Here is a 72,089-nt window from a genome sequence, read left to right on the forward strand (position 1 = left end):
CAGACCGGACCGTCACCCATTCTAGCCCAGTCCGACAGCGTTTAGCTTCGCTGAGCTGACGGGAACCGGTGTTAGCCACAGTGGCACGGCCGTTGGCTCTTTCAGCATCAGCCAGAATTAATTTCATTTTTAAATTATATTTTCTCGTTTTTACTTCTTTTCGGGTAGAAATGCCCAAAAACGAGAGAAAAATAACAAGAAAATGGAATGAAGACTGCATGAAAATGAATGAGAGAGAGGTTACGGTTAACAAAATGACCGCGAGGGAGGCAGCTGAAGTGTTTTCAACAATTAGAGAAGAAAAAGATCGCCTCAGAAGAGAAGAGATTAAAAGCAGAAAAAAATAAAGTCTGAAAGAGAGTTGAAAGCTGAACTTGAGTCGGATGTTCCAAAAGAAAATAAACAGACAAATGGCGGCCATTGAAACCCAATTAGAAAGCGGCGAAGAAAACTGAAATTTACTGGTTCAGAAGGTCAGCAGAAGAGACCGTAAAGCGGATTATGTGTTTGAAGTCGTTTGAAGACGACTGGATGTTGTGTACCAAGTGTAGAGGCTGGGCACATATTGGATGTGCGTATCAGGAGTATATTCTGCATTTTATCTGCGATCTCTGTAAAACAGTGAGGTAAATGTTGGTGACTGAGCTGAAGTAGTAACAATAAATCCCCATGCTGATGCGTTCTATTATTATTCAATAAGTATCACAGCAGCGTTTCATTAACAACCGATATTATCGCAGAAGAGTCAGTGGTCAGTATTGCAAAACTCTTTCCAAAAGCCTTGTAATTGTACACTGATGGCCATTAAAATTGCTGCACCAACAAGAAAAGCTGATGATAAACGGGTATCTTTGGACAAATATATTATACTAGAACTGACATGTGATTACATTTTCACGCAGTTTGGGTGTATAGATCCTGAGAAATCAGTACCCAGAACAACCACCTCTGGCCGTAATAACGGCCTTGATACGCCTGGGCATTGAGTCAAACAGAGCTTGGATGGCGTGTACAGGTACAGCTGCCGATGCAGCTTCAACACGATACCACAGTTCATCAAGAGTAGTGACTGGCGTATTGTGACGAGCCAGTTGCTCGGTAAACAGTGACCAGACGTTTTCAGTTGGTGAGAGATCTGGAGAATGTGCTGGCCAGGGCAGCAGTCGAACATTTTCTGTATCATGCGGTCGTGCATTATCCTGCTGAAATGTAGGGTTTCGCAGGGATCGAATGAAGGGTAGAACCACGGGTCGTGATACATCTGAAATGTAACGTCCACTGTTCAAAGCGCCGTCAATGCGAACAAGAGGTGACCGAGACCTGTAACCAATAGCACCCCATACCATCACGCCGGATGATGGGCTAATATGACGATGAAGAATACACGCTTCCAATGCGCGTTCACCGCGATGTCGCCAAACACGGAGGCGACCATCATTACACCATCGCAGGCACTCCTGTCTGTGATGCAGCGTCAAGGGTAACCGCAGTCATGGTCTCCGAGCTCATAGTCCGTGCTGCTGCAAACGTCGTCGAACTGTTCTTGCAAACGTCCCCATCTGCTGACTCAGGGATCGAGACGTGGCTGCACGATCCGTTACAGCCATGCGGATAAGATGCCTGTCATCTCGACTGATAGTGATCGAGGCCGTTGGGATGCAGCGCGGAGTTCCATATTACCCTCCTGAACCCACTGATTCCATATTCTGCTAACAGTCATTGGATCCCGACCAACGATAGCAGCAATGTCGCGATACGGTAAACCGCAATCGCGATAGGCTACAATCCGACCTTTATCAAAGTCGGAAACGTGATGGTCCGCATTTCTCCTCCTTACACGAGGCATCACAACAACGTTTCACCAGGCAACGCGGGTCAACTGCTGTTTGTGTATGAGAAATCGGTTGGAAACTTTCCTCATGTCAGCACGTTGTAGGTGTCGCCACCGGCGTCAACCTTGTGTGAGTGCTCTGAAAAGCTAATCATTTGCATATCACAGCATCTTCTTCCTGTCGGTTAAATTCAAATGGTTCAAATGGCTCTGAGCACTATGGGACTTGACTTCTAAGGTCATCAGTCCCCTAGAACTTAGAACTACGTAAACCTAACTAACCTAAGGACATCACACACATCCATGCCCGAGGCAGGATTCGAACCTGCGACCGTAGCAGTCACACGATTCCGGACTGAGCGCCTAGAACCGCGAGACCACCGCGGCCGGCCCGGTTAAATTCCGCGTCTGTAGCACGTCATCTTCGTGGTGTAGCAATTTTAATGGCCAGTAGTGTAGTTCTTTTACTTTCGATATTATTAAGCACTATAGCAAAAAATATAAATAACGTGCACTGTGCTATTCGTAGAACAGGTCTTGAAGTAACAGAATAGTATATTAACATTCCGATTAACCACCACATTAACACAGCCGATACTGCACGGCTCTCCAATACAGCTACTACCTGATGGTCCGATAAATGAAGTAATCACCCTAAACTGCTGATACAGTAACAGGATTTTACACCCTTGTAGAGGCCCCAGCCACGAATAACTACAAATGTAACAGCGGCAAAAATGAGCGCGTGTTCTTCCGAGGTTCCTTGATGTTCTGAGGAGTATCATTTACAGGGCTATTACAAATGATTGAAGCGATTTCATAAATTCACTGTAGCTCCATTCATTGACATATGGTCACGACACACTACAGATACGTAGAAAAACTCATGAAGTTTTTTTCGGCTGAAGCCGCACTTCAGGTTTCTGCAGCCAGAGCGCTCGAGAGCGCAGTGAGACAAAATGGCGACAGGAGCCGAGGAAGTGTATGTCGTGCTTGAAATGCACTCACATCAGTCAGTCATAACAGTGCAACGACACTTCAGGACGAAGTTCAACAAAGATCCACCAACTGCTAACTTCATTCGGCAATGGTATGCGCAGTTTACAGCTTCTGGATGCCTCTGTAAGGGAAAATCAACGGGTCGGCCTGCTGTGAGCGAAGAAATGGTTGAACGCGTGCTGGCAAGTTTCACGCGTAGCCCGCGGAAGTCGACGAATAAAACAAGCAGGGAGCTAAACGTACCACAGCCGACGGTTTCGAAAATCTTACGGAAAAGGCTAAAGCAGAAGCCTTCCGTTTACAATTGCTACAAGCCCTGACACCCGACGACAAAGTCAAACGCTTTGAATTTTCGGCGCGGTTGCAACAGCTCATGGAAGAGGATGCGTTCATTGCGAATCTTGTTTCCAGTGATGAAGCAACAATTTTTCTTAATGGTGAAGTGAACAGACACAATGTGCGAAGCCGGCCGGAGTGGCCGAGCGTTTAAAGGCGCTACAGTCTGGAACCGCACCACCGCTACGGTCGCAGGTTCGAATCCTGCCTCGGGCATGGATGTGTGTGATGTCCTTAGGTTAGTTAGGTTTAAGTAGTTCTAAGTTCTAGGAGACTTATGACCACAGCAGTTGAGTCCCATAATGCTCAGAGCCATTTGAGCCATTTGAACAATGTGCGAATCGGGGCGGTAGAGAATCCTCACGCATTCGTGCAGCAAATTCGCAATTCACCAAAAGTTAACGTGTTTTGTGCAATCTCACGGTTTAAAGTTTACGGCCCCTTTTTCTTCTGCGAAAAAAACGTTACAGGACACGTGTATCTGGACATGCTGGAAAATTGGCTCATGCCACAACTGGACACCGACAGCGCCGACTTCATCTTTCAACAGGATGGTGCTCCACCGCACTTCCATCATGATGTTCGGCATTTCTTAAACAGGAGATTGGAAAACCGGTGGATCGGTCGTGGTGGAGATCATGATCAGCAATTCATGTCATGGCCTCCACGCTCTCCCGACTTAACCCCGTGCGATTTCCTTCTGTGGGGTTATGTGAAAGATTCAGTGTTTAAACCTCCTCTACCAAGAAACGTGCCAGAGCTGCCAGCTCGCATCAACGATGCTTTCGAACTCATTGATGGGGACATGCTGCGCCGAGTGTGGGAGGAACTTGATTATCGGCTTGATGTCTGTCGAATCACTAAAGGGGCACATATCGAACATTTGTGAATGCCTAAAAAACTTTTTGAGTTTATGTATGTGTGTGCAAAGCATTGTGAAAATATCTCAAATAATAAAGTTATTGTAGAGCTGTGAAATCGCTTCAATCATTTGTAATAACCCTGTATTTTGCTTAGAGGTAGTTGTTGTGTTGTTCTACTCGCACTGACGTTCTGCCAACAAGTGACGCGTAGGAGGCGGTACGGCGGCCGTCGGCGGTCAAGGTGATGGCCAATGGGCGCGCTTCGCGCCGGCGGGAAGAAAACTGGCTGACGACAGAGATGGACGGCTCGCCGACCTCCGCCATCCCACGCAGGACACGGCGGCGTGCCGGCTGGAGCCGGAATGAGTGTCTCTCCACCTCAGCTGCACACACGTGGTTCTCAGCATCACATTATCGTGGATAATGTCGGGATCTCCGGCAGGCTTTTCGCGGACGATGTTGTCGTAAACACTCTACAGCAACGCAGCCATGCTCAAAAGGGGTGGGGGGTCCTCCTGGTTGGGGAGGGGGGGGGGGGGGGGGGCAAGCGGTTGTTAAGAAAGTAATAGGGGATACCTGGCTTTCATTGAAATACTTATACACTGATGAGCCAAAAAAAAACACTGCTTAATATTATGTAGGGACCCCGCGAGCAGGCAGAAGTGTCGCAACACGATGTGGCACGGTCTCGGCTAATGTCTGAAATTTGCAATGCAACCGAGATGTTGTTGTTGTGGTCTTCAGTCCTGAGACTGGTTTGATGCAGCTCTCCATGCTACTCTATCCTGTGCAAGCTTCTTCATCTCCCAGTACCTACTGCAGCCTACATCCTTCTGAATCTGCTTGGTGTATTCATCTCTTGGTCTCCCTCTACGATTTTTACCCTCCACGCTGCCCTCCAATACTAAATTGGTGATCCCTTGATGCCTCAGAACACGTCCTACCAACCGATCTCTTCTTCTAGTCAAGTTGTGCCACAAATTTCTCTTCTCCCCAATCCTATTCAATACCTCCTCATTAGTTATGTGACCTACCCATCTAATCTTCAGCTATTCTCTTCTTGTCCAAACTATTTATCGTCCATGTTTCACTTCCATACATGGCTACACTCCATAAAATTCTTTCAAAAACGACTTCCTGACACTTAAATCTATACTCGATGTTAACAAATTTCTCTTCTTTAGAAACACTTTCCTTGCCGTTGCCAGTCTACATTTCATATCCTCTCTACTCCGACCATCATCAGTTATTTTGCTCCCCAAATAGCAAAACTCCTTTACTACTTTAAGTGTCTCATTTCCTAATCTAATTCCCTCAGCATCACCCGACGTAATTCGACTACATTCCATTATCCTCGTTTTGCTTTTGTTGATGTTCATCTTATATCCTCCTTTCAAGACACTATCCATTCCGTTCTAGAGCTCTTCCAAGTCCTTCACTGTCTCTGACAGATTTTCAATGTCATCGGCGAACCTCAAAGTTTTTATTTCTTCTTCATGCATTTTAATACCTACTCCGAACTTTTCTTTTGTTTCCTTCACTGATTGCTCAATATACAGATTGAATAACATCGGGGAGAGGCTACAACCATGTCTCACTCCCTTCCCAACCACTGCTTCCCTTTCATGTCCCTCGACTCTTATAACTGCTATCTGGTTTCTGTACAAATTGTAAATAGCCATTCGCTCACTGTATTTTACCCCTGCTACCTTCATAATTTGAAAGAGATTATTCCGGTCAACATTGTCAAAAGCTTTCTCTAAGTCTACAAATGCTAGAAACGTGGGTTTGACTTTCCTTAATCTAGCTTCTAAGATAAATAGTAGGGTCAGTATTACCTCACGTGTTCCAATATTTCTACGGAATCCAAACTGATCTTCCCCGAGGTCGGCTTGTACTAGTTTTTCCATTCGTCTGTAAAGAATTCTTGTTAGTATTTTGCAGCCGTGATTTGCTCAATAATGTTCGTGTCTTGGGAGTTTGGTGGCCAGCGGAAGTGTTTAAACTCAGAAGAGTGTTCCTGGAGCCACTCTGTAGCAATTCCGGGCGTGTGGGATGTCGTAATTTCCTCCTCGAACTGCCCTAATCCGTGCGAATGCACAATGGACATGAATGGATGCAAGTGATCAGACAGGATGCTTACGTACGTGTGACCTGTCACAGTCGTATTTAGACGTATCAGGGGTCCCGTATCACTCCAACTGCACACGCCCCACACAATTACAGAGCCTCCCCCAACCTGAACAGTCCCCTGCTGGCATGCAGGGTCCATGGATTCATGAGACTGTCTCCATACCCGTACACGTCCATACACTCGATACGGTTTGAAACGAGACTCGTCCGACCAGGCAACATGTTTCCAGTCATCAACAGCCCAATGTCGATGTTGACGGGCCCAGGGGAAGCGTAAAGCTTAAAGCTTTTTGTCGTGCAGTTATCAAGGATACACGAGTGGGTCTTCAGCTCTGAAAATCCATATCGATGATGTTTCGTTGAATGGTTCGCACGCTGACACTTGTTGATGGCCCAACACTGAAATTTGCAGCAATTTGCGGAAGCGTTGCACCTCTGTTACACTGATCGATTCTCTTCAGTCGTTGTTGGTCCCGCTCTTGCAAGATGTGGCAGCAACTGATTTTTCATGTGAATGACCATTTCATGAATACGACGAGCCACAGTACCATCTGAGGGTGTCATGAACTGCAGACTCTCGCTAAACCTTTCTTCCCACATGATTTCGCACATTTTGACAGCTGCGCAGGAAAACAATTTCTCACCAGAAGTTTGGTGATTTGGATTTTGCAGTTAAGTAAGATACTTCTTGGCATGTTCTTAGGGCCTTGAGGAATATCAGATTTCGTTTTAGTTGCTGCTTATACCGCTTAAAAATTCAGAGGTCTTGCTTACAGGGTCTGCATATCTTGTCTGTAGGAGTCTTTAGATTCATAGGCTTCAAGCTATCATTATTTAAAATCTTCAAAGACAGAATACATTGTGGTCGACATACATTATTCAAAAAAATCCTGGTAAAGTCTGACGTAGATAATCGTAAGCAAGATGACCCTGGTTCGAGTCCTGACCGCAGCACAACTTTTAATTCACTTCTCCAGCTTCCAACGTTATCGTATATTTGGGTGGAAAACAACAAAGCAGAAGAGAAGCCTTGGAGCAAAAATGGGCCTCGAGTACAAATCTGGGGCCTTCTGAAGAGGTGATATAAGAAAAAAAATTAAGTTAAACTTCAAATCGCATTTTCTGAAAATTTTGTTTTTTAAGGTTTTCTCAGAAGCTATCAAAATTTAAATTATGAAATTTTGTACACTTATTTCTACAAACGCAATAAATGGCTCAAGAGTAAATCTTAAAATTCTGAGTGTAAGCTGAGGTATGTGCTTGGAATTTTGCTTGAATTTTATGTTATACTTACGGAACTATAATTTAAAAATTATTAAAATTTTACTGGTTAATATATTCAAAAAAACCTCGTGAGAGAACCTTATTATATGCGGACTGATTGAACAGATAAAAGTTTTTAGAAACATCTTGAATACCATAAAAATGTTTTATATATATATAGGGTGTAAATTTTAAGTTGACAAAACAGAATAACTCGAAAAATTAGCTTCACACGAAAAAATGTGTAGAATCCAAAGTTGATTATTTTCGAGGGGGACATCTGCTGGTGCTAAAATTAGCCCGCCACCCCAGCCCCATCGGCCTGGGGCAGGAGGCAACTTTAAAATTTCAAATGGAAACACCCGTTTTTTATTGCAGAATCAGATTCTACATAAAGAAATTACGTACATTTTGTCTTAAACATTTGTTTTGATTGTAGGTAGTTGGTGCTATAATTCAAGAAAATCCATGTTCTCATTTTTGGGTGGAAAATGGTTACGGATGAATAAAAAATACTTATTTACTTTGCAAATTTTGATTCGCTAAAGCTAAAACTCTCCCTCTCTCCGTATAGGGTGCGGTTTGAGACAGAGGAATTAGAGTATTACAAACGTTGGCCCAAATATTAATTTTTTGCCCAGATTCCGAGAAGTTTTGTTTGTTTCTTGGTCATGAGGTCACACAACTTTTAACTATCAAAAAATCATCTGACTAGCTAACTAACTAACCAAACATCCTACGAAGTAAATAAGTATTTTTTATTAATCCGTAACCATTTCCCACGCAAAATCAGAACATGGATTTTCTTGAATTACAGCGCCAACTACCAAGAATCAAAACAAATGTTTAAGACAAAATGTACGTAGTTTTTTTATGTAGAATTTGATTCTGCAGTAAAAAAAACGGGGATTCCCATTTGAAAGTTTAAAGTTGCCTCCAACCCCATCCCCATGGGGCTGGCGGGGACGGGCTAATTTTAGCACCAGCAGATGTCCACCTCGAAAACAATCAACTTTGGATACTACACGTTTTTCCGTGTGAAGCTTATTTTTCGACTTGTTCTGGTTTGTCAACTTAAAATTGACGCCCTGTACATATATAACATAAATTTCATGTAAAGTGTGGTACAAAATTTTACTGCTAGCATGTTCAGGACCTTCGCCTAAAGTGATCGGCAGCCCCTCAAACACTAGAGCAGCACGGAGTTGCATATACACAAGGGGTTGCCTCCCGAACTGCGTCGACCACAACGTAGAACTACAGACGGCAAGATAAGCGCCACAGAGGTTCTCCGTGTCTGGCACATGTTTCCTCCACCGTGTCACGTGCGCAGAACTGGATGGGCAGGAATTCCTCCTCACCCCTCCTACACAGGGCGGTGGAAGCCAACACGTCGGCAGTTGGCTCCACCGGAGGTCTGGGCCAATTTGTGCAGCCCATCAGGCAGAGCCCGATCGGAAGCCACCGTAGCGGGAGCTACGACTTTCCAGCTACATCCCGAGATGTACCAGACGGCTAACTACAACGAATGCTCAACCTCCGTCGTTAGGGATTATCAGTGACATAGTCTTCACGTCCCACTACGTTTATTCACTGTGTTCCAGATGTATCCATATTAGTGTCTGATAAGTTGTGTTATTTTTATTGAGAAGTGTTTTTCCTCTTTTATTAAATTTCTTTACTGTGGTCGTAGCAAACCCTTGTTTTTCTTTAGCCGTCTCTTACTGTTGCTTATGAAGCTTCTCCCCATGGGAGATATGAAGAGCTTATTTCAATAGTGGTACAAGTCTATTTTTGTTCATCTTCAGATACAGAGTCCTAAAGTTAAATGAGCGCTGAAAAATCTGCAGTTGAGATACCAGAAATATTCAAGCATGTGGCTTCTTGCTAGAGATGAACCTTTTTTTCTGTTTGTTTGCATCATTAATTTCAGAAGCGTTATAGGCAGAAAAGTGGAGGTAATGGAATTGTACCACTATTGAAATAAGCCCTTCATATAGCAACTGCGATATCTTCAAAATTGTGGATATTGGGTACGTTTTAAACAGTGTGTGTTCTCCACCAACATCCTCCCTTAAACAGGTATGTGAATCTGGCGTGCGGGTCACTAAAGGTTGCCGACACCTACCCTATAGAATGGTTATATCGACAGAAGACTGCAGAAAATTACAGGGAGACGTGTAGAGGATCGACGTTTGGTGCAGGGACTGTCAGCCTCAGCGTATTGACTGTCCACATGAAACCTCCATGATTCCCGTATGGAATTAAAGTAACTGAGACACACATAGGGCAACAGCCTTGCCGCAGTGGGTACACTGCATCCCGTGAGATCACCGAAGTTAAGCGCTGTCGGGCGTGGTCGGCACTTGGATAGCTGACCACGCGCTTTTGCCATTTTTCGGGGTGCACTCAGCCTCGTGATGCCAATTGAGGAGCTACTCGACCGAATAGTAGCGGCTTCTGTCAAGAATACCATCATAACGACCGGGAGAGCGGTGTGCTGACCCCACGCCCCTACTATCCGCATCCTTCACCGAGGATGACACGGCGGTCGGATGGTCCCGGTAGGCCACTCGTGGCCTGAAGACGCAGTGAGACACACACAGACACTTGCAATCTGCGGCATCTTGTAAAACAAGGCCAGCCACGGGATGTGAAACTGCAAGCTTAATGGGCGTGTGGGCGGCGTTGGACTGAGGATCAGCCTGTCTTGGTTTTGCTCGTTCCTTCTCCACAGCACCCAATACAGCGAGACATTGCGTTTAATATTGCGATGTGGCATTTTTCGGTCGTCACAGTACGACGGAATCGTGCTGTCAGCGCTGTTTTTAACCTTTGGTGTTTGTTCCTAGTATGAAGGACGCTCACAGATCCAGTGGCTATTTGTGCAATAAGCGAGAGTATAGGGCTCTCTCGCCACAAGCTTTAAAAATGAATGCGAATGAGAGAAAAGAGGGATGAGACTTCTCAGTATCTCTTATCCGCTGGCATAATCGAGTGGTACTGCAGATTTACTAATAAACCTTATGTGGAATAATTTATACTGCTGCAGTCACTTTTTACTAATATTTTGTTAGCACAATGCATTTCGGCACATGCTGCCATCATCAGGTGCATTACACAGTTACTTATACATCAGCTGATACGTTATGTACATTATCTGTGTGTGCCAGTGGGGTTAAGAATCGAAAAATAAACCTGTGTGGAAGGATAAATCTGCTACAGTGTGTACATTATGTGGATAGCATGATTAGGTAATATATTAATACATTTACTTACATTTCTGTTGGCAATTTCATTTTCTGGTACACAGGGCACGGTAACAGGTAATTCACGACTTAGCATTTTCACAAACATCTGTTTATATCTCTCCAAAGAGTTTTAAAAACTAAGGTAAACTACTTACAATTTCAAAGACTGTTAACATCTTTTCACAGAGTTATAAAATCTACGCTAAGCAATTTACAATTTCAAAACAGTGATATATACCTGTAGTGAAGATGAGGACTTTTATCTAGATGTATTCGTAATATGGAGAATGTTACGTGGATACTTAATGAAAACTATTCTGTCAATGAAATAAACATTTAACGTTGGAGACTTTCATGGAAAAGTTAACATCATTACATTCAAGCTTATCATTTAATAACACATCTCTTTGTGCTGCACCATGAATGAAGATTTCCAGTTCTTCATATAAATCTTTTTGGTGTTCCTGTCACCCCACAACACACAAACTTGCTGCATACAGAGCACTAATTAACAGAGCCAACAATATACCAATCGATAAATATGCACATCTTGATGAGCTCACCATAATAAAACAAATACCTTCAACAAATGGCTATGATGAAGTATTAATTGATAACCTTACATAAAACAGGAAAAGAAATAATAAACCACCTTCCACACATGAAATGAAAAAGATACCCACGACTTGCGTACCTTTCACAGGCAAACTCTCCTACAAAATAGCAAACATTGTCAGACCACACGACATTAACATGGCCTTTACAACACACACCGAGACACAATATATGCACACAGACGGATATACACCCACAATCAGGCATCTACAAAATAATATGTAATACCTGCAGATCCTTGTACATAGGCCAAACCGGGAGAGACTTCCAAACAAGATACAATGAACACATAAATGCTTACCACACTAACACTTACAATAGATCAGCAATAGCTATGCACATAAAAGACAAAGGCCACCCATTCCAGGATATTGTGAATGATCTTCATATATTACATAAAAAGAGTAAGGGTAATGCGATCGTGCATTATCTTGCTGAAATGCAGTGTTTCGCAGGGTTAGAATGAAGGGTAACACATCTGAAATGTAACGTCCACTGTTCAAAGTGCCGTCAATGAGAACAAAGGTAACTGAGACGTGTAACCAATGGCACCCCATGGTCTCCGAGCTGATAGTCCATGCTGCTGCAAACGTCGTCGAACTGTTCGTGCATATGGTTGTTGTCTTGCAAACGTCCCCATCTATTGACTCAGGGATCGAGACGTGGCTGCACGATCCGTTACAGCCATGCGGATAAGATGCCTGTCATCTCGACTGCTAGTGATACGAGGCCGTTGGGATCCAGCACGGCGTTCCGTATTACCCTCCTGAACCCACCGATTCCATATTCTGCTAACAGTCATTGGATTTCGACCAACGCGAGCAGCAATGTCGCGATACGATAAACCGCAATCGCGATAGGCTACAATCCGACGTTTATCAAAGTCGGAAACGTGATGGTACACATTTCTCCTCCTTACACGAGGCATCACAACAACGTTTCACCAGGCAACACCGGTCAACTGCTGTTTGTGTATGAGAAATCGGTTGGAAACTTTCGTCGTGTCAGTACGTTGTAAGTGTAGCCACTGGCGCCGACCTTGTGTGAATGCTTTGAAAAGCTAGTCATTTGCATATCACAGCATCTTCTTCCTGTCGGTTAAATTTCGCGTTTGTCGCACGTCATCTTCGTGGCGTAGTAATTTTAATGGCCAGAAGTGTAGCTATCACGTACGTCTGTCAAGTATCGGTATGGGCTCACACCTCATTCGTCATTTTATATCGCAAATGCAGTTTAATGGGCAGGACTGTCCACTGCAGTCACAGCCGACACGAAAGCAGCGAGACGCAGTTGTCCCGGTGATACGCACACGCAGCACACTCCACCTGCCGTATCCGGCCCGAACCAGTTACGCCGCCCTGCCTCTGCCTGTTGCAGTAGGTGCGGAGCGCACGTCGACGCCTGCTCAACAGCGGAAGTCTTAACGACGCCCTTAGCCTGGAAAAGACGACGGGTGTGTCTGTCTCACTGGCGCTCCGTGAGAGCTTCCACTGGGCGGTTCAGACCACCATCTGGCCCCCCAGGGGTAGGTTCTGCGTGATTCCCCTGCACAGAGTACGAGAAAGAACTTGCCCCCCTTCTAACAGCCGTGTACCGCAAGTCTCTAGAGGAACGGAGGGTTCCAAATGATTGGAAAAGAGCACAGGTAGTACCAGTCTTCAAGAAGGGTCGTCGAGCAGATGCGCAAAACTATAGACCTATATCTCTGACGTCGATCTGTTGTAGAATTTTAGAACATGTTTTTTGCTCGAGTATCATGTCGTTTTTGGAAACCCAGAATCTACTCTGTAGGAATCAACATGGATTCCGGAAACAGCGATCGTGTCAGACCCAACTCGCTTTATTTGTTCAAGAGACCCAGAAAATATTAGATACAGGCTCCCAGGTAGATGCCATTTTCCTTGACTTCCGGAACGCGTTCGATACAGTTCCGCACTGTCGCCTGATAAACAAAGTAAGAGCCTACGCAATATCAGACCAGCTGTGTGGCTGGATTGAAGAGTTTTTAGCAAACAGAACACAGCATGTTGTTCTCAATGGAGAGACGTCTACAGACGTTGAAGTAACCTCTGGCGTGCCACAGGGGAGTGTTATGGGACCATTGCTTTTCACAATATATATAAATGACCTAGTAGATAGTGTCGGAAGTTCCATGCGGCTTTTCGCGGATGATGCTGTAGTATACAGAGAAGTTGCAGCATTAGAAAATTGTAGCGAAATGCAGGAAGATCTGCAGCGGATAGGCACTTGGTGCAGGGAGTGGCAACTGACCCTTAACATAGACAAATGTAATGTATTGCAAATACATAGAAAGAAGGATCCTTTATTGTATGATTATATGATAGCGGAACAAACACTGGTAGCAGTTACTTCTGTAAAATATCTGGGAGTATGCGTGCGGAACGATTTGAAGTGGAATGATCATATAAAATTAATTGTTGGTAAGGGGGGTACCAGGTTGGGATTCATTGAGAGAGTCCTTAGAAAATGTAGTCCATCAACAAAGGAGGTAGCTTACAAAACACTCGTTCGACCTATACTTGAGTATTGCTCATCAGTGTGGGATCCGTACCAGATCGGGTTGACGGAGGAGATAGAGAAGATCCAAAGAAGAGCGGCGCGTTTCGTCACAGGGTTATTTGGTAACCGTGATAGCGTTACGGAGATGTTTAACAAACTCAAGTGGCAGACTGCAAGAGAGGCGCTCTGCATCGCGGTGTAGCTTGCTCGCCAGGTTTCGAGAGGGTGCGTTTCTGGATGAGGTATCGAATATATTGCTTCCCCCTACTTATACCTCCCGAGGAGATCACGAATGTAAAATTAGAGAGATTAGAGCGCGCACGGAGGCTTTCAGACAGTCGTTCTTCCCGCGAACCATACGCGACTGGAACAGGAAAGGGAGGTAATGACAGAGGCACGTAAAGTGCCCTCCGCCACACACCGTTGGGTGGCTTGCGGAGTGTAAATGTAGATGTAGATGTAGATCTACGTCTACACTGATAAGCGAAAACATTACGACAACTGGATGCCGTCTGGTGGCTTTGCGGTCACGTGACGCCGTAACGGAAGTATGTAAACGGCGCAGACATGGATGGGTGATCATTGTAGTGGAGATACGTATGTAAGCAGTCCATATCATCGGTAAGGCGTTCCCCGTCCGTGTCTGTTCCGCTTACATACTTTTGTTACCGCGTCACGTGTCCGCAAAGCCACAGGGTGATATCTAAGGTCGTGTTGGGCTCTGGTCATAATGTTCTGGCTTATCATTGAACGTACTTACATCCATTTCGATAATTTGCATGGATTGTTGTTGTTGCGGTCTTCAGTCCAGAGACTGGTTTGACGCAGCTCTCCATGTTACTCTATCCTGTGCAAGCTTCTTCATCTCCCAGTACCTACTGCAACCTACATCCTTCCGAATCTGCTTATGTACTCATCTCTTGGTCTCCCTCTACAATTTTTACCCTACACACTGCCCTACAGTACTAAATTGGTGATCCCTTGATGCCTCAGAACGTGTCCTACCAACCGATCCCTTCTTCTAGTCAACATGTGCCACAAATTTCTCTTCTCCCCAATTCTATTCAGTACCTCCTCATTAGTTACGTGATCTATCCACCTAATCTTGAGCATTCTTCTGTAGCACCACATTCCGAAAACTTCTATTCTCTTCTCGTCGAAACTATTTATCATCCACGTTTCACTTCCATACATGGCTACACTCCATACAAATACTTTCAGAAACAACTTACTGACACTTAAATCTATACTCGAGGTTAAAAAATTTCTCTTCTTCAGAAACGCTTTCATTGCCATTGCCAGTCTACATTTTGTATACTCTATACTTCGACCATCATCAGTTATTTTACTCCCCAAATAGCAAAACTCCTTTACTACTTTAGGTGTCTCATTTCCTAATCTCATTCCCTCAGCATCACCCAACTTAATTCGACTACATTTCATTATCCTCGTTTTGCTTTTGTTGATGTTCATCTTATATCCTCCTTTCAAGACACTGTCCATTCCGTTCAACTGCTCTTCCAAGTCCTTTGCTGTCTCTGACAGAATTACAATGTCATCGGCGAACCTCAAAGTTTTTATTTCTTCTCCATGGATTTTAATACCTACTCCGAATTTTTCTTTAGTTTCCTTTGCTGCTTGCTCAACATACAGATTGAATAACATCGGGGAGAGGCTACAACCCTGTCTCACTCCCTTCCCAACCACTGCTTCCCTTTCACGCCCCTCAACTCTTGTACCTGCCATCTGGTTTCTGTACAAATTGTAAATAGCCTTTCGCTCCCTGTATTTTACACTTGCCACCTTCAGAATTTGAAAGAGAGTATTCCATTCAACATTGTCAAAAGCTTTCTCCAAGTCTACAAATGCTAGAAACGTAGGTTTGCCCTTCCTTAATCTATTTTCTAAGATAAGTCGTAGGGTTAGTATTGCCTCACGTGTTCCAACATTTCTGCGGAATCCAAACTGATATTCCCCGAGGTCGGCTTCTACCAGTTTTTCCATTCGTCTGTAAAGAATTCGCGTTAGTATTTTGCAGCTGTGACTTATTAAACTGAGAGTTCGGTAATTTTCACACCTGTCAATACCTGCTTTCTTTTGGATTGGAATTATTATATTCTTCTTGAAGTCTGAGGGTATTGTGCCTGTCTGATACATCTTGCTCACCAGATGGTAGAGTTTTGTCAGGGCTGCCTCTGCCAAGGCTTTCAGTAGTTCTAATGCAATGTTGTCTACTCCCAGGGTCTTGTTTCGACTTACGTCTTTCAGTGCTCTGCCAATTCTTCACACAGCATCATATCTCCCGTTTCATCTTCGTCTACTCCTCTTCCATTTCCATAATATTGTTCTCAAGAACATCGCCCTCATATACACCCTCTATATACTCCTTCGACCTTTCTGCCTTCCCTTCTTTGCTTAGAACTGGGTTTCCATCTGAGTAGTTGATATTCATGCAAGTGGTTCTCTTTCCTCCAAAGGTCTCTTTAATTTTCCTATAGGCAGTAGGCAGTGCTATACGCCTCTACATCCTTACATTTGTCCTCTAGCCATCTCTTCTGTTACCCAAGGATTTCTATTAACCCTCGTCTTTTAACGTACTTGATCTTCTGCTGCCTTCACTATTTCATCTCTCAAAGCTACCCATTTTTCTTCTAGTGTATTTCTTTCTCCTGTTCTTGTCAGTCGTTCCCTAATGCTCTCCCTGAAACTCTCTACAACCTCTTGTTCTGCCAGTTTATTCAGTTCCCATCTCCTTAAATTCCCACCTTTTTGCAGTTTATTCAGTTTTAATCTACAGTTCATAACCGGTAGGTTATGGTCAGAGTCCACACGTGCCCCTGAAAATGGATACGAATACGAAATATCAACAAAACATAAACTACAATTTTCATTCTTGAATACGTAAGCATGCAATATTAACGTCCGTCAGGTTTATCGCTATAAAATGTAAATTGCGTTCGCAAGAAATTACAAAAAAAAAAGAAAAGGAATGTCCCCGCCCCAGAAGATCGTAGAAACAATTTCCTTTTTTTTTAAGTTGTGAAAAAGTGTTTGAAATTTCGTTTTTTAATCCTGGAGTGGTCAGGCAGCGTCTGACTTGCGACAGCTGCACGTCATTCACTCCCTGTTGTCCAACTGATACACTGGCGGACGTGTGGTGCCACCTACCTTTCAGTTAACTAAATACAGATGTACTCAGCTCATCAATATCGCATTAGTCGCCGTACAGTGTTGGAGGGAAGAGGTTGTTTCCGGAGCTGCATCGTTGGAGTCCAACAGACGCCACACCACCTTTGCTATTACTCAAGGTATGTATTAAATTTTTTATTTAATGTAGTAGTTTTTAATACTTGTTTGTAACAGCTGTTGCTGACAGGTATTTTTTTTTTTTACCTTCAGATCCAACATGAGTTATCAGACGACCTACAATCTGGAAAATGACCGTGATAGGGAAATTGTACTCCGACTGTTGTTCGAGGAAAATGATGAATCGGATGATGAGTTTGATATTTACAGTGATGTGGAAGAAGACAATGTGGAAACAAGAGAAGAAGATTCGAATACTGAGCAAGGTGCGGACTCCAGTGGGAGTGACAGTGACGATCATGCTGACGAATGTTTTGTAGGAAGAAACAAAACCATGAAATGGTCAACCGTGCCCCCTCCCCCCTAAAAAAATGTTCGTACTCGACGACAAAACATTGTTACTCATTTACCAGGAGTGAAAGGACCCGCTAAGAATGCCACAACACCGATGGAATATTGGGAATTATTTTTCGATGGTGAATTCCTTTCTAATATTGTTGATCACACAAATAAAAAGATTTCTGAAATACAGAATAATTATTCCAGAGAAAGTGATGCTCAACTAACAGATGTGTCTGAAGGAAAAGCTCTGTTAGGAATACTGCATTTATGTGCTGCAAGAGAAAATAACTATGCTAACACCCAAGATACATGGGAGCCAGTAAAATGGGAATTAAGTCGTCTGACAATGACTGAAAAGCGATTTAGGTTCCTGTTGTATTGCTTGAGGTTCGACAACAAGGATAACCGGGAGGAAAGGAAGAAGGTGGATAATTTAGCCCCCATACGTGAGGTGTTTTCTTCCATTGTGGAAAAGTGTGCAAATGCTTATTCTGTTGGCGAGTTCTGTAGTATTGATGGAATTCTGGAAGCTCTCAGGGGCAAGTGTTTCTTCAGACAGTACATCCACAGAAAACCAAATAAGTATGGGATGAAAATATTTGCTTTGGTGGATGCTAGGGTGTATTACACAACCAACCTGGAACTTTACGCTGGTAAGGAGCATACAGGGCCATTTCCAGTTAGCAACAAACCAACAGATATTGTGAACGTCTCACTAATGAGATCTCAGGAACTGGACGTAATACAACTGTAGACAATTGGTTCACATCATTAGAATTAGCTGATTACTTGCTTCAGAAGAATGTTGCTCTGGTTGGAACTATGAGGAGGAATAAACCTGAGATTCCGCAAACAAGAAACAGGGAAATAAGAACAGCACCGTTTGGGTTACAGTAAACTCAACTCTACTGTCATATGTCGCCAAGAAAAACAAGACGTTTCTGATACTATCCACAATGCATCAAGATAACGCAATTGATGCCACTTCTGGCGATAAGAAAAAGCGAGAAATGATAACATTATATAATGCAACAAAATCAGGAATTGATACTGTCGATCAGCTATGCAGCACCTACAATGTATCAAGAAAAACCAACAGATGGCCAATGGTGACTTTTTACGCCATGATGAACATTGCAGGATAGGAAGCCCGGAATCACTGGTGATGGACAAGCTTGTGATTGTTTTACAATTTTAATTTGACTCAAAACAGACTTTATTATAAACTTCAATTCGGACATTTGCCCTCTTACTGATGCAATATACAAATCTTCACTTTAATTGAATTACATAAACACGAATAAGAATCATATTTTGCGTCCGCAACCAAAATCATAGATAGTAGGCACGGTGAATAATCAATCATAAACAATCGTTCTTGTTTAACCATATCTCAAAAGACTAGTAACACTATACACTTCCAACCCAAAGTTACACAGCCATATAACACCACAACTTCATTAAAAAAACAAAGATCTTAAAGGTTAATAAAACTGAACTGCCCACATAAAGGTCCACATTGAAACATGCTTATACTAAAAATGCAGAGTGGGCCAACGAAGGTCACAAAAGTGGCACACGGGAAAATAACAAGTTGCACATTTATTAAAGATACACAAATGATTTACATAAGTGTTAAATAAGAATGGTTAGTAATAGCTCAACCAGTAAAATAACTTACAGAAGCGCTAATATTAACCAAGTGGCCTGACTTAACTTTAGAGAACAGCGTTAAGGCCCACAGCAGGACTTGGAAGCAATAACGCTACGGCCGGCAGGCAATACGAGCGTCCACTCCCCACGGCTTGGGCACTGGCTCACTAGCAGGCGGCATATATTTATATATAGTCCGACCGGCCTCACAATGAGCGGTCCTGACAAGAATCCATAACCGCACCGACGCCAGGAAACGAGCAGACTTAACAAATGGATTGCAATGAAAACAAGGTCAAATCACGGCCACACTGGAATATACAGGGTGATTCAAAAAGAATACCACAACTTTAGGAATTTAAAACTCTGCAACGACAAAAGGCAGAGCTAAGCACTATCTGTCGGCGAATTAAGGGAGCTATAAAGTTTCATTTAGTTGTACATTTGTTCGCTTGAGGCGCTGTTGACTAGGCGTCAGCGTCAGTTGATGCTAAGATGGCGACCGCTCAACAGAAAGCTTTTTGTGTTATTGAGTATGGCAGAAGTGAATCGACGACAGTTGTTCAGCGTGCATTTCGAACGAAGTATGGTGTTAAACCTCCTGATAGGTGGTGTATTAAACGTTGGTATAAACAGTTTTCAGAGAATGGGTGTTTGTGCAAAGGGAAAAGTTCTGGACGGTCGAGAACGAGTGATGAAAATGTAGCACGCATCCAGCAAGCATTTGTTCGCAGCACAGGAAAATCGACTCGCAGAGCTAGCAGAGAGCTGCAAATTCCACAATCAACTGTATGGAGAGTCCTACGAAAAAGGTTAGTTATGAAATCTTATCGTCTGAAATTGGTTCAAGCACTGTCTGCAGCTGATAAGATTAAAAGAATCGATTTCTGTGATTTTATCCTTGCTCAAATGGAAACTGATGAATCTTTCGTTTCAAAGATTGTGTTTAGTGATGAAGCAACTTTCCACACTAACGGAAAGTCAACCGTCACAATGACTGTATATGGGGCACTGAGAATCCGCAGGAAACAACTCAGTATGAACGTAACTCGCCTAAGGTGAACGTTTTCTGTGCCATTTCAGCCAATAAAGTTTTTGGTCCCTTTTTCTTCGAAGGTGCTACTGTAACTGGACTACAGTATCTGGAGATGTTAGAGAATTGGCTGTTCCCTCAGTTCGAACAAGAAGCACAACAATTCATATTTCAGCAGGATGGAGCGCCACCACATTGGCACTTATCTGTTCGTAACTACCTGAACGTCAACTACCCGAGGCGATGGATCGGCCGCCAGGCAGCCCGTGACAGAGCACTTCATCACTGGCCTCCAAGAAGCCCTGATCTTACCCCCTGCGATTTTTTCTTATGGGGGTATGTTAAGGATATGGTGTTTCGGCCACCTCTCCCAGCCACCACTGATGATTTGAAACGAGAAATAACAGCAGCTATCCAAACTGTTACGCCTGATATGCTACAGAGAGTGTGGAACGAGTTGGAGTATCGGGTTGGTATTGCTCGAGTGTCTGGAGGGGGCCATATTGAACATCTCTGAACTTGTTTTTGAGTGAAAAAAAAACCTTTTTAAATACTCTTTGTAATGATGTATAACAGAAGGTTATATTATGTTTCTTTCATTAAATACACATTTTTAAAGTTGTGGTATTCTTTTTGAATCACCCTGTATAATAAGCGTGCCCCCAAATTCTTATGGAGCAATACTCTAACATTACCCGTCTCCCAGTAAATTAGCAGGAAACTTAGAGATCACTTCCAGTTGCCTTAAGGCACTTCCAACTTTAAATAAACATACCAAATCATGCCGTGACAAATGATTAAACCATTAACTCTACGGCTGCCGGGCGTGTACACAATGGCAACCAGTCCGCAAGTGGTCAATATGTCCTGTAACAAGTTAAAACTTGCATGAAAACCATTTAAAACACACACTCCACAGATGATGAGAAACGAAATGAGGAACATCAGCCTCCTTAAAATAGCCTCTGTGGAATCAAGGTCAGAACCATCTCCGGCAGCTACCCATGCCACAATAAGTTTCAACAATCTTCTTAGTTAAACACAGAACAAAAGTCATACGTAACTTGGAGCTAGCAAATTACGAGCTGGTAAGCTGCTTCAGCATGAGACGACGAACCCGCCACAGTTTTGCACGTCAAGGCGCCCAGTGATCGGCACCGTACATCCGGCACGCGCCAAAAGACAAGGGCGGCGAGCACGGCGAGGCCCATCATGCACCACGGTCAGGGACGCAGGCTTGTTTTCAACACAAGTTGGCTCGCTGAACGCCGATCGGAGACTCACTCGTCACACGTTCACCCGGAAAATCGCTGGGGGAGCAGTCAAAGATAGCAAGACAGCCGAATATCGTCATCAGCGATGCAAGTAGAACACCCTAGCGCCAGCCGCCACGGCTCAAGGCGCAGTGAGTTTCTGAAACTTCTGGCACATAATCTAGCTGACGATTACTAGCGTCAACGTTCCCAGTGCTTATCGCTGCCAAGAAATCTCAGACAAAATATTCAGAATCTTTTTCAAGATGCAGCCGCTGTCCAACCTGCAGAAGACTACCAAAGCTCAAAAAGATAGAGGTGCTGTGAATGTGGTCGTTCAAAAAACCGGTACACCAAGTACCGATGCCGGAGCTGTAAGAAATTTTTGTGTTTACAACATCCGCAGCAAGTATGCACTGACTGCAGGGAGTAGTACTCACTGAATGTGATATTTCTGTTATAATTTGTACAACGCAATTAACTAGCAACGTTTCCATGCAAGGGCTGTAATACAATTTTTTGAAAAGTGTATGATAGTTTTTCACCTTTGTGATGAAAGGCATTAAAAATTACGTAATGTGATAGTCAGCAGTTTTGTGAAGCACATTTCTACCAAAAAATAAAAATAAATAATTTTCCGTTGGTCATAATGTACTCATCTCTTTTATAGTACTTGATTAGTGCGTTTACAAATATAAATTTGAACAGATTGAACTAATTGTACATTGTCGGCGCAATAATGCTTATGGCATCTGTGAGATACCACGCGAGATGCAATGAAACAATATCCAGCGCGACCACTGCAGGGTTAAAAGTTATTTTCATAAAATAAAAACTGAGATAGTTGGTTAAAAAAATACTCTCAACAAATGTGCAAATTTTTCGAAGTTTTTTTTTGATTCTTACAATTAATTAAATCGTAAAAACTATTTAATATCACAGTAGCACAAATCTTTGGGAAGAAAATACGCCTAAAACCATTTCTGTAGGCCCATCCATTGAGGAAGTGTAGCCAACTCTCGAGAGAACTCTTCCTTCAAAAAATTATTAATTTTTGATACAAGTACTTTTTAGGGTTCCATATCTCAGTTGGTAAAAACGGAAAACTTACAGAATCACTATGTTGTCCCTATATCTGTCTGTCTGTCCAACAGTTGAAAACGCTTGTTCTCAGGAACAGGTTGACATTTAAAGTTGAAATTTGTGTTACGTACTAAGGCCTGTGATCCCTAGGTAATTGAAGCAGTTATACCATATTGCCATTTATGTCACATATTTTGATACTCGCAAACACACTCAAACCTATAGGGTGCCTCACGCTGGGCTAGAATTATGATATTGGACAAAAAGGATGGTCTCAAGGTAAAAAATAAAAGATAAAAAAAAACCGAAAACTGTAAATCTGTAATTATATCACATGAAAAAATTCTCATTTGTTATCAGACTGTTCTGTTCGTCCGTCAAGACTACTTTTTCTCAGGAATGGGAAGACGTATCGAATTCTACAGTCCCTTGACGATGTAATAAATATAAGATTCTAAGTCACTGCAACCAAAAGATACGGCTGTTTGTCTTACATATTTTGCTAGTCGAAAATTCACTCATCAAAAGCTATAGGGCGCTTCCCATTACCCTTGAATCATAAACTTTGGCAGGAAGCAATGTTTCACAGTGAAAAAATAAATAAATAAATAAAATTATTTCTTTTGTCATTTGTTATCCGATGTCAAACTTGAGATTAAAACGTTCTTGAAACTCTTGGAATCTATGGCACCGATTTGTTGCTAGTATCAATGGGCGAATTGGTCGGGATTCTCGTTTCCCAGAATGGGTGAGATGTTTATGCAGGGTGTTTCAGAAAAACGTTTACGAGCTGACATGAAACATCAGGCATTCGAAAAGGATCAGTAATCACATAGAAAGCAGCGGTGGAGAAGTCCAACAGTGGCTACTAAATGGTGTTGCATTTATGTAGTCACACGCAAAAAATTAACGCCCACTACAGGAGGTGGTCAAAGCTTTGTCCAGATGCATCGAGACACGTCTGTCATCGACACTGCATCGAACAGAGCACCTTCTCAAAGATATACGTGGTCTATCTCGAAGACATCATGCTGTCACTACAACCATACCCACTAGGTGCTCCAGCGATGTAACAGGTGTTCCATAGACATTTCCTGGACCGATCTGATGGTCACAAGTATCTCTCGTTCGCATGAGGTGTTTTGCCGGACTTGCTGAATGATGGGCCCTTGTCTGTTCGTCACCGCGTTCGATTTCAGCACGACAGAGCTCCCGGGCGTTTCAGCAGAAAAGTGAGGGAACATCCTTTTATTTATTTATTTGTCCATATAAATCTTCTTTTCAGTATATATATTGTACACAGGATATTGGACAGAAAACCTTTTTAGCTATTGGTTTTTCAAATGTCAAACATACATTTTATAAATTTTTATGACAAATTTGATCTATACAGTTAATAATTACAAATTTTTGAAATACTGTATATTTATAACTTATTTCTACAGTTAAAGAGACAAATTAAATTTTTTCTTGCGTGAGATACTGTGAGATCGAATAGTAGCAGTTTTTCAGAAGGTAGGATGTCACAGACTTTTTAAAACTTTGTAGTTCAGGAAGAGATTTTATATGTCTTGGTAATCTATTGTAAAGTTTTGTTTCTGCATGATATACACCTTTTTGGCATAATGTGGTGTTACAATGATTAACATGTATGTCACTGTCTGACCTGCTACTGTAATCATGGGCACTTTTGTTTTGAAGAAAAAGGTTTTCTTTGCTCAGTATGCTTTTTTTGACATGCATGACTACTTCCAGTATATAAATGCAGGGAAGGGGTAGGACATTTAGATCTTTAAAGAAAGGTTTGCATGATTTTCTGCTGCTCACCTGTTTCATTATTCTTATAATTGCCTTTTGTTTCCTGAAAACTGTTATGGCCTGATGTACATTTCGCCAGAAAATGATACTGTACTTCAGTATTGAATGTACACGAGCAAAATAAACAGCCCTAACTGTTTCTTCACTAGTACTGTTGCAGAGAATTCTTACTACATAGCTCATTTTTGCTAGTTTTGAATTTAGGGCTGTGATATGAGTGCTCCATTTAAGATTTTCCTGGATATGAATTCCAAGAAATTTAGTTTCATTGACAGCACTAATGTCTTGGTTATCTATACATATTACAGGTTGAGCCGGATTTTTATTTTGATCAGTGTGGAAATTCATGAGTATCGTTTTTTGGGGACTGACTATTAGCCTGTTTCTGGTAAATCATTCAGACAGTCCTATTGTAATATATTTTGCAGATACAGTAAGATTTTCTTCTTTATTCCCTTCAGTCAATAAACTGGTGTCATCTGCAAACAGTACTGGTTCAGAAACCCTAACGTGTGATGGGAAATTATTAATGTATACCAAAATAAGAAAGGGACCTAAAATGGAGCCCTATGGAATACCATGATTTAGTCCACATCGTTCTGAAAGGTGTACCTGGAGTTCATTTCCTTCCATGTACTTAATTTCAGTTACCTGAGAGCGATATTCCAAATATGATTCAATCCACTGATTTGGCACACCTCTTACACCATACCATTCAAGCTTCCTCAGGAGTATAGAATGATCAATCACATCAAAAGCTTTTGTTAGGTCCAAGAATAAACCTGAGATATTTCTGTAGTTGTCCACGGCATTTAAGGCATGGTTTATAAGATTGAATGTGGTAGTTTCCATTGATCTCTGTGGTCTGAAGCCATGTTAACATCCAGAAATAATATTATTCTTGTCTAAGGATGTAATTAGTTTTGAAAGGAACACTTTTTCAATAATTTTCGAAAACCCTGACAATAGAGACAGAGGCCTATAGTTACCCATACACTGATGATCACCTTTTTTATATAGGGGTATTGCTTTTGCCATTTGCGGTTGCTGAGGGAAGCCACCACATGATAAGGATGAATTGCATATGTCCAATAAAGGTAAAAGTATTTGTCTTGCTGTTATTTTTATAATATAATTTGGAATATCATGAATACCAGTTGAATACTTACTCTTCAGTGAATTAATGGTATTTAGGAGCTCTGTTGGGCTTACAGGACTGAGGAACATGGATATATTATTTATTTCAATAGATGAAAATTCTTTCCATGTTGTATTAGGTGGATTTTCAAATTTTTCCTTCACTAATTTTCCAGCATAGTAAGAATTGAAACTGTTTGCAACTGCCCTAGGGTCAGTGACATTCTTGCCATCATGTGATATCACAATATTTTTGTGAGCTGTCTTCTTCCCCGTAAGATCCTGCACAGCTTTCCATATGGACTTAGTTTTATTGGATGACTTCATAACATATTTGTCATTTTCCTTACTTTTTGACTCTTCAGGCGACCTTTCCCGGTCACTGGATTGGACGCAGTGGGCTAGTCGCGCGGCCACCACGATCACGCGATCTGTCAATCAATCAATCAATCAGTCAATCGATGTGTTCTTGTGGGGCTATCTCAAGGGCCTTGTGTATGAAACACCCGTTATATCCCCGGAAGACCTAGTTGGCAGGATTGTTCCGACAGCAGGATGTCTTTGAGATACACCAGGTATCTTTGAGACGGTGCACCGTTCAATGCAGTGTCGATGTCAGATGATCTCGATGCATCTCGACAAAACTCTGAGCAACTCCTGTAGTCGGCTCCCATTGGGAGGAAGTGACCAAATGAGTGCGACGCCGTTTAGCAGCCTCCGATGGGCTTTGCGACTCCTGGTTCCTATGTGACTACTGATCCTTTTTGTATGCCGAATATGCCATGTCAGTTTGTGAACTTTTCTTTTAATCACACTGTATACATAATTAAGCCGAAGTTTTAAATTTCACGTTGAAGAAACCGTTGACGCAGGAGAGCGGTGTAAACATACCGTCATTTGACCATCGGTCAGACTCCCGTATGATGACATGGAAATAAGTATACATGCGTTGAAAACAAATGAAACACCATGTCCGGATGGAGCGGCAGTTCGATTTTACAAAGAGTATTCTACGGCATTGGCCCCTTACCTAGATTGTATTTATCGTGAATCTCTCGCCCAGCACAAAGTCCCAAAACTCTCTCCGTCCGAACGGGTCATCAGGGCCCAACGGTATCGATCGGCCGCCGTGTCATCCTTGGCCCACAGACGTCTCTGTATGCGGATATGGAGGGGCATGTGGTCAGCACACCGCTCTCCCGGCCATATGTCAGTTTACGAGACCGGAGCCGCTACTTCTCAATGAAGTAGCTCCTCAGTTCGCCTCACAAGGGCTGAGTGCACCCCGCTTGCCAACAGCGCTCGGCAGACCTGATGGTCACCCATCCAAGTGCTAGCCCAGCCCGACAGCGCTGAACTTCGGTGATCTGACGGGAACCGGTGTTACCACTGTAGCAAGGCCGTTGGCCACAAAGTCCCAAGCGACTGAAAAAAAGTGGAGATGACTCCGGTATATAACAAAGCTAAAAGAACGGACCCGCAAAATTACAGACCAATATACCTAACTTTTGTTTGCTGCAGAATCCTCGAACACATTCCCAGTCCGAATATAATACACTGTGTTGAGACTAAGCATCTTATGTCCACGAATCAGCATGGTTTTAGAAAGCATCGCTTGTGCGAAACTCAGCTTGCCCTTTTTTCACATGATATACTGCGAACTACAGATGAAGGACAACAGGCAGATTCCATATTTCTAGATTTCCGGAAAGCATTTGACACTATGTTCCATTGCAGGCTGTTAACGAAGGTAAGAGCATATGGAATAAGTTCGCAGATATGTGAGTGGCTGGAAGACATCTTAAATAATAGAACCCAGTATGTTGTCCTCAACGTTGAGTGTTCATCAGAGGGAAGGGTATCATCAGGAGTGCCCTGGGGCTGTGCAATAGGACCGCTGTTGTTCTGTATATACATAAATGAGTTGGTGGACAGGGCGGGTAGCAAACTGCAGTTGTTTGCTGATGATGCCGTGGTATACGGTCTCGAAGTTGAGTGACTGTAGGAAGACACAAGACGACTTAGACAGAATTTCCAGTTGGTCTGATGAATGGCAGCTAGCCCTTAATGTGGGAAAATGTAAGTTAATGCGGATGAGAAGGAAGATCAAACCTGTAATGTTGGGATGCAGTATTGCTAGTGTCCTGCTTGACACAGTCAAGTCGCTGAAATATCTGGGCGTAACGTTGGAAAGCGATATGAGGTGGAACGAAGATGTGAGGACTGTGGTAGGAAGGCGAATGGTCAGCTTCGGTTTATCAAATGGTTCAAATGGCTCTGAGCAATATGGGACTTAACATCTGAGGTCATCAGTTCCCTAGAACTTAGAACTACTTAAACCTAACTAACCTAAGGACATCACACACATCCATGCCCTAGGCAGGATTCGAACCTGCCACCGTAGTGTTCGGTTTATCGGGAGGATTTTGGGAAAGAGTGATTTACTTGTAAAGGAGACCGCATATAGGACGCTTCTCCGCCCTATTCTTGAGTACTGGTCGAGTGTTTGGGATCTGTACCAGGTCGTATTGAAGGTAGACTTCGACGCAATTCAGAGGCGAACTGCTAGATTTGTTACTGGTAGCTTTGAACAACACATGAGTGTTTCTGAGATGCTTCAATAACTCAAATGGGAATCCCTGGAGGGAAGTCAACGTTCTTCTCGAGAAACAGTCATCATCATCAGCTTGGACAGTTTCGAGCCTCTGGCCGAGTCTGTATGGAACACAGGCCATCGTCCTCTGTCTTGCCACCATCTCTCCATCTTCACCTTGGTCCAGTCTTCTCCTTTCTTCTGGACGCAATCCTCTACTCCTTTCATTGATCTGTCTCTCGGTCTTCCTCTTGGTCTCTTTCCTTCCAGTTTCATCTCGTGTATCCAAGGTAGACTTCGACGCAATTCAGAGGCGAACTGCTAGATTTGTTACTGGTAGCTTTGAACAACACATGAGTGTTTCTGAGATGCTTCAATAACTCAAATGGGAATCTCTGGAGGGAAGTCAACGTTCTTCTCGAGAAACAGTCATCATCATCAGCTTGGACAGTTTCCAGCCTCTGGCCGAGTCTGTATGGAACACAGGCCATCGTCCTCTATCTTGCCACCATCTCTCCATCTTCACCTTGGTCCAGTCTTCTCCTTTCTTCTGGACGCATTCCTCTACTCCTTTCAGTCATCTGTCTCTCGGTCTTCCTCTTGGTCTCTTTCCTTCCAGTTTCATCTCGTGTATCCTCTTCATCTCCACTCTCTTAACGTGTCCATACCATCTCAGCCTTGATTTCTCTATCTCCTCCTGTAGTGGTTCGACCTTTAATAACTCTCTGATCCTCTCATTTCTTAACCTGTTTATCTTTGTCACTCCAATACAGTTTCTAAAGGACTTCATCTCACTAGCTTGTACTTTGCTTTTCTCTCTTCCTTTCATAACACAGGTTTCTGGTGCATATGTCAGGATCGGGACATAGTATAACTGGTATATAGCCTTTTGACTGGTTTGGGGTACATCCTTGCTCCATTTCAGGCATCTGACACTCTTCCGAAATGCTTCTATTTTCTCCCCCGCTCCTTTAGTTCTCGAGATACAGTATTCGAAACCGTTCTGTTCCCCTTGCGCCAACATATATCGCGCGTGCATAACATTTTAATGTCCCTACCTAGTGTAATATTACTGTAATATTCCGGCTGTGAGTACCAACGATGATACTTTGGAGTGACGACAACGCTCTTTGCTGTGAAAAAAGAGCATCTAGTTTTTTTTGTTTTTTTTTTGCAGTTGTTTGAGATAAGGAATGCCGATTGGACATTATGTTTTTTGGGGTCAGATAACTTTGCATACAGCCGTAATTTGAAGTGCAGAGGGCAACTTGTAATCGCAATTATCAAGAATAACAAAATTTCTAGTATGAGTAAGAAGATAAATATCGTCTACGAACTTTTATTCGATGTTGGATCCTTAGAGCTTCATAAAACTATTATTGTGTTTAGCAATGCAGCGCATAGTGATTTCTTCGCGAATTAACAATACTGGGCGATCTGCTACTATCACGTCCGAACGACGCGCAATATTTCGCCGTAGGCGTGTGTGCTCAAGATGTTCCCTAAGTGACTAGTTTGTTAGTCAGAAGTTACCCCACTGCCACTGTTGCTCAACCTTCTAACTCTGAAAGTGTTTCCAGAAAATCTTCCGGCTATTGTGAGTACTTTAGCTGCCGAGAGAGACGGAGTCTTCATCGTGAGTTATAACAGTTTTCTCCTACTTTGTCTGGCGTTCTCTGAGAACCGAAGAAACGGAGACCTCCGACAGCCAACTCATTCTGTACCTAACCATTTCTCTCCTTACACCAGCCACGAAGTAAACATATTCGTCTATAGTCTGTTTTTTTCGCAGATTGTTTGTATTAAACAGGTAAAAAATATTAAAATGTATGCATCTAGGCAAAAAATCAAAAGAGAGTTTTAAATGCAGTACCTGTCTTATCTATGTCGAAGTCAAAGGTCAAGTTAATGTTTTTTGTTGTTTTACAAAGTAGCAGTTCATTTTACCACGAAGATAAAATACGAAAAATTAGGGCGTTGTTTTCCCTCGCTCTGTTTGCGAGTGGAACAGGAGAGGAAATGACAAGTAGTGGTACATGGTACCCTCCACCACGCACCTTACGGTGGCTTGCGGAGTGTCTATGTAGATGAAGATGTAGAAGTTTGTACAGAAATCTCAGTGCACGAGTCTTGCTGGGACCTGGTCAATTTTCTTACATAACGCGGGATACACTTATACTAAATGGTGTGCCGTGTACGGCACTATGGGTTTAGGTTGGCACTAGCCGCCTAGCTTGGTCATGGTTCCTCTCGGCCATGGAGGTAAGAATAGGGGGAGGTGGCGCTACGTATCCCAGCCGTACTACGTTTTGAAGCCATGGGGGCGTGGCTTGATGCCATGACATTCTGACCAAAACATTGCCAGTGTGCTATAGCGCTGCGTGTATTACAGTCGTTAATTGCACCATATACGCATGTAACGTCATCAGATTGGTTGTTTCAAACGTTTTGTTTAAAATAAAATCTCGTAAAGGCGAAATTCCGCGTCTCTTCTGATTAAAAATAGTTTTTAATGTAATATTACGAATAGCTAGTCTTCAATGTAAACGATACAATTTTGTTAATTCAGTAATAAACTTGTATCACAAACTAAATAATAGAAACTGAAAACTAAGTTAGCTATACCCTCCCTCCAAAGCCCCATAAATACATCTTGTTTGTAATACGTACTGGATCATTTCAGTTACGTTACACTAATGGGAAACACTGTTCATTACCACCAATATTTACTGAAATACGGTACATAGAATGGCAAATCTACACAGTGTCCTGTTTAGGCCTGTACTTTACACCAGTTAATGTAGTGTTAGCTTTTAATTTGGTACATGATGAAGACAAAGTGAGTTACTCAACACTTCGATTATCGACGATACGTACGTATTATACTGAAACGTGAACTTGAAAACTAAGAATTTAATTCTTTGAATTAACATAGCTTTTGCAAATGTTTTGGGTGTGTAGGGAAAACTGATGGTACAGCATTTTCTCGGAGCCTTACTGTTGAAAGGGAAGTTCGGTCTATGTCCTCTTCTCGGAAATGCTGAGAACAAATAGTGCTCCATTTAGACGCACGCCTATTCTTCCTCTTCACGGCATTCTCCCACAGAGCTTTCCGACTTTCATTTTTAGGAAATCTAAAACACGCTATAGTACAAGTACCGATGTAGCACACGTTCATTCACAATGAAGTTGTAAAATCACACTTAACGAGACAACTTACATATGAAATGTTATTCCCTTCGATTTCGCATCACAATCAGAACGATTCGTACATCCGAACACCACACAAGTCACCATAATAACGCAAAATCCTTCCAAAAGCGAGCGACAAGCCTATGCACACAAGCTTACAGCAGCAATGTTTTGGTCTGACTGAGATGGCTACCCTCGGCTTCACATAGCTTCACAGCTGTGACGTCACGGCCTCTATTCTTACCTCCATGCTCTCGGCGATGGGGGGACCTCACATGGGATCGCAGGAGATTAGCGGGGAGCAAGAGGGCTGGCGGCGGCGCGAGGAGGAAGTGAGGGACAGACAACAACGTACAGGTCGCACCTGCAACTGGGCAGTGTTAGACACGGCTATCGTCTCGCGACCCCACTAGAGGGCGCCTCACAGCCGAGAGGAAACATGACCAACGTAGGTGGCTAGTGCCAACCTAAACCCATGGAGCCGTAGACGGCACAATGTTAACGACTTACAGAGAACGCTTCTTTAACGGCTTTTTCGATGTAACTTTAAACTACAACAAGCAGTCAATACTTATAACAAAAGACAATCGCTAGATCCTTTTAAGCCGTACAACTAACTTTCTCATTCGACATTTTTCGACCAGAGATATAGTTTACCACTTATTTAAGGAAAACCGTTTCCTGCAACCTTGCGCATTTATTTTGACCAGGCAACCATTGTAGGTCGTACCACTCGCTCCTTCCGGCTCCTTGATTTTTCCCTTACCATCTGTGCATGTCCTGTCCACCTCTCCCCCACCTTCACCTACCTTGGCCTCACCATTGACCGCCACCTCACCTGGATCCCTCATCTCCACTCTATCCAATCCAAAGCCAACAATCGCCTCCGACTCCTCAAACTCCTCTCTGGCCGGACATGGTGGTTGAACCCCTCTATCATCCTCGACACCTAGAAATCCTTAAGGGGGGTAGGACGTCAAACAGGCCGACTTGGAGCACGAGAGGCAGCACAGAATCTCCACTGTCTATACTTTTACAAATAAATTCATAAAACTTTGTCAGCATGACAAGGAAGGATTCAGAATTCACACTCATAGCAGTGGAAGTTCGAAAACATAACGAAGTAATTTTTTTTACATGTGAAATTTCATCATTTTCTTCACTTAGTAATGGCAGCATTTGTTGCTATAGGTACACTTTTCTACATAAGTAAGAAAGATTCTTCGATAAATTTTGCACAGCATACAAACCATACTTAAAGGTGTATGAAACTCTAGAATTTTCCAAATATATTAAAAACTGTGGTAAAAATTGAGGTAATTATCTATAAAATTTGTTTTTCGTAAACATGAAGTTTAAAATATAGCAGCTCATTCGTTTTTTCATAAATCAGACAAATTCTAGAGTTTCATACACCTGTAAGAATGGTATGTATGCTGTGCAAAATTCATCGAAGAATCTCTCTAACTTATGAAGAAAAGTGTACCTATAGCAACAAATGCAGCCATTAGTAAGTGAAAAAATAATGAAATTTCGCAGGTAAAAGGAAAATTATTTTGTTACGTTTTCGCACTTTCACTGCATTGAGTGTGAATCCCGAATCGTTCCTGGTGATGCTGACATTGTTTTATGAACTTATTTGTAAAAGAGTAGACACTGGATATTAAAATGTCGTGTGATGCCTCTCCTGCTCCAAGTTGGCCCGTTTGACGTCCTACCCCCCATAATCCGTCCCATCCTCTGTTAGGCCAGTCCTGCCTAGATATCTGCCCCCCCCCCCCAAATTCTATAAGTCCCTCCAGATCCTAGAGCACCATGCAATCCGCCTCGCCTTACGTATACACCTCTCATCCCCCGTGCGAATCCTCTATGGCCTCATTCCTTTCCCCCATCTGCTCCTATTCCTCGAACATATCCTCATACTCTACACCTCCCGCCGCCTTGATCCCCCTCACCCCCTGGTTGCTCCTCTCCTCTCCCATCCCTGCCCCCTGCCACTCCTTCACTGTTGTATCTCCCCTACCCTCCATCTCTACACCCTTCATCTCCTTTCCCCAGGTGGCTTCCATCAACTCCCCCTCCCGGATGATGCCCTCTCTCCCTCCATTTATCCCTTCTATCAACTCTGATCCTCACCTCCCCCTCCTTTCTTCTGTTCTTTTCCCAGTCTCCCTCTTCTACCCCCCTTTCATCCTCTTTTTTCCCCGCCTACCATCTCTCTGCCTCCCTTCTCTCCCCTGAGTCCTTTTGCGTTTCCTTCCTCTGACTTTCCCCATTCCCTCTCGCGTCTACCCTGCTCCCCGGTTCTTAGTCCTGTCCCTCCGTCGGTCCCCCCTCCTTTCGTTTTTCCTCTCCTCCCCCTTTTTTCCCCTTCATCTGTCTTTGCCTGTGGTGTGTCATCTTCATGCACTTTTTAGTGCATTGTTCCCAGTGATTGTTAAGTGTTGTGCGTCTTTTCCGAAGTGTTGCGAACGGCCATCATACCGTCGCTGGGTGTGATTTTTATATCTCTTGCGATCAGAAACCAGACTGTCGCAGTTTTGTTTTAATTGTCTGTCTACTATTTCCCCTGTCTGCTTCCTGTGTATTTTATTATCATCACCCGCCATTTGTTTTGTGTTTTAACTTTCCACAATTTTCCACCGTTTGACAACTTACGTCACCTTTTAATCGCCTGCTTTTATTGTTGTTTATCTTCTTATGTTTTAAAAATTCTGTACGCTGAAGAGCAGCGTACTCAGCTGCTGCTAGCCCGCCCCCTTCGGGGGAAGTCGAAATCCAATACAGGAAAAAAAGAATTTGGCCGTAGTCGCCATCTTGGATTGAGTTTCATGAAAGAGAAGTTCTGTTTAAAATTTAATTTCGTACACGTTGATACTTTTTGTTTTCACGTAATAGTTTTCGCAATCGCTCCATCGTAACGGTTCGACTATTCGGCCGATGGACGGCGGCCACACAGCCAATCGGCGCGACTCCTGTGTTCAGCTGGCGGCCGCGCGGGCTCGTTGCGAAACGAAACGCCGGCCTTCACTGACTCACACACTCACAGCAACTTCCTAGCTACTCCCTGCTCTGTAGCCGGCCCGCGGCTTTCCACAGATGCCCGCCCTGCTCGCTTCCGCCAGTTTACAGTCACGCGTCCCGCAGACTGCAAAGCTAAGGGCGTTAGGAGCACAGCTCTTTCAGAAGTACGGAGGAGAGCGATTACAGACGGGGGCACTCGCAGTGATGGATGGAGGAGGACGGGGGGGGGGGGGGGGGGAGCGGCAGTGGAGGGGAGCCGCCCCTGATGGGTATTCATTTCGTTTGCGAATACAAGGAAAGACTTGTAATCTTAAGGTCCAGAATTTTATAACGTACAGTAGCTGGACGATTACCGTTTAAATGATCTGAAAATATCCATATACAACTAATAAAAAACAGATCTACAAAGAGAGTTGCAGGATCAATTACACACTGGCCATTAAAATTACTACACCACGAAGATGACGTGCTACAGACACGAAATGTAACCGACAGGAATAAGATCCTGTGATATGCAAATGATTAGCTTTTCAGAGCATTCACACAAGGTTGGCGCCGTTGGCGAGACCTTCAACGTGCTGACATGAGGAAAGATTCCAACCGATTTCTCATACACAAACAGCAGTTGACCGGCGTTGCCTGGTGAAACGTTGTTGAAATGCCTCGTGTAAGGAGGAGAAATGCGTACCATCAAGTTTCCGACTTCGATAAAGGTCGGATTGTAGCCTATCGCGATTGCGGTTTATCGTATCGCGACACTGCTGCTCGCGTTGGTCGAGATCCAACGACTGTTAGCAGAATATGGAATCGGTGGGTTCAGGAGGGTAATAGGGAACGCCGTGCTGGATCCCAAAGGCCTCGTATCACTAGCAGTCGAGATGACAGGCATCTTATCCGCATAGCTGTAACGGATCGTGCAGCCACGTCTCGATCCCTGAGTCAACAGATGGAGACGTTTGCAAGACAACAACCATCTCCAAGAACAGTTCGACGACGTTTGCAGCAGCATGGACTATCAGCTCGGAGACCATGGCTGCGGTTACCCTTGACGCTGCATCACAGACAGGAGCGCCTACGTTGGTGTTCAACGTCGAATCTGCGTGTACGAATAGCAAAACGTAATTATTTCGGACGAATCCAGGTTCTGTTTACAGCATCATGATGGTCGCATCCGTGTTTGGCGATATCGCGGTGAACGCACATTGGATGCGTGTATTGGTCATCGCCATACTAGCGTATCACCCGGCGTGATGGTATGGGGTGCCATTGGTTACACGTCTCGGTCACCTCTTGTTCGCGTTCACGGCACTTTGAACAGTGGACGTTACATTTCAGATATGTTACGACCCATTGCTCTACCCTTCATTTGATCCCTGCGAAACCCTACATTTCAGCAGGATAATGCACGACCGCGTGTTGTAGGTCCTGTACGGGCCTTTCTGGATACAGAAAATGTTCGACTGCTGTCCTGGTCAGTACATTCTCCAGATCTCTCACCAACTGAAAACATCCGGTCAATGGTGGCCGAGCAACTGGCTCGTCACAATATGCCAGTCACTACTCTTGATGAACTGTGGTATCGTGTTGAAGCTGCATGGGCAGCTGTACCTGTACACGCCATCCAAGCTCTGTTTGACTCAATGGCTAGGCGTATCAAGGCCGTTATCACGGTCAGAGGTGATTGTTCTGGATACTGATTTCTCAGGATCTATGTGCCCAAATTGTGTGAGAATGTAATCACACGTCAGTTCTAGTATAATATATTTGTCCAATGAATACCCGTCTATCATCTGCATTTTTTCTTGGTGTAGCAATTTTAATGGCCAGCAGTGTAGAATAATGAAAAGCTTTATAGGGGAATGAAACTGATATCACCAAAAAGAGTAATTATTTCAATATGGCTATGTTGTTCCTTACAAAATCTCGGTCTTCGGATAAGTAGTGCGAAAATTTTTGTGTAACAAATGTACAAGAGACCTCTTGAGTGCGAGGTCGCAAGTTCAATCTTTAGCAAGGCACATTTGAAAGTATTTCATCACAGTAAAAATATTTTTGCAGATTATGCTCTGTAGCACTGTCACTGTGGTGTAGCGCTATGATACTAGAGTGCTGCATAGAGGGTCGTGAGTTCAAAATTCATCTTAACTGTAAAACTTTAATTTCTGTATTCGGTTCGAGGACATTCTAGAAGTATCCACAAACATCAGGAGTCATTGTACTGGAATGTTCTGTAACTGTATATATACCGTATGTGTTCTGGCCGGAGGCAGTTCACCCCGCGCTCTTCTATGTGCGAGTGATGAATAAACCTTAGTTAAGTTAGTGTTCGTCATTCATCTAATTACACCTTCTTCTACGTGACATTATTAGGTGTTATTGACTCACCACGTGCATCAGGAGGGCGACATAAAATCAATGTCCGGGAGTTGCAGAGATCAACCTTCTATGGGTTCGCACCTTCAAGATCGAAGACGAACTCCGTGGGAGCTACAAACCGTGCAGGATGTTCAGCTAGGTATGCACAAGAGTGCGTATAGAATCATATTGGTGAAATAGGGTGATGAGAACTGATGGAATGTGATGGCATGCAACCGAATGCGAAACAGTCTGTCACGTATCATAATGTGAAACTCGCTATTCTTTAACGTGTAGCTGCAGATAGTACGATAATATGTTTTATAGGGACGGATAAAACAGACATCCAGAGGTTGAATTCGTTCGGTGCTTCCAGGTGGTATGAACTGCAGCGTGACACACTTTTCATGAGAGATAGTTTGCTTTAAAGGATCAACCAAAAGCAAGATATTTTGACCAGCTTTTGGCGTAAAACAGCGTTCGCACCATAATTGTAGTTCTCTTAGACCCATTTTCCCACTCTTGCTTACTGTGACATAAATATTCCTTACTGCCATTGCAAATTCACGCACACGAGAAAGAATCGTACGGGGCGGTGCATCTCCAACTTCTCGCAGCACAATAAATGACTTTCCAGTCAATTTACTATCCAGATTACCAGTAGGTATAATTCTATACGAATGCGTTAAGGTGTTGATGTTAGCTCATCTTGATGCAACTCTCTTCATACCTCTAATTTCCAGCGTTCGTTTCATATGCATTTCCTCCTCAAATCCCGACTGGTCGGTTATGAAAACAAAGACCTTACTGAACGATGGGATAAGTTTGCTTATCTCATCTACAAATTTTTGGGCCGATTCCGCAGCTTGTTGTGGATAGTCAGGTTGCTGCTACAGTTCGTCATGCTTTCCCGGCGATCTGTTGACATCTTGGATATTCGGGAATCCATCCGGGTGTTCGCGTCGTTGTCGCACGATATTTCAGCAGCGTGCCTCGCTGTCTTCTTCAGGTGCTACCTGAGACTGATCCTTGGGTCTTTTTTCGATCGTGTCTAGTATTTATGCCTGGAAGGAGCTGGGCGTTCCGTCTTCGGTCCGCGCCGAGTCGAGTGTTCTGTCTGTGGTCCGCGCCCGCCACACTCGGCTTCAACGGACCCCTCCAGTCGCGGATGTTCCGGCTGCCGTCCGCGCCCGTTTTGGCCGTCCTCAACGGTTGTGGTCGTCATCTGAGGTGTGTCAGACCCGGTCTGAGATGTTGGGTACTCTGTCTCAGGACTATGATTTCCACTTCTGTTTCGTGCTGGGCGCTCCATAATCGGTCCGCGCCTCGTCGTGTGTTCCGTCTGCGGTCCACGACAGCCAGACGCGGCCACATTGGCCCCCTCTGGTCGCCGGTGTTCCGACCGCCGTCCGCGCCCGGCCTGGCCGTCTTCTGAACTCGAGTTCATCTACATCTACATCCATACTCCGCAAGCCACCTGACGGTGTGTGGCGGAGGTTATCCTGAGTACCTCTATCGGTTCTCCCTTCTATTCCAGTTTCGTATTGTTCGTGGATGATCTGGGGTGTGTCAAATCTGGTCTCTAGTGTCCGACACCTTGTCTCACGGCTGTTCTCTCAGTCTTGTAGAATCCCAGCAAGCTCAAGCGCTGGATTCCAGGCAGTGCTGATTTGGTATCCCGAGTCACAGTTGATTAGATTGTCTGTGACCTTAATCTCAATGGCTTCTTTAATGACACTGTCCCAAAATCTTGAGGTCTGTGTCACAGTCTTGGTGTCATTGTAATCCATTGAATGACCAAGTTCCAGACAATGCCCTGCTACGGCTGATTTAGTTGCCTGTCTGAGTCTGGTATGTCTCTGGTGTTCTTTACACCTGATGTCCACAGTTCTGGTGGTCTGGCCAATGTATGACATCCCACACTGGCATGGTATGTTGTAAATACGTGGCTTGCGTAGCCCCAGCATAGCCCCAATTTTGGTGGGTGGGCAAAATATGCTTTTGATGTCATATTTCTGGAGAATCCTGCTGATTTTGACAGAGATAGGTCCGGCATATGGCACGTATGCCCATCTTCTATGATACTATCTTTGAGATTTCGTTATCTTACGTCTTCCAGTTCTGTAGCACTGTTTGAAGTAAAGCAGCCATCCACTGCTTCCTCGAAATCACTGTAATCTATGTTGCGCGCACTTTGATGTGCATAGCATAATAGGTCACTATCATGCGCTTCCTATAAATTCTACCCAGCTCCCTTGAAACCCGCAAACATCAGTTTCTGTAACAAGTCCTTCTTGTCCTCCCTTGAATATTCATTAGTTCTCTTAAGAAGTAAACGCTTATTCGTAACTGCGTGTTTTTTTTTTTTTTTTTTAGTATGTGGCGGATCATCTCCCGTGTACGTAATGATGTTTAGCACCTGCTCCTTGTACAGCGACTGTCCTTTACTACGCTTCACTGCAGGTGGAATTTGTGGCTCCTTGTCCGACTACATGGCTCGACACCTATTTCAGTATCACTTTCACTTGTTAAGCACGTATCGTCATCAGTGTACTTGTCATGTGCATTGTCCCCACAGCCGAGCGTCTACCACACCGCACATTCCACTGACTCATCTTGCAAAAACGTTAATATTTTACCTACCACTTCTTTCTCACTCTACGAAAATTCTTGGATTCCTTTCTCATGGAATGTCAACTTCGGTACTAGCCACCAGCACTGTAGCACTGTTGTGAGTTACTCGTCGACTAAGCAGTTCAACTACGCTCCGTTCCTTCATGCTGTGCTCAGCATTGGATACCTCGAGTTCTGCCCCCTGTTGCCATCAGCAGCCAATATTGTGGCTACGTGGCAGACAAAATATAGGGCGTCGAATGCCATAAGTATGATTGGCCTTTCGCGACCTCCCACTCAAGGGGTTCTTTGTTGGAGCTATTGAACTGTACGACAGCATGCTGGGGTTCTCGAAAATGAGAGAATATATGTTGCCAAAAGAATCGTAAGTGATCAGTATGCAGGCATTTTTACAAATGAAGTCGTTAAAGATCACCTAACTCACATTGAGCGAACAGTAGGGCTGAACAAAATGACTGGCAAGGCGCAATACATCTTGTAGAGGGTATAGTATGGACGTATTGGAATAATTAATGTCGGGTGATAGTTTTAAAGTAATTCACACGACATGAAAACGTTGTGGAAATGAGTAGATTTACTGGACGCTAGATTACCCCAGGGAAGTATTTACAGTTGGCCGGCTGGGGAATGTCGAAGGGAAGTGACAATAGGCAGCTTAGGGCGGCTCAAGCTCTGAGAAAGCGGTAACGTGGCGCAGCCTCCAGGCACCTTAAGATGAGTGACAGTGGGTGGGTGGTTGACTCCATGCTGGTGTACCGGGAAGCAGACAGAGAACGTGTACGCCTGTTCATAAACGTCCGTCATCCTGTTTTCAGGAAACATGCGAGAAAGCCGCGCAAAGCTATGGTGAAGCGGTCAACAGAGGTCAAAATATGCGTGTTCGTGACTATAGCAACTTCATGCTGAATTCACGGTCCACAGAGTCTGAAGTAAATCAGGTGATGAGCGGCAGAATGAAATACGCTGACCTCCGATGGGAACGTAGGACCGAGGAATTTGAAGTACTCTCCTGGGAGTCAGAATTCCGGAAAAATTGGTGTTTGTGCAGACACTAACCTTGATGGGTGGCCTGGGAGCAGCTAAATAGAAGAAGTTGAGAGGAAGGGAAATTTTGTGGGAATTTGTTCACTTCCCAGAGCAGGCATCGGTCAGTGCTGCAATTGGCGTAAGTGATTTTGCTGGAGGGGAAACCAAGGCGAAGAGCGGACTGGGAGAAGTCCCTGTAGAGGTCTTCCGTTCCCAGCTTGCCTAGAGTGCAGACGTGGCGTTCTTTACTCAGCTTGCCTGAGAGAGAGTGAGCATCTCTGCAGTTTAGGACTTAGCAAATGGAACGATTGAGCTTGGAGATGGAAAGTTTTGGTTCAGCTATGTACTGAGAAAGACAGCTAGGAGTGAATAGAGAAGCACAGCCTTGCAGCACCACGAGGTCTGCCGACGTCCACACAATGATGCCGCTCCGCCACGCTGAATTCGGTGATATTGCGCCCGCTCCGGCCACTGATTAATTTGTTGGATCACGTCGGCAAAGTTTCCACGAGGGTTTCATGGGCCGCGTATTGTAGAATTCTTCTCGCACTTCGCATTACGCCTGGGTCAGTCGATGGGAATTACTTTTGAGTTGTCGCGCTTTACTCCCCGCAAACGCAATGTATTACCACTGCCTGATAGGAGATTCTTGTAATGTGATGATTGAAGGTCAGGAGTTAAAAAATAAATTTGTGCTAATCGACTGCATCTGTTTTCAACCAAGTAGTTGAAATCCCAAGTTACTTTCTTAATTAATTTTATGTTCAACATTTGCATCTGGTGTTCAGTAGCTGAATATAACATCAATGTGCACCCCTTTTTAATTAAAAGTGATCAATTCTGAATAAATTAATGTCAACACTGCCAGCGCAGTTCAATCAGGAGTCACAGGGCCATACTACTTTTTTTGCGTTATCCGATATTGCAGCAGTTTTGCACTCTCTGTTGATCTGTTAGTCAATTAGTTGGGGTGAACACACGCCTAAACCATCTAAGTGATGGGTGGGGTGTTACAATGAATGTGTAATGTGAATGCAAAACAACTCATTCTACATCATTACGATTAATCGTACAGATGATCCATGGAACATGAGACTAACTCAATTCAATACTTTCCTTATTTCGGTAAATTCTTTTTGTTCCAAAAAAGAATCTAAAGAATCGGCATACGGGTATCGATATTTCACAAACGGACGTAGTTATATTTTGTACAATGTCGACAAAGAATTTCAATATTTTTGTTTTCATAGTATACCTGGTACAAGCGATGCTGCAATGATATCAATCAGTTAAACCATCAATTTGTTATCAACACGTACGAATACATTCTCGTGCGAGATTGCTTCTTTTTTCCAACTTTAAAAGAATGAATTGTGTCATTAATGAACATTAAACACAAACACGTAAAAATGAAGTAAAAATCTTAAAAATGTACGGACTCGTTTCACGCATTATCCTACAGAGTGCACGTGAGCAGGACAACGATGTGGTTTCCACATAAATCGATTTGAAAATCGTTGATGCAGCTTGCGACAGAGGTTTAAAAGCGCGATGTGGGGACACTGTTGGCTATGAAAAATTTTAGTCGCAGGAAAACAATTAGTTGAAAGAAAAGGATCTACGACAGGACTAACAGAAAATTCCATGTACGATGGAAAAACGTAAAATCTGTGAACCTAAAAACTAGTTCTACTGTTTTACACATTTAGCTGACCAAACATTAAAAGTACAGGAGAAAATGACCTCGAAAATTGCAAATCACGTATATGGGGAAAATGTTTTGCCCCCACTGGTACGAAAACATGCGGGTCCCCTTGGTTACAGAGGCTGAAAGGCAAAGGCAAGAGTCAGACACCAGACACACTATGTTTGGACGTATTCCTCAGCCGCTGAGTCCGAAATCAAGAAAGGTTTTTTTTGCAGTCAACCCAAGAATCATCGAACACGCACAACAATCAACGGTCCGACGATGTACTGCGTGCATATACGTCAATTCGAGCAGTTTCTGCGAATGTCTCTGCACGCATTAGCATGCTAAACTACCTCCTGTGTAATCGGGACGTAGAATCAAATATTGCCGTCAAGGATCATATGTACCATAACTAAATACATTTATTTTGAAGTTCTCTATCTCCTGCATTAATCTGAACGAGTAGTTTCGGAACTCTGTGTATAATAAATACTGAGGAAGTGAATGGGCTCGGTGGTAATTATAGCACACGGTCTTTCTTCTCCTCATTAACTTTGTCCTATTTCTCCTTTCTGCTGTATCACTTCCACCTTGCCCAAAGAATAAATTTAGTGGCTTGTAGAAAATGATCGGTAGATATGCCACTTCCCTGTAGACTCTTCTATCATTCCCTTGGTTTATTCATTGACTGTTACGTAGTCTATTATTGATCTTAGTCCTCTGGCAGTCCAGGTGTAATTACGTACTTCTTTTACTGGAAAAATATATTTATCGTCTTTAATTTGTTTTAGCTACAGAATTCTTAAAGTCTTGTGTCATTTTTGTTAAGGCGTCCTTCTCTGTATCTTGCTGCTACATTTTCTATTTCCCTACTATTACGTTTAAATCTCCTGCTTTATTCGTTTGGTTTATTTCTGTCTGCAGTGTGTGATACCAGTTAGTTATACAATATTGTCCATTAAAATTGCTACACCACGAAGATGACGTGCAACAGACGCGAAATTTAATCGACAGGAAGAAGATGCTGTGATACGCAAATGATTGGTTTTTCAGAGTATTCACACAAGGTTGGCGCCGGTGGCGAGACCCACAACGTGCTGACATGAGGAAATTTTCCAACCGATTTCTCATACACAAACAGCAGTTGACCGGCTTTGCCAGGTGAAACGTTGTTGTGATGCCTCGTGTAAGGAGGAGAAATACGTACCATCACGTTTCCGACTTTGATAAAGGTCGGATTGTAGCCTATCGCGATTGCGGTTTATCGTATCGCGACATTGCTGCTCGCGTTGGTCGAGATCCAATGCCTGTTAGCAGAATATGGAATCGGTGGGTTCAGGAGTGTAATACGGAACGCCGTGCTGGATCCCAAAGGCCTCGTATCACTAGCAGTCGAGATGACACGCATCTTATCCGCACGGCTGTAAAGGATCGTGCAGCCACGTCTCGATCCCTCAGTCAACAGATGGGAACGTTTGCAAGACAACCATCTGTACGAACAGTTCGACGACGTTTGCAGCAGCATGGACTATCAGCTCGGAGACCATGGCTGCGGTTACCCTTGATGCTGCATCACAGACAGGAGCGCCTGCGATGGTGTACTCAACGACGAACCTAGCTGCAGGAATGGAAAAACGTCATTTTTTCGGATGAATACAGGTTCTGTTTACAGCATCACGATGGTCGCATCCGTGTTTGGCGACATCGCGGTGAACGCACATTGGAAGTGTGTATTCGTTATCGCCATACTGGCGTATCAGCCGGCGTGATGGTATGGGGTGCCACTGGTTACACGTCTCCGTCACCTCTTGTTCGCATTGAAGCACTGTGGACGTTACATTTCGCATGTGTTACGACTCGTGGCTCTACCCTCCATTCGATCCCTGCAAAACCCTACATTTCACCAGGATAATGCACGACCGCATATTACAGGTCCTGTACGGACCTTTCTGGATATCGAAAATGTTCGACTGCTGCCCTGGCCAGCACATTCTCCAGATCTGTCACCAATTGAAAACGTGTGGTCAATGGTGGCCGAGCAGCTGGGTCGTCACAATACGCCAGTCACTACTCTTGATGAACTGTGGTATCGTGTTGAAGTTGCATGGACAGCTGTACCTGTACACACCACCAAGGTCTGTTTGAGTGAATGCCCAGGCGTATCACGGCCGTTATCACGGCGAGAGGTGGTTTTTCTGGGTACTGATTTCTCAGGATCTATGCACCCAAATTGCGTGAAAATGTAATCACATGTCAGTTCTAGTGTAATATATTTGTCCAATGAATATCCGTTTATCATCTGCATTTCTTCTTGGTGTAACAATTTTAGTGGCCAGTAGTGTAAAATAAAAGAAATCGGAGCTCGGACGGAAAGGTTTAGGTGTTCCTTTTTCCCACGTGCCGTGCGGGAGTGGGATGGTAGAGAGGTGGTATGAAAATGGTTCGATGAACCCTCTGCCAGGCATTTAAGTGTGAGTTGCGGAGTAACCATGTTGATGTAGACGTTACAAAGAGGTCAGTGGTTTCCGCGGTGTCCGGACACTTTCGGTCAAGTAGTGTAGGCTCTTGCGAAGATGGGCTGGGTCGGCGGTACTGATTGGTCGGTGAGACGGTCGCAGACGGGTGGTGGGGAGGGGGGGGGGGGGGGGGAGGGACGGCTGCCTGACCCCGCTTCGTCCGCCTCTGGTGCCTCAGGCAGGCGGGCGGCCGGGCAGCGGCGATGCAACAGAGCGCGGACTCCGCGCCAGCCTTCCGGAGAGAGCGGCGACGAAAGCGTGACGTCACCGCCACGTAACGCCGGCCCGGGGAACGCGCCGCGCGGCCTGCGCCAGGACAGGCCGGCGGCAACGCCGACTCAAAGGAAGGCCTCGGCGCTTGTCGGTGACGTCACGTCAGCTAGGCACGGCGAACGCCAGGTCTGTTGCAGGCATACTCATAATGGTGGTGTCTCCCTCTCTGACACAGGAAAATGTGAAACTATCGGCGGTAGTTGACCAACACACATTGTTGTGAGAGATTTCTGCAATCAATTAATTGTGCAGTTCATTACACTTCTTAACAAATAATGTACTCCTGAACTTAAATTTCCACCTGTTTTAAGGATTGACATACAAAAACAACTTCATGGTCCAGCAGCAACAGCATTCGTGCTTCTTCCTTATTTGTAAATCTGAGGAAGTTACGTTTGTACTGGGTTGCTTTTACAAGAAACTGTGAACATATTGGTGCTCTTCTTTAGGTATCCTGGGTGACTACGGGGTGAGGAGCACTGAATGTTAATGAAATACCTTGCGATTGTACACGTTGCGGGAAGGGGTGGGGGACAGAAGAAGAGGCAAAAGAGAGATACTCGTTTTATCAAATAAAATTTTTTTATCTTATAAAGTTTCTCCTTTCAGTTGCAAGAGGGGAATATTTATCTTTTGTAATGTGCATGTTTAAAAAAGTGTAAGCTCAGCAGTATTTTCCATGTATGAAGCTATTTTGTTTCCGGGCGTTTAGAATTCCTTTCGTTGAAAACGACTGTACTCTAATGACTGGCAATAGATGGACATTTACACATGTAAATTAGTTCACATTTCCAGTGACGATGTCAAACGAAAATAAATAAATAAATAAAAGAAACGAGTTCATTGTAAGGGGGTTGGGGTAAGTTCCGATAACAAAATGGATCAAGTAAATATAGTTACTTGAATATAAAATTTCCGAAGTTTGCAATGGGGCGAATCATCTACTCATATTGATCTACGTTTGTTTCGACAGGATTCAGTAATACAGAACTATGATCTTCATTTGTAGCTTTACGATAGTAAGGAAATCTTTCATCTAAATAAACCTGCAGAATCCAAAACGATACCAAACATTTTGTCCATTTATAGTGATAAGCACGCCCAGGCGTTTCTGCCTGCAACAGACCTGGCGTTGGCCGTGCCTAGCTGACGTGACGTCACCAACAAGCGCCGACGCCTTCCTTTGAGTCGGTGTTGCCGGCGGTCGCAGCGTTTCCTCTCGGGAAACGTACCCCACCTGGACCCTGGTTTCAAGTACCATTTGGTATCACACTCATGAGGGGTCTGTAGATCACTATTGACGGTAGCTTGGCAAGGTGGGGTGGGGGGCGAGTGGGTGCAATCGGAAAGCTAATTTTAACTAGTATGACTTTTTATATAATACACTGAAGAGCAAAAGCAAGTGTTTTATACAGGGTGATCAAAAAGTCTGTGTAAATTTGAAAACTTAATAAACCACGGAATAATGTAGATAGAGAGGTAAAAATTGACACACATGCTTGGAATGATATGGGGTTTTATTAGAACAAAAAAAAAGCATCCTATATAGCTAGACGCGTCAAAGATCTCTTGCGCGCGTCGTTTGGTGATGATCGTGTGCTCAGCCGCCACTTTCGTCATACTTGGCCTCCCAGGTCCCCACACCTCAGTCCGTGCGATTATTGGCTTTGCGGTTACCTGAAGTCGCAAGTGTATCGTGATCGACCGACATCTCTAGGGATGCTGAAAGACAACATCCGACGCCAATGCCTCACCGTAACTCCGGACATGCTTTACAGTGCTGTTCACAACATTATTCTTTGACTACAGCTGTTGTTGAGGAATGATGGTCGACATATTCAGCATTTCCTGTAAAGAACATCATCTTTGCTTTGTCTTACTTTGTTATGCTAATTATTGCTATTCTGATCAGATAAAGCGACATCTGTCTTTGAACTTTTGTATTTTTTTTTTGGTTCTAATAAAACCCTATGTCATTCCAAGGACGTGTGTCAATTTGTACCTCTCTATCTACATTATTCCGTGATTTAGTCAGTTTTCAAATTTATACTGACTTTATATATAAATTCTATAAAACAAGAAATTACTTTATTTACTAGCGATTCATCAAGAACATTAACATATTTAATCACACTATGTGAGCGTGGAAGTAGTTGCCAGCGGGTAACTGATGAAAACAAATTTCTTTCAACAAATGGAAATTTTAGTCTTAAAAACCCTTTCCTTTTTTTTAAAAAAAACGGTTTAAAAATTATAATCAGAAAACACCCTCTAAATATCAAGTTACAATTTATCCAGAGACAGAATTTTTTTTTTTTTTTTTTTTTTTTTACCGTATGAGCTTCCGGGCTGAAGAGCTTGCCGCTCCCTTTTAACAAGGCCGCAGTCACGGCCGCTCACAAAAACCTCTGAAAGACTACACTGGTGCAAATCTGCAACACACCAGATTACTTTAAACTACAAATTTTAACAACTCACACAAACACATAAACTATCCACCCCGTAGGAGGGATGGAAATGGTACAAAACACTAACATTAAATAAATTAACTTGCCACCGAAGGTGCAATTTCATTTTTTAAAAAAAAAAAAAAAACCTCGATAGTGGAAGGGTGGCAACTTTATATACTAAAATGACCATTTAAATAAAAAACCATGAAATGTAGTCTTACATAAAATATACAAACATGCTCTACATTACACATATACCGCCTTTCAAGATGATAGGCAAGATAAATACATATTTCGGGAATACGGCCGTTACACTTCACGCAATAAATTCGTGAACACCGAATCCGACAGACATGACACAGGCAGCTATTAACGTACGGCAGACCGACTGACAGACAGATAGACAGACACTAACTGCCTAACAAATGCGGACGGGAGACAGACGAGCAAGCTGGGGATGAGAGACTGACCAAGAAAGCAAGTAAAATTTAACAAGGAAATGAAACAACATATCACGAATCACTTAACTTCTAATAAACTTCGATATCTGGCGAAGATCTGGCGCAGCACCCCCAACGTTCTCCCGAACCGTCCACTGCCAGCCGCTTCAACGGACGCAGCTGTCACCGGCCAGACCGATGTCGTGGGTTGACTCCTGTTGATCTCGTGTCGGCCGTGAAGCCACTACCCCTCGCAATACGGCCTACTGCACTGACGTGGCGACCTCACCCGTGCCGACGATCAAGACGGACAAGTCATCTGGTGTCCCAGTGCGTCACCGACCAACCGATCGATCCAACCGCCAATGACCATTGCCTGAACAAACTCGAGCAGACTAGCGGCCTAACACATTCCAGCAGTCCGGACGACAGACAGACACTGACTGCCCCACACTGTGCCGGCTGACCAACTGACCAGACTCCACGAGACTGACAGATTCTCTGACTGCCGAACTCATAGCGCTCCTTAAATGCACGTGAACAGGCAACTTTTCCCCTTTCCCACCAGAGGGACACAGCAAAGCTGCGATTGCCACAGCGGCGCCACCGCCAGAAACGGAGGGCGACTGCTTTACATTACGCGCTGCGGCGCGCTCTTCAAAACAGCAAATTTTACTACGGCTCAGGATGGTCCATTGATCGTGACGGGGCTAAATATCTCATGAAATAAGCGTCAAAAGAAAAAATTACAAAGAACGAAACTTATCTAGCATGTAGGGGGAAACCAGATGGCGCTGTGGTTGGCCCGCTAGATGGCGCTGCTGTAGGTCAAACAGGTATCAACTGCGTTTTTTTAAAAATAGGAACCCCCATTTTTTGTTACATATCCGTGTAGTACGTAAACAAATATGAATATTTTAGTTAGACCACATTTTTCGCTTTGTGAAAGATGGCGCTTTAATAGTCACAAACATATGGCTCACAATTTTAGATGAACAGTTGGTAACAGGTAGGTTTCTTAAATTAAAATACAGAAAGTAGGTACGTTTGAACATTTTATTTCGGTTGTTACAATGTGATACATGTACCTTTGTGAACTTATCATTTCTGTGAACGCATGCTGTTACAGCGTGATTACCTGTAAATACCACATTAATGCAATAAATGCTCAAAATTATGTCCATCACCCTCAATGCATTTGGCAATACGTGTAAGAACATTCGTCTCAACAGCGAGTAGTTCGCCTTTCGTAACGTTCGCACATGCATTGAGAATGCGCTGACGCATGTTGTCAGGCGTTATCGGTGGATCACGATAGCAAATATCCTTCAACTTTCCCCACAGAAAGAAATCTGGGGACGTCAGAGCCGGTGAACGTGCTTCGGTGACCAATCCACTTGTCATGAAATATGCTATTCAATACCGCTTCAACCGTACACGAGCTATGTGCCGGACATCCATCATGTTGGAAGTACATCGCCATTCTGTCATGAAGTGAAACATCTTGTAGTAACATCGGTAGAACACTACGTAGGAAATCAGCATACATTGCACCATTTAGATTGCCATCGATAAAATGGGTGCCAATTATCCTTCCTCCCATAATGCCGCACCATACGTTAACCCGCCAAGGTCGCTGATGTTCCACTTGTCGCAGCCATAGTGGATTTTCCGTTACCCACTGGTGCATAGTATGCCGGTTTACGTTACCGCTGTTGGTGAATGAAGCTTCGTCGCTGAATAGAACGCGTACAAAAAATCTGTCATCGTCCGGCAATTTCTCTTGTGCCCAGTGGCAGAACTGTACACGACGTTCAAAGTCGTTCAATTCCTGGTGCATAGAAATATGGTACAGGTGCAATCGATGTTGATGTAGCATTCTCAACACCGATGTTTTTGAGCTTCCCGATTCTCGCGCAATTTGTGATGTGCGGATTAGCCGCGACGGCAGCTAAAACACCTACTTGGGCATCATAATTTGTTGCAGGTCGTGGTTGACGTTTCACATGTGGCTGAACACTTCCTGTTTCCTTAAATAACGTAACTATCCGGCGAACGGTCCGGACACTTGGATGATGTCGTCCAGGATACCGAGCAGCGTACATAGCACACGCCAGTTGGGCATTTTGATCACAATAGCCATACATCAACACGATATCGACCTTTTCCGCAATTGGTAAACGGTCAATTTTAACACGGGTAATGTGTCATGAAGCAAATACCATCTGCACTTGCGGAATGTTACGTGATACCACGTACTTATACGTTTGTGACTATTACAGCGCCATCTATCACAAACCAAAAAATGTGGTCGAACTAAAACATTCGTATATCTTTATGTACTACACGAATATGTAATAAAAATGGGGGTTACTATTTTAAAAAACCGCAGTTGATATCCGTTTGACCTATGGCAGCGCCATCTAGCGGGTCAACCATAGTGCCATCTGGTTTCCCCCTTCAAGCTAGACGAGTTTCGTTCTTTGTAGTTTTTTCGTTTGATGCTTATTTCGTGAGATATTTGACCCGGTCACTATCAATGGAGCACCCTGTATATATATGTTGCCCACCATGAACTCCTCTCCTGTGCCAACCTCTTGATCTCAGAGTGGCACTTGTAACCCACGTGTACAATTATTTCCTGGATGTATCCCATCTCTGTCTTCCTCTACACTAGTTCCATCTAGTACCATGTGTCATTCCCTCATGTCTTAACAAATGTCCTATCATCTTGTCCCTTGTCCTTATCAGTGTTTTCCACATGTTCCTTTTCTCTCCGACTCTGCACAGAGCCTCCTCATTCCTTACCTTATCAGTCCACCCAATTTTCAACATTCGTCTGTACCACCACATCTCAGATGCTTCGATTCTTTTCTGTTCTGGTTTTCCCACAGTCCATGTTTCACTACCATTCAATGCTGTACTCCAGACGTACGTTCTTATAAATTTCTTCCTCAAATAAAGCCTATGTTGTATACTAGTAAACTTCTCTTGGCCAGGAATGCCCTTTCTGCCATTGCTAGTCTGCTTTTGTCTCCTACTTGCTCCGTCCATCGTTGTTTATTTTACTGCCTACACAGCAGAACTCTTTAATTTCTTCTACTTCTTGACCATCAACCTTGATGTTAAGTTTCTCTCTGTTTTCATTTCTGCTGCATCTCATTACTTTCGTTTTTCTTCGATTTACTCTCAGTCTATATTCTGTACTCATTAGATTGTTCATTCCATTCACTCAGCATAGCAGCGTCATCGGCGCATTGTATCATTAACATCCTTTCACCTTGAATTTTAATTCCACTCTTGAACCTTTTTTTTAATTTCCATCGTCGCTTCTTCGGTGTACAGATTGCACAGTAGAGGTGAAAGATTACATCCCTGTCTTACAACCTTTTTAATCCGAGTACTTCGTTCTTGGTAGTCCACTCTTATTATTCCCTCTTGGCTCTTGTACATATTGTATATTACCCGTCTGTCCCTATAGCTTACCCCTATTTTTCTCAGAATTTCGAACATCTTTCACCATTTGACAATGTCGAAGGCTTTTTCCAGGTCGACAAATCCTATGAACGTTTCTTGATTTTTCTTTAGTCTTGCTTCCATTATCAACCACAACGTCAGAATAGCCTCTAGCGTGCCTTTACGTTTTCTAAACCCAAACTGATCGTCATCTAGCACATCCTCAAATTTCTTTTCCATTCTTCTGTGTATTATTCTCGTCAGCAAATTTGAAGCATGAGCTGTTAAGCTGATTGTGCGGTAATTCTCGCACTTGTCAGCTCTTGCAGTCTTCGGAAATGTGTGGATGATATTTTTCAGAAAGTCAGATGGTATGTCTCCAGACTCATACATTCTACACACCGACGTGAATAGTCGTTTTGTTGCCATTTCCCCCAATGCTTTTAGAAATTCTGATGGAACGTTATCTATCCCTTCTGCCTTATCTGATCTTAAGGCCTCCAAAGCTCTTTTAAATTCTTAATCTAATACTGGGTCCCCTGTATGTTCTAAATCGACTCCTGCTTCCTCTTCTATCACATCATACAAATCTTCCCCCTCATAGAGGCTTTCAATGTATTCTTTTCACCTATCCACTCTCTCCTCCGCATTGAACAGTGGAATTCCTGCTGCACTCTTAATATTACCACACCCACTTTTTGTGTCACCGAAGGTTCTTTTGAATTTCATATATGCTGAATCTGTCCTTCCGAATATCATTTCTTTTCCTTATTAAGTGAGTAGAAAGTCTTTAAATGAGTCCACAATCGTTTCTGGCTCTTTATTTTCACAAGTCCCTCTTGATCACACAGATTTCTTACACTTTATTACCGGTTTCGGCATACTGTCATCCTCAGATCTGTTCCAAAGATAAATATTGTGTAATCGACAGGTTCAATAAGTTAACCCTAAATCTAACAAGTCTAAGTGATACGTAAAATATAAAATTATAAAATATTTATAGTCATAAACAGCAGTCATACATACGATTAAAATATACTGATGTAAATTAATGTCAAGTTAAACATGTGAGTACATGGTACATGCTGGTAATACTCAGATTACGTCTGGTATTTATACAAGAGACTAATGCCAGCAGAGGGCACTTTTAACTAGGGCGCATATTAACCAGTGTCGCCAATGTGATGATTAAATTGCGGCATGCACAATCATTAGTTAAAAATATTTTAAATTACTTTCCATAGCAAAAAGAGCGTCTGACAATAAAACGTAACTGATGTGACATAGCATTCATACTTAAAATACCATAGAAAGTACAAATACTAATATAATACAGCCACTAGCCTGACTAGGTAAAACTTACAACTGGTATAAGATAGTATAAAAAGTGTAACAATTAAATAAAATATCTAAAAGATCTTCCAGCCTGACAGATCAGTTACCATAAACGTAATTGTAGTAAATTAATAAATAGTAACTACACCTTAGAAGTAAAAAATCGATAGTTGATATTATATCCAGCGTGTGGTCCCAGTGGTGACATATCATGGTATCCTTGTTTTCCTGAGGTGGAGGAAGGTCCAATCTCTTCGTCATCGACGGCCGTCACATGTAATCCACTGGGGTGCTCAATGTTACTTCGACTAGTAGGTCTCTGAATATATCAGAGTAAGCATTTAGATTGAACTCATTCTGTTAATTCAGCAGTAGCTCCAGTTGTCGTTTTCAGTGCACATAAATCTCCATATCTTCAAGTAGGTTCAGTAACTGTCCCTTTGGCACCCTATGGAACACTTTCATATTATTCTCTATGCTTCCTACTGAATATTTTTCTCTGTCTAAATGTGTGCCTTAAGCACAATTGTTTTGATTATACATATGTTCTCTAAAACAAGTCTGGAAATTCCTTTCTGTCTGACCGATTTAAAAACTGTCACAGTCTTGGCAGCTGATCTTACAAACACCAGACGCCATATATTTATTGCTTTTGTTGCCAACTTTATACCGTAGCTTACAACCAATTGTACCTTTCGTTTGAAACCCAATTTTTGTTTTCTGAAGGTCTGCGCAATTCTGTCAGAATACACAACATTGTACGTCATAGTAACAAACTTCTTGCCCTCTGGTTCTACTGACTTCTTCCTGTCACATATTTTTGATTTAAGTTTGTTATAAAGTTTCATTACATCATGATCTTTATATCCGTTTGCCTTAGCTACTTGTCTAATCACTCTCAATTCTTGCACCTTGTTATTAGGAGCAAGTGGTAGTCTTAGAATCCTGTTGATCGTAGCTCTGAAGTATGCCCATTTATGCTTCCTTGGGTGACAGGATTTCGCATTTATAATAGTATCTGTGGCCATTGCCTTCCTAAATATGCTAGTTGCTATAGGGTAGCTCAGTGGGGAGAGCACTTGTCTGCGAAAGGCAGAGGTGCCAAGTTCGAGTCTTGGTCTTGAACACAGTTTTAATCTGCCAGGAAGTTTCACATGAGAGCACACTCTACTGTAGAGTGAAAATATCATCCTAGAAACATCCCCCAGGCTGTGGGTAAGCCATGTCTCCACAGTATCCTTTTTTCCAGGAGTGTTAGTTCTGCAAGGTTCGCAGGAGAGCTTCTGTGAAGTTTGGAAGGTAGGAGACGAGGTACTGGCAGAATTAAAGCTGTGAGGACAGGGCGTGAGTCATGCTTGGGTAGCTCAGTTGGTAGAGCATTTACACACGAAAGGCAAAGGTCCTGAGTTCGAGTCTCGGCCCGGCACACAGTTTTAATCTGCCAGGAAGTTTCATGAACCAAGTGGATTTTGTTACTACATTAAATACATATGTAAGTAGGCTGTTTATGTTTTCTTATTGGTAATGCCACGTAGCGCTCTGTATGAAAATCACTGGCTGTGCTGTGTGCAGTCTGTGACTAGTTTGCATTGTTGTCTGCCATTGTAGTGTTGGGCAGCGGCAGCTGGATGTGAACAGCACGTAGCATTGCGCAGTTGGAGGTGAGCCGCCAGCAGTGGTGGATGTGGGGAGAGAAATGGCGGAGTTTGGAAATTTGTAAGACTGGATGTCATGAACTAATATGTATATTATGATTTTTCAACATATTAAGATCCAGTGAATAAGAAATTTATGATCTACTTCCAAGAAAACGAGGGCACATAAATAGACATTTCCCTTCATAGGAATTGCATAAATAATTATCTTACGATTTGGTAACTTATCTGCAGAGTAAGTTTTTGTGATGCATCACTCTAGTGTTAAGATGTGACATAGGTATTAGACATGGCCATTTTTAGTGTAATATTTTTTCTGCTTGAGCTATGTCATGTTTAGGTATAAGTTATTTCATTTGCTGCTGCTGTTTGCCAGGCATAGTGTTACTGAATTTGACTTTGTATTACTCTGTTAAGCCAGTTTTACTACTGATTTATTTTTATTGTTTGCTGCACATTGCCTTATATTAGTTGTAATATTGCAATTGCTCTGCTAATTTATTTGAGTGCTGCTTGCTTTGCCAATTTGTATTTTTTTGTCATTGCTGTTTGTGTTAATTGTTTTGTGCTGCTGCATTGCCTCGTCCCTTAGTTTAGCATCTGAGCTCAGTAGATTTAAGTTAGCTTAAGAGGGGTAGACTATATAAGAAACTGACTATGGAGAATAGGTAAAGAATGCATTGTGAAGTTATATGAAAAAGATTTGGGCCAAAATGAGTATTGCACAATCAGAAATAATTATTTTGAAAGAAATATGAATAGAATACAGGAAGAAGGTATAGATAGGACTTTTTGGGAATAATGATGAATGAAGGGAGATCTCCAAGAAGCAAAGAAAGGTTTGTTTGCAAAATACTGCAATAAAACAAAACCTGTCCTTTCCTTGTGTTATCCCACTATGTGTGTATGTACCATTGTGTATTTGTCTTTTTCCTGTCTTTAAGTGTTTAGCTAATAAGATTTATGTTGTAGAATTTTTCAAATAGTATGTTATTTACCTTATAAAGATGCTTAGGCATTATTTATTCTGTTTTGTTTTAATGCTCATGTGTGAAGTTGATGTTTCAAAAGTTATTCTGATCTTTTATAGATTTACTTATGTCATAATTCCTGTAACACTGATGTATATGTTATTTGGATTCTATTGTAAAGCCTGTACTACAAATGTTATCTGTATTGTTATGTTCTTTAATGATGTATTTTGTACCTTTATAATTGCATTCTTATGTTATAAAATTGTAATTGACACCAAGTCATCAAATTAAGTAACTTGTAAGTTCCGTTTCACTGCACACGTTTCTGTTGGTCATAGTATATGGACAGTATGTGAGATGTAGGGACTGTTAGTGTTTACACGTGTGTTAATAATTCAGCAAGGGACTGGATAACAGCATTGCTGGTTCTAAGGACAATTCCAAAAACATTGTGAGTGCACAAATGTTGGTTGTGGACTTGCTATATTATCTGCAAGACTCTTCAATGGTGATTGTGCACCTGCACAGTCACAACAGATGGCTGCTGGCCATCTCTACAAGGACTACAGTGGGTCTGCATCTTTGATGACCCACCAATACCATTATTTCTACAAGGACTACAGTGGGCCTGCATCTTTGATGGCCCACCAACACCATTATTTCTACAAGGACTACAGTGGGTCTGCACCTCTGGTAGCCCACCAATACCATAATCTCTGCCAGCACCACTGTGGGTCCGCTCTGTGATGACCTACCTACCAATATTCTTCAAAACTTCGACCGACTCTGCTGTGGGTTTGCTCTGTTGTGGCCCATTACCTGTCAGCATGTCAACAGTCAGCACTGTCTTTGCGTTGGAAGGACAACACTACTTCTTCAAGACAGCATGGAAATCCACTACTTCTGTGTGCATTTTCTTTCACTGCTCAGACTTTGAGAAAAACAAAGCTATTTTACTGTGATGGACGATCAGGACTGTCTTTATGGACTCTGAGAAAATTTTAGCTTTTGACCAACATTGTATCAATAAGTGTGTGCATTTGATTTCTTTGTTATTGTAAGTATGAAAAATTTTATCAAATCGTTATTGGCCACTGCCCAAAACAACTTGTAAATGTTTTTGTGGGGAGCGTGGGGGGCTATGCAAGTAGGCTGTTTATGTTTTCTTATTGGTATTGCCACGTAGCGCTCTGTATGAAAATCACTGGCTGTGCTGTGTGCAGTCTGTGGCTAGTTTGCATTGTTGTCTGCCATTGTAGTGTTGGGCAGCGGCAGCTGGATGTGAACAGCGCATAGCGTTGCGCAGTTGGAGGTGAGCCACCAGCAGTGGTGGATGTGGGGAGAGAAATGGCGGAGTTTGGAAATTTGTAAGACTGGATGTCACGAACTACTATGTATATTATGATTTTTCAACACTATTAAGGTAAATACATTGGTTGTTCTCTATTAATATCTTTCATTTGCTAACTATGCCTATCAGTAGTTAGTGCCTTCAGTAGTTTGAATCTTTTATTTAGCTGGCAGTAGTGGCGCTCGCTTTATTGCAGTAGCTCGAGTAACCAAGATTTTTGTGAGGCAAGTGATTTGTGAAATGTATAGGTTAATGTTAGTCAGGGCCATTCTTTTGTATAGATTTTTGAAAGTCAGATTGCGTTGCGCTAAAAATATTGTGTGTCAGGATAAGCACAGTCTCGTATATAATTCTTCAAAATGGGACGTTTCACATATAGAGGAGCAAATTGTCATAAAAAATTATTGAATGTATAAAACAAGAACTTGTAGAAATTGGAAAAATTTATTCTGACATTGAAGAAATGAAACCACTTATATTGAAGAAAACAAAATACATAATAATTCTAAAGTTTGTACATTGTGTTAATATCATTATACAAAAAGTAATAAACAGGTCCAGCATCATGATCATGTAAATGAAAAATACATTGCTCCATTGTGTAATAATTGTAATTTAAAACTACAACTATCTGATTTTGTACCTATTTATTTACATTATTTATCTGATTATGATTCACATCTTTTTGTAAAAGAACTTGGTTCTGATAAAGAAGAAATAGAATTAATACCATGTAATGAAAGTAAATAAAGTATTTTGGTAAATGTAGAAAAAAATTTGAAAATAAGATTTGTTGATACATTTAAATTTGTGGCTTCTTCACTTGATAAACTTTCAACAAGTTTAAAGAAAAATCAATTGAAATAATAGGTTGGTTGGTTGGTTGGTTTGGGGAAGGAGACCAGACAGCGTGGTCATCGGTCTCATCGGATTAGGGAAGGATTGGGAAGGAAGTCGGCCATGCCCTTTCAGAGGAACCATCCCGGCATTTGCCTGGAGTGATTTAGGGAAATCACGGAAAACCTAAATCAGGATGGCCAGACGCGGGATTGAACCGTCGTCCTCCCGAATGCGAGTCCAGTGTCTAACCACTGCGCCACCCCGCTCGGTAATTAAAATAATATTAAAAAGTATTTCACTCCAGAATTATTTAATTTATCCAACTGATTATATGGATTCTTGAGAAAAATTTGAAGAAACAAAATTACCAACAAAAGAAAAATTTTACAACAAATTAAGTGATTGTAACAACTTATGAAGATTACAAACATGCAAAATTAGTTGGGGAAAAATTCAATACAAAAAATCATTGTGATTATAATGATTTGTATCGTAAAACTGATGAAGTATTGCTAAGTGATGTTTTCGAAAATTTTATATAAACGTGTATACAATCATAATCTAGATCCGTCTTGGTATTTTACAGCACCAAGTTTTTCTTGGGATGCAATGTTAAAAATTACTGAACAAAAAATTGAATTATTATATGATTATGATATGCTTTTAATCGTTGAAAAAGGAATAAGAGGAGATATCACAATGTTGTAAAAGATATGTAAAAGCGAATAATAAATATTTAAAAGACTTTAATGATAAAAAATATCAAATTATTTAAACATATCTAGATGCAAATAACTAATATGGTTTTGATATGCACCAATTTTTAACTTATGGTGGATTTCAATGGGATGAACAAAATAATTTTAATTATACAAAATTATTGAAATTTCAATCTATTGTGAAAATGGTTAGATATTTAAAATAGATCTAGAATATCTAAAAGAATTACATGATTTACATAAAGATTTACAATTAGCTCGTGACACAAAACTTGTCCCAGGTACAAATGAAAGTAAATTAGTAACTACTTTAAATAAAAAGCAAAATTATGTAGTACATTATAGAAATCTTAAACAATATTTATTTCTAGGAATGCAACTCACAAAAATACATGAAGTTTTAAAATTTAAAGAAACTAATTTTTTAAAGAAGTATATAGATTTAAACACACAGTTAAGAACTAAAACTACAAATGACTTTAAAATAGGTTTCTATAAATTAATGAATAATTCTGTGTTTGGTAAAACAATGGAGAATATAAGAAACAGACAAAATATGAAATTAGTTTCAAATAGTAAAGTATGTGATAGAGTTGTAGCTAAACCAAACTTTAATGTAGAACTACATTTAATGTAAATCTTGCTGCTATTCATATGTATAAAAGTAAAATTATATTTAATAAACCTATATATATATATATATATATATATATATATATATATATATATATACGTATATATATATATATATATATATATATATATATATATATAAATATGTTGGATTAAGTATACTTGACAGATCTAAGGAATTAGGTTATTATTTACACTATAGAGTTATTAAACATAAATATGCAGCAAATATTGAATTATGTTATCAAGATGCAAACAGTTGTATTTACAATATTAAAACTGAAGATTTTATGTAGATATTAAATCAAAATTTGATTACTTTGATATAAGGTATAATCCAACAGATAATATACATAGTATTCCACAAGTAAACAAGAAAGTTGTTGGTAAACTGAAAGATGAATGTAATGGAAAAGTAATTGAAGAATTTTGTGGTTTAAGACAAAAAATGATTGCTTATAAAGTTAGATAAGCAAAACTCTAAGAGATTACAAAGATTGTTTGTTTAACAAAATAGAAAAATTAAGTTAATTAAAAGTGATAAATATGAAATATATGCATTTCACATAAACAAAAAAAACGAAGTCCTCCTGACAATAAAGGATATGTATTGGAAATAACATAGACACATTATCATATGTTCATTATAAGTTATATAAAAGAAATAAACTTTTTTAAATTTAAAATTGAAAAAGGTAATAAAACTACTTATGTATAAAATTAATACAATTTTTATATAAAATTTTTCTATAGAAAAATAAAACACTTTGATTTTTGTATACAAAAACAACAAACAGTGAATAAATTAAACAATGAATTAACTAAAATAAAAGATGATAAAATTAAAATGAAAGATGAAAATATTAAAGTAAAAGATGTAAGAATTAAAGTAAAAGATGAAATAATTAAATCAAAAGATGTTCAGATACTAAATTTGATGCAAATTGATTAAAAACTTATTGATTAAAAACTAATTGTTAAACTTAATAATTAACTAATTCTTCCAAAAAACTAATACCATAAAAACTAATTGTTTTTTAAACTAAATAATAAACTAATTATTTACATATTACTGTATCTTTATTTTTCCAACTTACATATTAATTATGAAACCCCTGCCATTTAATGTAAACTTGATTACCTTTATTTCTTAAAACTTTTTCAACTGAGTATAAATCTGGATATTTCGTTTTCTGTAGTTCTTGTTCATAAAATTTTACTTTTATATCCTTTAATATTTATGTAATTGGTTTAGATCAAATAAAATATTCAATTTCAAAAATATCTGTTGACCAATTAGCTGTATATCCTTTTCCAACAAGACCTTTAAGTTTACTAATTCTAACTTAACCACCTTTCTTAGGCTTAGGATTTTCATTAGCTGTAATGTTACTCATTTTAAAATTTTTTCACTAACTTCTATTGGTTTCATTCTTATTGTACAATGTTTTGTGTTACTCTATTAATCAATAAGATTTTTAACTAAATATAACGATTTATAATTAGCTCGTAAAGCAGATTTTTTCCACATTTTTTCTTTAAGTGTTCTGTTGTTCAACAACAGGTGCTTTTAATTGTGAAAGGATTGGATAATTATTAATGTTATATTTCTACACTAATTCTTCAAATATTTGATATAGATTTCTTCATCATTATCAGTTTGTAAGTTACTTTGCTTTCTAACTATTAAAATTTTTTGAAAAGCATGAACTATATATTTAGCTTTTTAATTTTTTATAGGAGCAGTAAAAGCATATTTTGATAGAAACATCAGTGATTGTTAACAAATATTTATACCCTTTTTATTTTTGAAATTCCTTTTAATTTAGCTGAATCCATTTCAACTACTTCAACTTGCCATAAATCATCTTTAGCAAAAGAAACAAGATTTCTTCTGTTAAAATTCTAATAGGTTTGTATAATTCATTTATTATATTTTCATGAATATATTTTAAAGCTTCACCATATACAATTTTTTTATTGAATTTGCTTTTTTTAGATTTAGAAATGTACAAATAACTTCTTTTCTTTGTCTTCCATTTTAGTTATTATTCATTGTGGATTATGTGTTTCTGTAAACCTTTTACAATTAAAACAATAAATGTCATCGTCTTTAAGAACTAAATGTGAATTAAGACTGTGATTTTCCATTTATATATAAAAATGAATATAGATTTTATAATTAATAAAGATTAAAAAATTAATAGGTATTAAAAAACATATATAGATAAAAATGTATATAGATTAAAACTTAATAAAACTAAGATTTATCTAACAACCTTATTTCTTCATTACCTTCACCTTCTTTTTCTATAAGCCTTTATTAATTTTTGATTCTAATGCTTTAAATTTACTTTAAGTGAATTAATTATAGCTAATGTAATAAGGATATTTATTTGAATTTCGATTATTTTATAATCTTGTTCTTCCAAGATACTATTGTTAATACCATTTCCTTGCTTTCAATCTCGAAGAATTTAGTTATAATTGTTTATGTAAACATAATTACTAAACTGTGTGCAAAGCTTGTGTGTTCTGGTTTTGTAACAACATTTGATCATTCATAATCAAAATAATGTTTATAACTACATCTTTCGCATCAGGTGGATCATTTACATAAACAAATATAACCTTTAGTTACTTTAAAAACAGCATTAATTTTTTATGGAATTGTTTAATTGCATTATTTATCTTTGGATCTATTGATGATTGAAGTTGTTTAATAATATTTTCAATTTTTTCTGAATTGTATGTAGGTGTATTAAGTACATGTTCAGTTTGTTTAGTTAGATGTAACATATTTCCAAAAATGTCAATTTATTAAATCAAAATAATCATTGAAATTATAACTCTTGCATATCTATTTTGAAACCAGTAAATGTAAATGACCACATTCATCAAAATTTTGTGTTCTTTCTGTATTGAAGTATAGTTCATTTCTTCCTATTTAGTTAACTAATTGTTTTGGTACATTACCACTAAATGAAACAAAAAATTTTTTAAAATAATTTGTATAATTACTTTTAAAATAATTTTATAGTAAAAATCGAATGAGTAGCAGGATTATCAAACGCATCTAAATTAACTATACCATATTCAAATTTAAACGGTTTATTTGATATTTCATGTATACACCACTAAAGTTTTCAATGTTTAATTGTTTAGGAAGTTTTTACATATCAAAATTATTTAGTGCATTAGGATATTTATCTATTAACTTTTGAAATTTTTTATTTTCTGTATCCCATTACCTACTTTTTTCTCCATTTCCTAATTTTTAATTTTTTTGGGTAATACTGCATTTGCAATTGTTGTATATCCTCCAGCTAATGAACCAATTGTTGCTAAATATGTTAATGGAGCTAACAGTAATGAAAGAATCCCACTTTCATGTTGTGTTAGTCCTTTAACATCTTTCTTTTTTGTTAAATATTCGATAATATTTTTACAACAGGAATGTGTAATGTAATAATTAAATTTCCACCCCTTTTCTTCTCTCTTTTAGATTTTTGTGGTTCACTTAAAAATGGTTGAATCACATTTAATTGTTCATTATTTAATTTAATTGACTTTGGTTGTGTTTTACAAATAGGTAGCAAAGTATAATCAAATGTATGGTTATTCATTTATATAGCAGAAATGAATAAAGGTTTTTATCTAGGAAAAAAGTAATAAAGATTATATATATATATATATATATATATATATATTAAAATTAAGAATAACAAATTTATTGAATTAATATTTAGAAAGACTTTTTATATAACTTAAAAATGTATAAAGATTTTTTATATAGATAAAAATTTCGTAAAGATTTTTATATAGTTAAAAATTTTATAAAGAACTTTCATATAGTTGAAAATTTTTTAGCTAAAATTTTTTAAACTATTTTTTATGTACTTAAAAATTTAATAAATTTTTTATATAATTAAAAACTTATAGAGATTAAAGATGTATACAGTTTAAATATTTATAAAGATTTTTTATATCGTTAAAAATATATAAAGTTTTTGATATAGTTTAAAAATTAATATATTTAAAAATTTAATAAAGATTTTTTATATAGTTTGAAAATTTAAAAGGTTTTTATATAGTTTAAAAATTTAAAAATTTATAAAGATTTTGTACAATTCCCAATCATTTTCATCCACATTAACACCCATACCTAATTTTCGTTTTCCATATATTATTCCTCTAAAAACTGTTGCTGCAACTTTTTCATCAAATGAATCGCCATTTGCATACATTCTTTCTTTTGCAGCTAACTGAAGTGCTTTATCAGCTATATCTTTTTTCTAAACCTTTATTATCTCTGTAAGCAATGTCATGTTTTTTCCAAGCTTTATCTAATGGATTTGTACCTTTATCACCTTTAGCTAATTTTTTTTCTAATTTTGTACCTGGACCACGAAATTTATAACCTGGAAGATGCATGACAAATGGTAATTTTTTAGTTAAAGTATTTACTAATCCTTTTCCATATTGATAACTTTTCCAAAATGTATGTGGAAAATTATTCAAAAATCTAATTAAACATGGAATTCCTTTTGGATTGTCAGTTATAAAATCACTAAATTTATTTCTCAACATTTCAGCAATTCTTTCTTTTCATTATGATAATTCTTATTTCTAGCTAATTTTTCACCATGAATTACTACTAATCTATCAATTAATTGTCTAACATCATTCAACCAAACATATTCAATTGCTTTATGTGTATATTTTTAACGAAACCTTCACCAATTACTTTTAAGGAGAACTAATATCTGTATATTATCAGTAGTTTATCTTAAATTTGAAAAATAATGATGAAAAATTGGTTTTATTAAATATTTATATTTATTACCCTTACTTGGTCTTACGTTATTTGGGTTCTTATCAGAATATGATGCTCCAGAATTTAATAATATATCTGAATAGTTTGATAACTCTTCTCATTTGAACTTTCAATTTAAATCCTCTATAGTAATTTGGTTTTCAGGTAAAAGTCTCATTAATCCACCTGTACCTTCTTATTTTTTACTAATTTTTTATTTATCACCATTGAATTCAACAGGTAAATTACCAACATATTTAAACATACCAACAGGTTTTAAACCAGATACTTTATCTTCACTATGATTTATATACTTTAACATTCTGTCAGTAACCAACATATTTAAACATACCAACAGGTTTTAAACCAGATACTTTATCTTCACTATGATGTATATACTTTAACATTCTGTCAGTAACAGTTACCTATTCATTTCATTTATCTTTTTAGATTCATTTATATTTTTACTTTCATTTTGATGAACACTTGATCCTTTTTCTTCTTGGAATTTATTTATTGTATCTCAAATTTCTGTTTCCCTTAATGTATATTAATATTTATCAGGAATATGATCAGACCAATCTGTTAATGGTTAAATTGGTGATAAATCTCCAAGCAGTACTAGGCACTTCAGTCTGGAACCGCGTGCTAGCTATGGTTGCAGTTTCGAATCCTTCCTCAGGCATGGATGTGTGTGATGTCCTTGGGTTAGCTAGGTTTAAGTTGTTCTAAATTCTAGGGGACTGATGTACTCAGAAGTTAAGTCCCATAGTGCTTAGAGCCATTTGAACCATTTGATAAATCTCAAAAATGTTGTATATGATGATGATGATATGTCATCATTTGTTTTTCCACTTTTCCATTTTCTTCAATTTCTGTCAAAACATTATTACTTAAACCTGCAATAACTTGTTTTACATTTTCAATAGCATCAATAACAGGTTGATATTCCTTTTTATATTTCTCATTTTCTGTTCTTGGTTGCTTTTTCCAGAGTATAAATTTTTCTTTTAGTTCTTCAGCTTACTTTCTATTTTGTTTAGCTTGTTTAACAAGTTTTTCCTCATACTCCTCATACTTTGCAAACATTTATTAATGAGGGAAAAATATTAATTATGTTAATATTTATGTATATGGTTAAGTTTATATTTATATTTATGTTATGTTTATGTTGATTAATAGTGTCATTAATGTTTATGTTTGTGTTTAATATGAAAGTTAAATTATATGTTTATGATTATATCAAAGTTAATGTTATAATTAATGTTTATGTTTAAAATTAATGTTAATTTTAATATTAATGTTTATGTTTGTGTTTAAGTTAATGTTAAAGTGAAAGTTTATGTTAATGCCAAATTTAAAGTTTAATGGTTAATTTTTAAAGTTTTTGTTTAATGTTTATGGTGTTAAGAAATGTTGTATTTTATTTCTAAACATAACCTCATTTGGTTTCGTAGACGTATCTATTGTTTAAAAATCAAATTCATCATTCCATTTCTTTAAAATTTAAAGTTTGAATCTGCAGAAAGAAACTCATGGTAAATATGATTTATATTTGTATCATCTTGTCTAAAAATATTTTAAAAAATTAAATTGTCTTGGACTAACTGTTTTGGTATTCTTGAACAAGTTCGAGCTATGGAAAAGCAATATACCTTTGCGTCTACCTCTACTAAAATAATTTCTAATATATCTTGAGTTTCTAGAATAAAGTCATCAAATACAACAGCTAAATTATCTTTACATTCAGCTAATGGAATAATTTCTTCATTATTTTCAGTTAAAATAACAATTTGTTTATGAACTTTATCTTCAATATCTTACATTTTTTAATGTCCTTGATATTTTTGTTTTCTAGAACTCTTAATAACTACACAAATGTTTAATTTTATTCCAGTTCAACCATCCTGTTGCTAAAATATAATTATCGATCATTAATGTTGTTTTACCACAACCACTTTGTGCAATCATTGCTCATTTTATAAAATTTGGTAGATGTTTACCATGTTTGAGTTAATCTTAATTTCTGGAATTCTTACTTTAGGTTCCCATTCTGTTTTGTTCATTCATTGGCAATTTTCTTCATTTATTAATAATTTTTCATTTATTAATAATTTTCCATTTATTTTTAAGTTTTTCAGTAGTAAATGAGTAGTTTGTTTCTACTGAGTGTTAAATCATCTGTACTTAGAAAACGATAAACTGTTCCAATACATGATAGTTATACTAATGTTTCATTAGTTGTTTTTTATTCAAATTTTTTAACACCAAATATTATAACAAAAAATTAAATCTTTATTGTGATTGAATATTGGTGATGGTTGGCTTGATTCAAATCGTGCACAATTGTACATAAATTTTAGAATTATTGGAAATGATAGAAAATCAAACAAAAAATTGATTGATAAATGTGTAACTAAATTGTTTGACTTTATAACAATAAAAAAGGAAATAATATATTATCTAGAATCGAACTTCCTTTTATTGTATCAACAGTTTTACTACATCTAACTTCATCTCTTACTGACAAAATAAGTAGAGAAGGACATATTCTTAATACAGGATAAATAAATAGTAAAAGAAATGATGTATTTAATCATTGTCATTACTTGGTGAATTTTTTAAAGATTATAACGAAATTATGTATAGAGGAAACTTAACTGCAGTTTTTACACGTGATTCATCTTCTGGAGATGCTATTCTACATTGCTTTGATAAAATAGATGCTGGTGTTGAAATAAAAGCTACACTTCCTAAAGAAGGTAATATAGTTATAAAATCTATGGAAATAGTTGTACTAGTTGTTGAACAACATGAATATATTCATAAAAATCCGAAAATTTCTATTTCTTTGTATGAACTTCAAACAGAACAAGTTGTTGGATCATTTGGTAAAATAAATTTTGAACTAGATTAATAAATTACTATAACTTTATGGCTTTTGATATGCCATATTATGCTTTCGTTGTATTTAAGACAAATTGTAAAAATAATAAATCAGTTGATTCATCATTATCTGATCATGTTAAACTAGAGAATGTATATTTAAAAAATAGTAAAAGAGATACTGATATTAATCCATTTAGTTTTAAAACGAATTATCCAATTTATGTAATCAATATGACACTTAGAAAGATTGTTATAAATAGACAAAAAACAACTATGAATCTTTGTGTAACTTTTAATGATAAAATTCCAAATGACACACTTTCTTATGTAATTATGTATGGTAAAAAGATTCTTACATATGATACACAACACAGAATACTTACTGAAAATTATTAATTATTAATATTTGCTTCTATATAAATGAACGAAAACTTTAAAAAATTATAAAAGTGTTAACTTCATGCTTATATACATTTCTTTTAAGAAAGATAGAAAAATAAATACTGAATATTTTAATATAATTTACTTTTGTGACTAATTAACATTATTTATTTATTTACATTCACAATGTAAAATTTTAAAGTAATGTACTTTTGTTTTAACTAATTTGTGTTCTTTATTTACTTACATTCAAATGATTCTTTTTTAAATAATATAATTTTCTAAACTATTACATTTTACTTAATTCCTTACATTCCCTATGTGATTTTTTAAAAATAATTTACTTTTGTTAACTAATACATTATAATTATTTACTTACATTCTCAATGTGTTTTTTCAAATAATCTGCATTCTTAACTAATACATTTTAATTGATTAACTTATGTTCACAATGCGATTTTTTGAAATAATTTACTCTTTTTAACTGATTCATTTCATTTATTTACTTATGTTTACAATGTAATATTTTTAATATAATTTACTTTTGTTAACTAAGTTTTTTTTATTTACTTATGTTCACAATGTAAAATTTTTAAAATAATTTAGTTTTTTTAACTAATACATTTAATTAATTTAATTATGTTTAGAATGTGATGTTTTAAAATTATGTACTTTGTTAACTAATTCATTTTATTTATTTACTTATGTTCAAAATGTGATTTTTTAGAAGAAAGTACTTTATTAACTAATACATTTTAATTACTTTACTTACTTCCTGAGTGTAAATTATAAAAAATAATTTACTTTTGTTAACTAATACATGTTATTGTGCTACAATCATTTTGTAAATGAAATAATGAAGTTTGAAATCAGTTGGATATTGTAATTAGTTGTATTCTTTTAAAAAAGAGGTATTTAGTTATCATTACAAAATCGGTTTAGTTAATTAAATATACTGACAAAAATTATAAAATGCAGAACTTGTTTTAAAAGTGCATTATGTGTCACAATGGGTAAGATATATCTACTGACATTTCGTTCAGTTTTATTTTGATAGTTGTAATACCTGTATTATGAAAAATACTGTTCACTTTATGAAGTGTAAAGCAATCACTTATATTTGTTACATACAAACTGTCTGTGTTTACTGTGTTTTGAATGACCTTACTGTTTACAATGCACCAAGGTAGTGTTGAAGAAGTTGTGACAAACAAACTTATACAATTTGTGGTCTACCAATCTGGAGAAAAACAACTCAAATTTTCTTACAAAAGCCACCTTACCTACAGTGCAAGCACACAGCGCGAATTTTGAATATCCTTTCACTCTCTTATGCCACAGGCTTTCGTTAACATTGATTGAGTTAATCTTTCTTGTGAGGGTAATGAAGGAAAAACGACTTTCGAAAACGTTGTGTAGAAACTATTTATAAAATATTACAAAGAACAGTCTTGATTGCACAAAAGCACTTATGAATACAAGTGGTTTTGTGTGATTGAGCCTGTTCTATGTAATGGTTTTTACTATTAATTATGATCGCTGCTATCCCCAATATGTTGAAAGATTAGAACCTGTTTAGTTTCCAATTCGTTCAACACTTTTACAACCTCAATAGTCTTATAATAAAAATGCCAGAGGAACAAAACGATTTAATTTTTAACTTCACTCTGTTAAAACTCACAAAATTGTAAGGTAAAATTTACATAAAAGCCAATTTTGAAAGTTCTCGACCAACCCAGTTTCGTATGAGGGCTAGAGGACATTCTGAACACTCATATTGCACGCATACACTGTAGCTTAAGAAACTGGGCCGATCATGCGCCGATCTCATTACAAATAGGTAATATAAATTCGGATGTTATGAGCCCCCAATATACTAGCTATAGTAAGGGCAAGATACATTGGCCGCTGGATCTCAAGTACTGTTCATTAAAAAATGGCACCATTTGGAACATTTCATGTCGACTGTTCTTTGTTTCAGGTTCGTGCCACCCTCAGGGGCCCCAAAGCTGACACAATGTAATTGCCTGATGAAGTGTTGTCGTGCTGTCTGTGTGAGTGGGTGATTAGTTCACTAATAACAGCAATTGTAGTTAATTATTAAATGCGTTATACAATATGAGCTCCAACCATAAACGCTTACTAAACGTTTTGAATGTCATTTTTCTTCTACTCACTGCGTTTTATTACAGCTTTATTTCATATTCCTTGCTTCAGATATACACTGCATTTTAAGATAACTGTGTCTCTAATGGTCATCCCTGAATCCATGTTGTTGGTGTGTCGAAATTTATACCATAGCAACTGATTGGTAAGAGCCTCAGATGACGGTGAGTTGGCGGTACTGGAAGGCAAACAATAAAACATTCCCTCTCTCACACCCTCCAACCCTGCAGTGGCACACCACTTACCCCTCGGCCGCTGAAGTAAGCGGCAAACCTCACTTAGCTCACTTTCAGATTAGGTAGCATTAATTAAAACTAAACTCTCCTTAAAGTACTACTGCCCCTGTAATTATTTTTGTTTCTTATTTAGTAGGAAAACTACACTCTAAGAAGCTCCTAATGTTATTTGATGTTTTTCGATTTTGCTTTTACTTTCTAGATGTGTATTACTATAAAATATGCCTGAATACTTGATTCAGGCCCCATGCAATCCGCATTTGGCAGTGTGATGACAACTGCTGTAATCCATTGGTTGATCGCGACTTCCCGACGCACTATTGACGCGGTCAGGAAATCATTTTGGAACTTTAATGTACTTGTCTATTTTTGATTTGAATACTTATTTTTCGAACTTTTACCAGTCTCCACAACATGGGAGACTTTCGAGTCTCACTTAAGGCTTACAGATATGGGTCACGACAGGCCTAAAAATCAGAGAATCTGGAAGCACCACTGCGGACCTCTATTTCTACCTCACATCACTTTCGCAGCTTCGATGTCAGTGATGTTATAGTGTTTGTGGACTACTTTATGTGTAGTACCATAGAGTATCGTGTTGTCTCATTAACTATGATGAGAAAGGATGAAAACAGTGAAATTCCTATCGAGTAGCACCAAGCTTAGGATACCCATCCAGTGGGATGAATCACTGTGTACGTGATGTAGCAGTGTAATTGGACCGTTAGGATAATGAATGTAGCGTCTGACTGAGCTTGGGGCTACATCTTTAACAAAGCATTTATTACAATAATTCCCAAATTTAACATTGACAATTTTCTGTATCACAGTAAGTTTCATGCACTCAGTCCCTCTAAACAAACGTGACTTCCAAGTTAACAGAAATTTTTAGCTTTGATTTATATTGACAGAAAATAAATTTAATTTGATTAAAAAGATGCACAGGAAATCATTACTCTGCAACAATGTCAACCAGTTGACACCACAGCAGCTGAGAAGAGTGCTCCACCTACCATCTTCAAGGGATGCCTTGGGTCTGATGATGGTCAAGTGATATGACTGAAACCGGTCATCTATGTTCTTGTAACATACGTGGTGTGATTAAGACTGTATTTTAAAAACAAAAAATTTTGTTCAATTTATGTCACATATATTTGTTTTATTTATGCTGTGAGACCCACATCATAGAACCAAGTTCAATACATTTCGACGATAACTTCGTTTACAGAAGTCTAGCCATGCCCAACGTTGTAGTACTTGAAAATGGCCAAACGCTGCAGCAGAAACGACGTATACGGAAAAATAGCGGAAGTTTTCGTTTACAAAAATATATTAGGGATATTATGTTAAGAGACCATTCGAAAAGGGGCACGTGTCCACAAGAAGTTTTTTTCTTTCAAATGATGGTTTCTGTCACACCCCTGAATATTGTCTACTCCCACTTGGACATCCTGTCTACGGAGCAACTTCGTGTTAACTTTGTCTCATGTTTCTGAATTTTGCTCGTATAGGGAGGGCATTGTCTGAAGGCATTTCAGATAAAATAAATACGAGGGTGTGGAATAAGTAATGCAACATAGACTACGTGATCAAAAGTATCCGGATACCCCAAAAATATACGTTTTTCGTATTAGGTGCATTGTGCTGCCACCTACTGCCAGGTACTCCACATCAGCGACCACAGTAATCATTAGACATCGTGAGAGAGCAGAATGGGGCGCTCCAGGGAACTCACGGACTTCGAATGTGGTCAGGTGATTGGGTGTCACTTGCGTCATACGTCTGTACGCGAGATTTCCACACTCCTAAACATTCCTAGGTCCACTGTTTCCGATGTGACAGTGAAGTGGAAACGTGAAGGGACACGTACAGCACAAAAGCGTACAGGCCGACCTCCTCTGTTGACTGATATAGACCGCCGACGGTTGAAGAGGGTCGTAATGTGTAATAGGCAGACATCTATTCAGGCCATTACACAGGAATTCCAAACTGCATCAGGATCCACTTCAAGTACTTCACAGTTAGGCGGGATGTGAGAAAACTAGGATTTCATGGTCGAGAGGATGCTCCTAAGCCATACATCACGCCGGTAAACGCCTAACGACGCCCCGCGTGGTGTAAGGAGCGTAAACATTGGACGATTGAACAGTGGGAAAACGTTGTGTGAAGTGACGAATCACGGTACACAATGTGGCGATCCCATGGCAGGGTGTCGGTATGGTGAATGTCCACCGTACGTCGTCTGCCAGCGTGTGCAGTGCCAACAGTAAAATTCGGAGGCGGTGGTGTTATGGTGTGGTCGTGTTTTCGTGAAGGGGCTTGCACCCCTTGTTGTTTTGGATGGCACTATCACAGCATAAGCCTACAGTGATGTTTTAAGCAGCTTCTTGCTTCCCACTGTTGTAGACCAATTTGGGGATGGCGATTGCATCTTTCAACACGATCGAGCACCTGTTCACAATGCACGGCCTGTGGTGGAGTGGTTACCCGATATTAACATCCCTGCAATGGACCAGCCTGCACAGAGTCCTGACATGAATCCTATAGAACACCTTTTGGATGGTTTGGAACGCCGACTTCGCGCCAGGCCTCACCGACCGACATCAATACTTCTCCTGAGTGCAGCTCTCCGTGAAGAGTGGACTGCCATTCCCCAAGATATCCTTCCAGTATCTGATTGAACGTATGCCTGCGAGAGTGGAAGCTGTCGTCAAGGCTGAAGGTGGGCCAACACCATACTGAATTACAGCATTACCGATGGAGGGCGCCACGAACTTGTAATTTTCAGCCAGGTGTCCGGATACTTTTGATCACAGAGTGTACTTCTTTCTTAAAGCAAGTTGCTTTTATTCAGGATTCCAATACACCACTTTATTCCCCTCTCTTTTGCCTTTAAAAACCATGTTTTCCAAGACAATCTCCGCTCAATGCGACGGCCTTACGCCACATTCCTGGGAGGGCCCTATCCGCATGGTACCACTCTACTGGTCGACGTCGCAGCCAGCACCT

The 72,089-nt window shown here is 40.0% G+C and overlaps 1 pseudogene; it reads right to left on the reverse strand.

Annotated features, from left to right (window-relative positions):
* Window positions 1-26,726: 26,726 nt before the first annotated feature.
* LOC124717406 lies at window positions 26,727-26,844 on the reverse strand (annotated as a pseudogene).
* Window positions 26,845-72,089: the final 45,245 nt, after the last annotated feature.

This window comes from Schistocerca piceifrons, chromosome 9 (genome assembly GCF_021461385.2).
Source record: "Schistocerca piceifrons isolate TAMUIC-IGC-003096 chromosome 9, iqSchPice1.1, whole genome shotgun sequence".
In the NCBI taxonomy this organism is placed as follows: Eukaryota; Metazoa; Arthropoda; class Insecta; order Orthoptera; family Acrididae; genus Schistocerca; species Schistocerca piceifrons.